Source organism: Lolium perenne, chromosome 2, assembly GCF_019359855.2.
Source record: "Lolium perenne isolate Kyuss_39 chromosome 2, Kyuss_2.0, whole genome shotgun sequence".
Taxonomy (NCBI): Eukaryota; Viridiplantae; Streptophyta; class Magnoliopsida; order Poales; family Poaceae; genus Lolium; species Lolium perenne.
Window position 1 is genome coordinate 84,687,598 of NC_067245.2, and position 72,089 is coordinate 84,759,686.

At 42.7% G+C, this 72,089-nt stretch overlaps 1 long non-coding RNA gene across 1 annotated transcript; it reads right to left on the bottom strand.

The window, feature by feature from the left end:
• Positions 1 to 23,326: 23,326 nt before the first annotated feature.
• Positions 23,327 to 27,164, bottom strand: LOC127333149 (uncharacterized). The gene is made up of 3 exons (XR_007870997.2): positions 26,841 to 27,164; positions 25,225 to 25,408; positions 23,327 to 25,135 (listed from the first exon to the last, which is right to left on the bottom strand). It is a non-coding gene; the product is annotated as an uncharacterized lncRNA (long non-coding RNA).
• Between the last annotated feature and the right edge of the window lie 44,925 nt (positions 27,165 to 72,089).

The following is a 72,089-nucleotide window of genomic DNA, read 5'->3' on the forward strand; positions in this document are numbered from 1 at the left end:
CAAGTCCTATGCATGGCACTATATGCAAATAAAAGTTTTTGTTGGTTCTGAATTTTAAATCTCTGGAAATCTTCTTCTTTCTTTTCTTGAAATTTGGGATGTTACACCTTCATACCTTGTTCTTATCTCGTTACCATTACGTACTCTTTTCTCGTCGTAATAGTGCACCCTCATGTGACCTAGTCGTGTGCTTGCAAGCAATTGTATGCGCAATTCCGAGAGGTCCCAGATAATATCTTTTCGCTACTTGGATGGACAAATCTCACTCTTTATAATATACAACACAACAAGTATCTTATAGAACACATGCGAGATAGCTTTATAATCACCCAATTACGAAGTGAGGTTTGCAACAAGCTATGCATTCTTCCAATGCCTGGGAGTTGTATAATCTCATGATCAAAGGAATAGTATAGATGACAACGGAAAAGCTTCGCAATTAGAACTATGTACCGCGATCAATTGCTATGCTTTGATTAGGTAAAGTCCATAATATGACCTCGCTAATAAGTGACACTATGTCCATGGCTATGGAAACCAATAACCAACACTTATTTCACAAAGTAGTATAGAGGCATAATAGGGACACATTGTATTCATATTCCACACATGTATTATGTTTTCGGATAATACAATAATCATGGTATATAAATATTATCATGAACATGGATTGGTGATAATAAATGTCCCCTTATTATTGCCTCTTGGACACTAAATCCTTTCAGCGGCCCAGACCAACTTTACTCGTCCACGTAGGAGAGACCGGTTCTACGCTTGACTTGCAACTTGTATTGCATAAGCATATGGCGTGTGTTTGTCTCTCCCACTATAGTTGAAAACGTCTTTGCAAAGGGGGATTGTAAAAGTTTATAAGCAACTTTCTATATCAACATTGTGGTTTTTATGCGTAGGTAAGAATGGTTCTTATGCAAACCGTAGAAGCCACGTAAAACTTCCAAACAATAAGGTAGGGGTGTCTAACTTGTTTTTGCAAGAGATGTAATGTGGTATGGCCATATGATGTGATATATTTGATGTATGAGATGATCATATTTTGCAATATTTGTCAATACTTGCATGTCGATGAGTATGCCAACCCGACAAGAGCCATATGGTTGTCTATAATATTTTGTACGGCATGTGTGCCAATATTTAACGCCATGTAAATGCATTACTTTACCTCTATGAGTTAGTTATAGTTTTAGTTTCAACAAGTGGTGGAGGCAATCATGGCGGCGCCAAAGGACCTAGGTGCCATGTGATGTAGATCACCTCGGTGCGTTGAAGGTGGATATCAAAGGCGCAATACAAAGCTATACTAAATCACATTATGAATTGCATGTGATGTTTATCCTTTTTATGTATATTATTTTGCATTATCACGACGGTAGCATTATAAGATGATCCCTCACAGTAATATCAAGATAATAATGTTTTCTCCCTTAGTATGCACCATTACGAAAGTTCGTCGGTCTGAAACATCTCGTGATGATCAGGTGTTATAAACATTACGTTCACATACAAGCGGATGGAAGCCAATTTTGCACATGCGTAAATACTAAGGTTTAACTTTTTGAGCTTAGCATGTACAGACATGACCTCAAAACACAAGAAATCGAAAGGTTGAACAAGAGTCATGTGGACGATATGATCAACAACATATTGATGTTCACCACTGAAACTACATCATCTCACGTGATACTCGGACTTTGTGTACTAAATTTGGATCGTGTATCACTAAACAACTATGAGGGATGTTGAATTTAGTGAGATTTTATTAGTAATTTGATTAACTTGAACCAATTGTCCCGAACATAGTCTAAACTATATTTTCATTGCATAAATCGATGTATAATTGGTATATGTTATCTACCTTGCGCTAGGATTGTAACTAAGATAGAAAACTGTTAAATCTAGCATTTACGTTACGGACTGATACTGTATTAGTAGAAAGTCAAAGGAAAGATTAGGTCCTATTGCAAACTTTCAATAGCCCTCAAGTTTCTTCACGCGATTTAAAATCTAAAGAGCAATGATTTCAATTAGTGTCTAAAATCATTCTTGTCTTCATGAAACATTTTTTCAAATTTATTTGAGATGTAAGGTAATCTAAGGAGCTGAAAAATTAAGTTTGTTTTCGAAAATGAGCAAGGTGCGAGATATATGTGATATCTAAGATCTTGTTTTTGTGTTACAAGATGATATAGTATAATTAAGTGAAACTACATAAACTCCTAATTGTATGGGAATGTACGAAGGTTGAAGACGCTAGGTGCCTCCATCCTCCAACTAGTTAGACACTAACGTTATTCTTGTATCTAATCCAATGAAACATAGTAGCTTCATCTTAAATTTTTCATGATGGGATGGATATTAGTGTGAGTGAGTTATTCATCACACACAAAAATAACTAATAGTGAAATCCGGAAGAACACTTGTCATGTGATGATTAATTTCAAAATGCAAGTTCAAGGGTGATAGTACTTAACTAAACACGCCTTGGACTGTGTGACAAGTAGAATTGGCACCACGTTCGAATTTGAGTGCTTCTTCTGCAAAGAGAGGAAAAACCAAAGAGGAAATTCAAAAATAATTGTTTGAAAGAAAATACTACAAAGTCTAGCTCAAGAGTATATATATATGATACACATGTTATGAATGTATTCTTTGTTGGTCACACAATGTAGTTCTTGGGGTATTTGTACTAGATTGGTTGATATGAAATGTCATATACTACAATGAATACAAAAATACAATGGCCTAAGTAACTAGAAAGCAATAGGGTAATAATGCATGTCGAGGAAAAAAGGTTTTATTGATCTCATTGATGGCATCCTACCTAGCCATTGAGATTTGTTCTAAGAAATAATAATTGCTATTTTGTTATGGTCTAATGAAATCAATGAGTTGTCCAAATTATGAATGTGCACCATAATGATGGATAGGTTATTATAAATATTAATGGTGAAACACACACCCATAACACTGATGCTAAAACGCCGCTAGGCAAATGATTTGAATTCCACTTATTTGTGGAACCGCCATTCATGTCATATTAGAAAGGAACACTTGAAGAAACTCTATAGATACAGACTTTTTGAGTCATTCATTTTTTAACTGTTTGACGCTTGCAAACCTCTTATAAAAAGGAAATTTGACTAGGCCAAAATTTTAATGGGCGACTAGCTTATTGGAAATCATACATATTGATGTATGTGATCCATTATGTATAATCGTGTGCGGTGGATTCTTCTACTTCATAAACTTTCGGTGATAAGTTAAGTAGATATATACATATATATTTAATTGATGAGAAAGAAGATTGGAACATATATTTGAATAGGTTCAAATAATTTCAGCACGAAGTGAAAATCATCATCACAAGAAAGTCAAATATATATGATTGGATCATAGGGTAAATATTTAAGTTATGAGTTTTAGCGGACATCTAAGAGTTGTGATTATTCCACAACTTACGCTTCCTAGAACACCATACATATTATGGAGTGTCCGAGACACATAATCCAAACCTTGTTGGGTCAATGGTGAAATTAAAGAAAATATTGCCATTATATTTTCTTGTATTATGCTTTAGATACTATCGCTTTTACACTAAGTAGAGAACCATCATGATACATTGAAACGATGTCCATATGAGTTATGTCATGGGATAAAACTTGAACCATATTTTCTTAAACTTTTGGTATGCCAAGCATGAGTAAAACAAGTTTACAACAAAAAAAACCAGATGAATGTCTTTGTTGGTTATCCTAGAGATTAAATTGGGTATTCCTTCCACTGTGAAGTCGAAGACAAAAGTGTATTTCAATATTTGAGATTGTTTCCCGGGAAGTTGTTTATCGCGAAAGCTTTGAGTGGGAGGACAATGTAATTCGATAAGATTACTGAACCTGAATAGGATGAGCAAAGTAGGGCAGCATCACAAATAGTTCTAGAGGCGGCCACAACTCTCACTGCTCTGAATTCTACAACATATTGTAGCTCTGGAAATCAAAGTGCCTATTGAACCTTGTAGGCTTGTTTGAATTCGTATTCAAATAAAATATTTAGTACAGAGAATTGTTGTTGAACATTAATGATCTGACTATATGCAAAGAAGCTATGATGGGCCCTGGATCCGTTAAATTGTTAAGTGTATGAAATCCAAGATATATCCATAATCAATCTTAGAGCTTGGTAGACCTTCTGAAGATGCATGAAGTTTTTCGAAAGTAAATGGATCTATAAATGAATAGACATGGATTTAATATCCTCTAAGAGGCTCGACTTGCCGAAAGATTGTTTACGACAAAGTTTAATGAGTTGACTATTGTAAGATAAGATCCTGCATACCTATGCTTGAAGTCTATGTGGATTATTCTAGCAATCATTGCATATTTGGGATATGGCAGTTGGATAGCAAAACTTCATTTCTAAATAGGAGTGTTAATGAAGATGTATGCAAGATACAACCGAGAGTTTTTTGATCCATAGAATGCTAGATAGGTGTGCAAACTTCAATGGATGAAGTAAACATCACGGAGTTGGAATCTTCAGTAGATGAAATAGACAAAAGGGTTTTGTTTTCACCGGGAATGGTGAAGATGCATGTATTTGCAAGAAATTAAGCAGGAGAGCTAAGAAACATTTCTAATAGTTTATGAGGACGACAAATAATTGATTAAGAATGATATATGTTTACTTGACACAATTAAAGTTTCGCTGAATATTAATTTTCAATGAAAGAATCTAGACTACAACCATATTGAGCATCAAGATCTATGAATATAGATTGAGGCTCCTAAAGGTTAAGTCAAATTACATAGAAGAAATATTGAAATATTTCAATATGGAAATGTCAAGAAAGTGTCGTATGGAGTTTTAGTAAGACTTAAGTGTGTTTGACACTCAAATGAGTAAAACACATGAGTGATTTTAAATCATAAATGCCGTCATATGTACACAAACAGGTGTCCTATGTCCTGAAGTGTTACAAGCATATACCAGAGTGATTCATATGATGATCATTCGACAATAATAAGAGTATTCCTATGCGCTTTAGAAGAACTAAGGACATGGTTTTTGTATGCGGTAGTGATAACAAATCATTGTAATGTGTTGCACCGATACTAGCTTACTCACATATACAAAATGAATCTGAATATCACTAAGTGTTTATTAAAAGGTAGCACATTGGGCTAGAAAAATTATATGCTAGATTTAGACGAGTTCTAAAATTTAAAATTGTGACGGATTCTGCAGATGAGTGTTGAGTATATCATTGCTTTGACAATGACTATGGAGGGTGTTTGAGTCAAGACACTACAAGAAAAGTTGCCATGGCCGACGAAGTTGAAGTCGCGCCGTGGTTGCTGGTGCATGATGGCCGACGATTTTGGGTCTCTCTGTGGTGCATGCCAAAACTTTTTTTTCTCATTTTTGAGGCCACCTAGCCCGACGAAAGCGGCCAAAACGTCTCCTATGGTGGCCCGGGACGTGGTGCATCGCGAATTCTCGGGTTCGCCGGCCGAGTCAACGCAAATCCGCACCGCCCAGGGATGTAGGACCCAGATGGCAGCCTCTCTAGAATTGTTTTTTTCTCGATCGCGCCATCTCGTTCGACGCTCTCCGATCGAGCCGTCTACGATGCAGGATCATGGGTCCCGCATGTCATCCCCTATGAACCAAAATTCTTTCTATTCTTGGATTTTTTTGACCCCCTGATTTCTAGCTACTTCCTTTTTCTTTTGATCCCATGCCGCCTTGGAAACGTTGAGACCGCTGCTGCTAAATGGGACCCGCATGTCATCCTCTAGGTGCAATCAACTTTCTTTTCTTGGAGTTCTTTTTTGGCACCTCATATCTGCTCACTTGCCTTTTTCTTTCGATCCCCTGCCGCCTCTCAAACGGTGAGACCGCTACTGCTAAATGGGACCCGCATGTCATCCTCTATGTACTATAAAACTTTCTTTTTTTGGATTTTTTGGCACCTCATATTTGGTCACTTGCCTTTTTCTTTCGATCTCATGCCGCCTCTCAAACGGTGAGACCGCTGCTGCAAAATGGGACCCGCATGTCATCCTCTATGTACTATAAAATTTTATTTTCTTGGATTTTTTTTGGCACCTCATAATTGGTCACTTGTCTTTTTCTTTCGATCTCGTGCCGCCTCTCAAACGGTGATACCGCTGCTGCTAAATGGGACCCGCATGTCATCCTCTATGTACTATAAAACTTTATTTTCTTGCATTCTTTTTGGCACGTGATAATTGGTCACTTGCCTTTTTATTTTTCGATCTCATGCTACGTTTGAAACGGTGATACCGCTGCTGCTAAATGGGACCCGCATGTCATCCTCTATGTACTATCAAGTTTCTTTTCTTGAATTATTTTTGGCTCCTGATATTTGGTCACTTGCCTTTTTCTTGCGATCTCATGCCACATTTGAAACGTTGATGAACCTGCTGGCTCATGGGACCCGCATGTCATCCTCTATGTACAATCAAGTTTCATTTCTTGAATTATTTTTGGCTCCTGATATTTGGTCACTTGCCTTTTTCTTTCGATCTCATGCCACGTTTGAAACGTTGAGGAACCTGCTGGCTCATGGGACCCGCATGTCATCCTCTATGTGCTATAAAAGTTTATTTTCTTGGATTTTTTTCACCCTCTTATTTTTGGCTATTTCCTTTTTCTTTTGATCCTCTGCCGCCTTGGAAACGTTGAGTAAGCTGCTGACTCATGGGACGCGCATGTCATCCTCTATGTACAATCAACTTTCCTTTTCTTTTGATCTCAAGCCGCATTTGAAACATTGAGACCGCTGCTGCTAAATGGGATCCGCATGTCATCCTCTATGTACAATAAAGTTTCTTTTCTTGGATTATCTTTGGCTCCTGATATTTTGTCACTTGCCTTTTTCTTTCGATCTCATGCCGCCTTTGAAACATTGAGTAAGCTGCTGGCTCATGGGTCCCGCATGTCATCCTCTACGAACAATAAAAGTTTCCTTTCTTGGAGTTTTTTTTACCCCTAATTTTTGGCTACTTCCTTTTTCTTTTGATCCCCCGTCGCCTTTGAAACGTTGAGGATTCTGCTGGCTCATGGGTCCCACATGTCAGCCTATATGAACAATAAACTTTTCCTTTCTTGGAGTTATTTTGACCTCTAATTTCTGGCTATTTTGCCTTTTTTAAAATCCTGTGTCGCCTTGGAAACGTTGAGGATGCTGCTACCTCATGGGTCCCGTATGTCATCCTCTACGAACAATAAAAGTTTCCTTTCTTGGAGTTATTCTTGACCCCTAATTTCTGGCTATTTGCCTTTTTCTTTTGATCTCCTTCCACCTTTGAAACGATGAGGACGCTGTTGGCAGGTCAGTCCCACATGTCATCCTCTATGAACAATAAAAGTTTCCTTTGATGGATTTATTTTGAATCGCTAATTAATTTCTGGATATTCCCTTTTTTCTTTTGATCCCCTACTGATACGCCTCCGACGTATCGATAATTTCTTATGTTCCATGCCACATTATTGATGTTATCTACATGTTTTATGCACACTTTATGTCATATTCGTGCATTTTCTGGAACTAACCTATTAACAAGATGCCGAAGTGCCAGTTGCTGTTTTCTGCTGTTTTTGGTTTCAGAAATCCTAGTAAGGAAATATTCTCGGAATTGGACGAAATCAACGCCCAGGGGCCTATTTTTCCATGAAGCTTCCAGAAGTCCGAAGACGAGACGAAGAGGGGCCACGAGGCAGCTAGAGCATAGGGCGGCGCGGCCCCTGCCCTGGCCGCGCGGCCCTATGGTCTGGGCCCCTCGCGCCGCCTCTTGACCTACCCTTCCGCCTACTTAAAGCCTCCGTGACGAAACCCCCCAGTACCGAGAGCCACGATACGGAAAACCTTCCAGAGACGCCGCCAACGCCGATCCCATCTCGGGGGATCCAGGAGATCGCCTCCGGCACCCTGCCGGAGAGGGGAATCATCTCCCGGAGGACTCTACGCCGCCATGGTCGCCTCCGGTGTGATGTGTGAGTAGTCTACCCCTGGACTATGGGTCCATAGCAGTAGCTAGATGGTTGTCTTCTCCCCATTGTGCTATCATTGTCGGATCTTGTGAGCTGCCTAACATGATCAAGATCATCTATCTGTAATTCTATATGTTGCGTTTGTTGGGATCCGATGAATAGAGAATACTTGTTATGTTGATTATCAAAGTTATATCTACGTGTTGTTTATGATCTTGCATGCTTTCCGTTACTAGTAGATGCTCTGGCCAAGTAGATGCTTGTAACTCCAAGAGGGAGTACTTATGCTCGATAGTGGGTTCATGCCTGCATTGACACAGGACGATGACAGAAAGTTCTAAGGTTGTGTTGTGCTGTTGCCACTAGGGATAAAACATTGATGCTATGTCTAAGGATGTAGTTGTTGATTACATTACGCACCATACTTAATGCAATTGTCTGTTGCTTTGCAACTTAATACTGGAGGGGGTTCGGATGATAACCTGAAGGTGGACTTTTTAGGCATAGATGCAGTTGGATGGCGGTCTATGTACTTTGTCGTAATGCCCAATTAAATCTCACTATACTCATCATGATATGTATGTGCATGGTCATGCCCTCTTTATTTGTCAATTGCCCAACTGTAATTTGTTCACCCAACATGCTGTTTGTCTTATGGGAGAGACACCTCTAGTGAACTGTGGACCCCGGTCCAATTCTCTTTACTGAAATACAATCTACTGCAATACTTGTTTTACTGTTTTCTGCAAACAATCATCTTCCACACAATACGGTTAATCCTTTGTTACAGCAAGCCGGTGAGATTGACAACCTCACTGTTTCGTTGGGGCAAAGTACTTTGGTTGTGTTGTGCAGGTTCCACGTTGGCGCCGGAATCCCTGGTGTTGCGCCGCACTACATCCCGCCGCCATCAACCTTCAACGTGCTTCTTGACTCCTACTGGTCCGATTAAACCTTGGTTTCTTACTGAGGGAAACTTGCCGCTGTGCGCATCACACCTTCCTCTTGGGGTTCCCAACGGACGTGCCAACCACACGCATCAAGCAAATTTCTGGCGCCGTTGCCGGGGAGATCAAGACACGCTGCAAGGGGAGTCTCCACTTCTCAATCTCTTTACTTTGTTTTTGTCTTGCTTAGTTTTATTTACTACTTTGTTTGCTGCACTAAATCAAAATACAAAAAAATTAGTTGCTAGTTTTACTTTATTTGCTATCTTGTTTGCTATATCGAAAACACAAAAAAATTAGTTTACTTGCATTTACTTTATCTAGTTTGCTTTATTTACTACTACTAAAATGAGTAATCCTGAAGTTGAAGTTCGTACGTTTAAGCAACGAGGGGGGGAATGTTTGAGAGATGCTTGGTATAGAATTAGCGATGCCCATAATAGATGCACTAAGAAGCACTCCACCATTATTTTACTCAGGAATTTTTATGTTGGTATCTCTAGCTGGAATAGATATGTTCTTGATAGTCTCGCAAAAGGTGACTTCCTAAGTACTCCTGCATTAGAAGCTAGTTGCATTATTGAGAGTTTATTTGGAATACCCCCTGTTGATAAAGTTAAAACTGAAATCTCTCTTGAAGATGTTATGAAAAAATTGGAAACCATAGAGAAAAATTCTCCAAGTATTGAAGCTAAATTGGAAATATTACTTGATAAAACTGATGAACTTGATAAATCCTTAGGAGGAATTGATGAAAGAATTAGTGTCCTAGGAACTAGTGCTGTCCATGATGATCAAATCAATAGGATTGACGAACTTGAAAAAGCTATGGGAACCTTGGGTTCAACATTTTCTTCTCTTAAATATAAGGAGAAAGCTTACGTGGGTAAGGAGCAAAAGTTTATATATGTCTCTAAAGTGCCTAGACCAAAGAAGTATTATTATAGGCCTAAAATTGACAAAGCCCTTAGTACCACTATGGATGGGGGAGCTCATGATAACGATGCACCACCCTTTGATAATACTTGATACACACTTTCTGCGCCTAGCTGAAAGGTGTTAAAGAAAAGCGCTTATGGGAGACAACCCATGTTTTTACCTACAGTACTTTGTTTTTATTTTGTGTCTTGGAAGTTGTTTACTACTGTAGCAACCTCTCCTTATCTTAGTTTTGTGTTTTGTTGTGCCAAGTTAAGCCGTTGATAGAAAAGTAAGTACTAGATTTGGATTACTGCGCAGTTCCAGATTTCTTTGCTGTCACGAATCTGGGTCCACCTCCCTGTAGGTAGCTCAGAAAGTTAAGCCAATTTACGTGCATGATCCTCAGATATGTACGCAACTTTCATTCAATTTGAGCATTTTCATCTGAGCAAGTCTGGTGCCATTTTAAAATTCGTCAATACGAACTGTTCTGTTTTGACAGATTCTGCCTTTTATTTCGTATTGCCTCTTTTGCTATGTTGGATGAATTTCTTTGATCCACTAATGTCCAGTAGCATTATGCAATGTCCAGAAGTGTTAAGAATGATTGTGTCACCTCTGAATATGTCAATTTATATTGTGCACTAACCCTCTAATGAGTTGTTTCGAGTTTGGTGTGGAGGAAGTTTTCAAGGATCAAGAGAGGAGTATGATGCAACATGATCAAGGAGAGTGAAAGCTCTAAGCTTGGGGATGCCCCGGTGGTTCACCCCTGCATATATTAAGAAGACTCAAGCGTCTAAGCTTGGGGATGCCCAAGGCATCCCCTTCTTCATCGACAACATTATCAGGTTCCTCCCCTGAAACTATATTTTTATTCCATCACATCTTATGTGCTTTTTCTTGGAGCGTCGGTTTGTTTTTGTTTTTTGTTTTGTTTGAATAAAATGGATCCTAGCATTCACTTTATGGGAGAGAGACACGCTCTGCTGTAGCATATGGACAAGTATGTCCTTGGTTTCTACTCATAGTATTCATGGCGAAGTTTCTCCTTCGTTAAATTGTTATATGGTTGGAATTGGAAAATGATACATGTAGTAATTGCTATTAATGTCTTGGATAATGTGATACTTGGCAATTGTTGTGCTCCTGATTAAGCTCTTGCATCATATGCTTTGCACCCATTAATGAAGAAATACATAGAGCATGCTAAAATTTGGTTTGCATATTTGGTTTCTCTAAGGTCTAGATAATTTCTAGTATTGAGTTTGAACAACAAGGAAGATGGTGTAGAGTCTTATAATATTTTCAATATGTCTTTTATGTGAGTTTTGCTGCACCGGTTCATCCTTGTGTTTGTTTCAAATAAACCTTGCTAGCCTAAACCTTGTATCGAGAGGGAATACTTCTCATGCATCCAAAATACTTGAGCCAACCACTATGCCATTTGTGTCCACCATACCTACCTACTACATGGTATTTTCCGCCATTCCAAAGTAAATTGCTTGAGTGCTACCTTTAAAATTCCATCATTCACCTTTGCAATATATAGCTCATGGGACAAATAGCTTAAAAACTATTGTGGTATTGAATATGTAATTATGCACTTTATCTCTTATTAAGTTGCTTGTTGTGCGATAACCATGTTCTACTGGGACGCCATCAACTTTTCATTGTTGAATTTCATGTGAGTTGCTATGCATGTTCGTCTTGTCTAAAGTAAGGGCGATCTACACTGAGTTGAATGGTTTGAGCATGCATATTGTTAGAGAAGAACATTGGGCCGCTAACTAAAGCCATGATCCATGGTGGAAGTTTCAGTTTTGGACAAACATCCTCAAATCTCTAATGAGAAAAGAATTAATTGTTGTTGAATGCTTAAAGCATTAAAAGAGGAGTCCATTATCTGTTGTCTATGTTGTCCCGGTATGGATGTCTAAGTTGAGAATAATCAAAAGCGAGAAATCCAAATGCGAGCTTTCTCCTTAGACCTTTGTACAGGCGGCATAGAGGTACCCCTTTGTGATACTTGGTTAAAGCATATGTATTGCGGTGATAATCCAGGTAGTCCAAGCTAATTAGGACAAGGTGCGGGCACTATTAGTACACTATGCATGAGGCTTGCAACTTATAAGATATAATTTACATGATGCATATGCTTTATTACTACCGTTGACAAAATTGTTTCATGTTTTCAAAATCAAAGCTCTAGCACAAATATAGCAATCGATGCTTTTCCTCTATGGAGGACCATTCTTTTACTTTCAATGTTGAGTCAGTTCACCTATTTCTCTCCACCTCAAGAAGCAAACACTTGTGTGAACTGTGCATTGATTCCTACATACTTGCTTATTGCACTTATTATATTACTCTATGTTGACAATATCCATGAGATATACATGTTACAAGTTGAAAGCAACCGCTGAAACTTAATCTTCTTTTGTGTTGCTTCAATACCTTTACTTTGAATTATTGCTTTATGAGTTAACTCTTATGCAAGACTTATTGATGCTTGTCTTGAAGTGCTATTCATGAAAAGTCTTTGCTTTATGATTCACTTGTTTACTCATGTCATATACATTGTTTTGATCGCTGCATTCACTACATATGCTTTACAAATAGTATGATCAAGATTATGATGGCATGTCACTCCGCAAATTATACGTGTTATCGTTTTACCTGCTCGGGACGAGCAGAACTAAGCTTGGGGATGCTGATACGCCTCCGACGTATCGATAATTTCTTATGTTCCATGCCACATTATTGATGTTATCTACATGTTTTATGCACACTTTATGTCATATTCGTGCATTTTCTGGAACTAACCTATTAACAAGATGCCGAAGTGCCAGTTGCTGTTTTCTGCTATTTTTGGTTTCAGAAATCCTAGTAAGGAAATATTCTCGGAATTGGACGAAATCAACGCCCAGGGGCCTATTTTTCCACGAAGCTTCCAGAAGTCCGAAGACGAGACGAAGAGGGGCCACGAGGCAGCCAGAGCATAGGGCGGCGCGGCCCCGCCCTGGCCGCGCGGCCCTATGGTCTGGGCCCTCGCGCCGCCTCTTGACCTACCCTTCCGCCTACTTAAAGCCTCCGTGGACGAAACCCCCGGTCACGAGAGCCACGATACGGAAAACCTTCCGAGACGCCGCCAACGCCGATCCCATCTCGGAGGATCCAGGAGATCGCCTCCGGCACCCTGCCGGAGAGGGGAATCATCTCCCGGAGGACTCTACGCCGCCATGGTCGCCTCCGGTGTGATGTGTGAGTAGTCTACCCCTGGACTATGGGTCCATAGCAGTAGCTAGATGGTTGTCTTCTCCCCATTGTGCTATCATTGTCGGATCTTGTGAGCTGCCTAACATGATCAAGATCATCTATCTGTAATTCTATATGTTGCGTTTGTTGGGATCCGATGAATAGAGAATACTTGTTATGTTGATTATCAAAGTTATATCTACGTGTTGTTTATGATCTTGCATGCTTTCCGTTACTAGTAGATGCTCTGGCCAAGTAGATGCTTGTAACTCCAAGAGGGAGTACTTATGCTCGATAGTGGGTTCATGCCTGCATTGACACCTGGGACAAAGGAGAAAGTTCTAAGGTTGTGTTGTGCTGTTGCCACTAGCGAAAAAACATAGATGCTATGTCTAACGATGTAGTTGTTGATAACATTACGCACCAGACTAAATGCAAATGTCAGTTGCTTTGCAACTTAATACTGGAGGGGGTTCGGATGATAACCTGAAGGTGGACTTTTTAGGCATAGATGCAGTTGGATGGCGGTCTATGTACTTTGTCGTAATGCCCAATTAAATCTCACTATACTCATCATGATATGTATGTGCATGGTCATGCCCTCTTTATTTGTCAATTGCCCAACTGTAATTTGTTCACCCAACATGCTGTTTGTCTTATGGGAGAGACACCTCTAGTGAACTGTGGGCCCCGGTCCAATTCTCTTTACTGAAATACAATCTACTGCAATACTTGTTTTACTGTTTTCTGCAAACAATCATCTTCCACACAATACGGTTAATCCTTTGTTACAGCAAGCCGGTGAGATTGACAACCTCACTGTTTCGTTGGGGCAAAGTACTTTGGTTGTGTTGTGCAGGTTCCACGTTGGCGCCGGAATCCCTGGTGTTGCGTCGCACTACATCCCGCCGCCATCAACCTTCAACGTGCTTCTTGACTCCTACTGGTCCGATTAAACCTTGGTTTTTACTGAGGGAAACTTGCCGCTGTGCGCATCACACCTTCCTCTTGGGGTTCCCAACGGACGTGCCAACCACACGCATCACCTACCGCCTTGGAATCGTTGAGGATGCTGCTGCCTCATGGGTCCCGCATGTCATCCTCTCAGAACGGTAAATGTTTCTTTTCTTGGATTTTGTTTACCAAATGATTTTTGGCTTATTTTTTCTTTCGATCTTCTGCCGCCTTTAAAACGTTGAGGACGCTGCTGGCTCACGGGTCCAACATGTCAACCTCTATGAACAATAAACGCTGAGGATGCTGCTGCCTTATGGGTCCCGCATGTTGATAACGCGTGAAGCACACGTCCGTTGGGAACCCCAAGAGGAAGGTGTGATGCGTACAGCAGCAAGTTTTCCCTCAGTAAGAAACCAAGGTTATCGAACCAGTAGGAGATGAAGGCCACGTGAAGGTTGTTGGTGAAGGAGTGTAGTGCGGCGCAACACCAGGGATTCCGGAGCCAACGTGGAACCTGCACAGCACAATCAAAATACTTTGCCCCAACTTAACAGTGAGGTTGTCAATCTCACCGGCTTGCTGTAAACAAAAGAATTAAACGTATGGTGTGGAAAATGATGTTTGTTTGCAAAGAACAGTAGAGAACAATGATTGCAGTAGATTGTATTCAGATGTAAAAGAATGGACCGGGATCCACAGTTCACTAGTGGTGTCTCTCCAATAAGAAATAGCATGTTGGGTGAACAAATTACAGTTGGGCAATTGACAAATAGAGAGGGCATAACAATGCACATACATGTCATGATGACTAATATGAGATTTACTTAGGGCATTACGACAAATAACATAGACCGCTATCCAGCATGCATCTATGCCTAAAAAGTCCACCTTCGGGTTAGCATCCGCACCCCTTCCAGTATTAAGTTGCAAACAACAGATAATTGCATTAAGTATGGTGCGTAATGTAATCAACACAAATATCCTTAGACAAAGCATTGATGTTTTATCCCTAGTGGCAACAGCACATCCACAACCTTAGAACTTTCTGTCACTGTCCCAGATTCAATGGAGGCATGAACCCACTATCGAGCATAAATACTCCCTCTTGGAGTCACAAGTATCAACTTGGCCAGAGCCTCTACTAGCAACGGAGAGCATGCAAGATCATAAACAACACATATATGATAGATTGATAATCAACTTGACATAGTATTCCATATTCATCGGATCCCAACAAACACAACATGTAGCATTACAAATAGATGATCTTGATCATGATAGGCAGCTCACAAGATCTAACATGATAGCTGTCAACACCCAGATTTTTAAGTCCAGATGCCTATTATGTCATTCATCGCAATCCAAGGAATATTGTTGTTGCGAGGCATAATAGTTAAGTATCGTAGTCATTATTCATGTGCTAACTAACTCAAGTGGGAACATTAGTGTCATTCCCACAACATTTGTTGTGATTCACCACAAGTCACAAATTCACCATTCATTTCATTAACATTTTCAAGAATTTGACACCGGAAACTGTATGGCCTTTCCAACCGTCTGTAACCGTGGACGCGGCTATTCGAATAGGTTTACACTCTGCAGAGTTGCACACTTGTGCCACAACATTTGATTTCATCCGTCGGGATTACCCCGAATCATCGTAACACAGTACGCGGATCATCAACCATAACCTTTCACTTACAAACCCTAGTATGAGCACCTCTCCCATGAGCTTGGCCCCCCAGTGAAGACCAACTGTCAACCTGGAAACTGCACAGGGCTTGGCCGTACAATTCACCTCAATTCACATCATTTCTCAACAACGGAGGCAGCCTCAAGCATAACCCCTATGATGTGTGTTCAGAGGGAACCCATACTAAGATGCATAAATTTCCAGTTAAGCCCTACCCATAATCAGGTATTGTGGGGGTACTCAATATTGGAAAGGTATCGCATTCAAACCAATATCAGTTGTATCAAAAATCACCATCTTCTCTTGGTCATATTCACCTTCAAAATTCATTCAATGGAATGATTCATCATTCCAAGGTTTCAAATTCATTTCGAGTCACATGTTCCCATCTAGAGTAGTCAAGTTTTAGTATTTAGCACTAGCACTAATCATGAGGGGTGCTAATCTTGCTTGGCTAGCTTGAGACTAACTTTGCTACTCTAGTAACCTTCTATTACTTTGACCAAAGTTAACTATAAAAGTAACTCTTTGAATAAACAAGTAAAAACTTGTAAGGTAGAAACTTGGGATAGGCTTATGGTAAGAAAGGTAAGACTATGGTGCCTTGCCCCAAAGGTCTTTGCACTTTGCAAGAATATTAGCTTGCCTTGGTAGTGGTCAAAGTTCTCCTCTTCCTCCTCTTGGTAGCAACCTTCTTCCTCCGGGTATTCTCCGGTGCTAGCGTCTAAATTTGAATACGAGGTATAATCACTCAACCAATTCATTGGCTATTCTACATATCACATATATTCACACAAACTGTTCTAAACACACAATTAATATAATTAGGGTGCATTGGTTGTGTTGTTTGAGGAAAACTAATTTCCTCTCATTATATATGTAAACGATAGTTTCCATATAGTTCTTGAGAAATAATCTCCTCTCATTGAATCTTCTTTAAGATTTAATTTCTCAAACAATCATACATGAATTCATGTTGACCCAAGTCAACCATTCATCATCATTATTTGAGAAAATGATTTAAATGAGGTAGACCACCTCATACTATTTAATAATGCCTATTATGATTTAAAATCTCCAAGCATTTCATGTGAGAGTATTTGACCAGGGGTCCAAACTTCATATGAATGCATTTGGGACAAGATTTAAATGAAGTAAAATACTTCATATGATTTGCATAATAGTTTTGGACAATATCACTTAAGTAAACTAGCCATATAGTTCATTAATTAAACTAGGGCATGATCATTCAAAGTGACCACACCATTTTATTTCAGAAACAATTAGTGTAAGTTAAATGTGAGCTATAGGAGTTGGAATTAACTAAATATCAATTTTTGTTGATTTTTAAGATTTATTTGAATGTGCAAAAGTCCCTGACTTAATCTTTTTATCACTTTATTTCTACAACAGATCTCAAGGTGAGACCAGTGGCAAGTTGTAGAACTTTTCAGTAGCTTTCCAACAACATAAAATTTGCTAAATTTGGCCAAGCCAAACAGATTCTATTTAATTTCAAAGTTAGAGCCAGTATTGAAATTTAAATTGATTTGGAAATTCATATTTGAATTAAAAGGCCGGCGGGAAACGAAGTGGGCCGAAACGGTTTGAAAATCAGCAACTCGGCCCTGCAACGAATCTCGTGCTAGTGGGCTTGCTGATAGTGTGGGGCCCGCATGTCAGCGGTTGTTTAAACCCGAAACGGTATGAACCATTGCGGTGCGTTGGATTAGATCCAGATCGGACGAACAAGGGTCGTCGTTTTCTCCGACGAGAGCCCGATGCTCTGGCGGCGAGCCTAGGGGGTCGGAGGGCTAACCAGTGCTCCGGCGAGCGGCGGCGGTGTTCAGGGCGAGGTTTTCGACGATGGTGAAGCAGCCTGTAGCAGTGGCGGAGCTCGAGGCGGCTCCAATCGACGGCGATTCCTCCAGGGCTTCCGCGGCTCCGATCGTCCAATTGGGGCGGCTCCGGTGTCAATCGAGTGGGTGGAGTGGTTGTGGAGAAGCATATATGGGAGGAGAGGATGGTGGTGTGCTTGGATTGCTCAGGGGAGCTCTCTATTTATAGAGGAGCAAGGGTGCTGCGGGGCAGGGTTAGGGTCGACCATGGTGCGGCAGTTCCGGCGAAGTAGAGGGCTAGGCGATGGCGCAGGGCTGTTCAACGTGTCCAGGCGAAGCTATTGGCGGCGACAGCGCGGTCGGGCGGCGTCTCGTTTGCTCGCATTGTTTCTGTGTCCGCCACGGCAATGGCGGGATCTTGTTCATCGTCTCCGGCGGCGGCGGTCCAGGGTTTGGTCTTGCGCGTGTCTGGCGGGGTCGTGGTGGCGCGGTGATGCTCAAGGCGTCGAGAGAGGGGCCAGGGCGAGCGTGTGCTGGTGGGGCGCCGCATGGCCAGAAGGTGTCCGCGGCGCGCACGTGCGACGCGAGCGGCATCCTGGCGATTTTGGGCACGCGATCTCCGGCGAGTGGCTGCGTTTTCCTCGACCATGGCCGTTGCTAGGCGGTGCAGTAGAGCAAGGTGGCGAGTTTGGGCACTAGGGCCAGTGGTGGAGAGGAAGGAGGGAAGAAGAAGAAGAAGAAGAAGAAGAACATGGCCGGCATGGGCCGGCATGGCCATGTCTTGGTCTCCCTAGGGTTCTTCCTAGGGTTCCTATGCTTGTGTTGGTGAGAGAGAGGGAGCCAGGGGACAGGTTAGAGTGAGAGGAGGCAGTAGGTTAGGGTAGATCACTATTTCAAATAGTGTTGCATTGATTCCATATTTGGAATTTGCAAAATTTGCCCAAATTTGGTTGAGTTCATATGATTGCAAAATTTGAAAATGGTGTATTTGGTTAAGTTGTAATTGACCAGAGACAAACATGTGTGGTGGTGGAATTTTAAAATTCAAAGAATTGCAAATTTGCAAAGTTGGAGATTGTTCCCCATATTAAAAAGTTCCAACTTTGTATGAGCATAACATTTGATCCAAAGTGATTTTGGCATGGTGGTCTTTACCAAAGTTTTTCACCTTGATGTGCTCTTCGATGAGGTGCAAAGAATTGGGAAAGTTTAGTTTGAAAATTTTGAATTGCAAGGGCTCAAAGTAGGGATCAGACTATAAATGGCAGATTTGACCATTATCATATGTGATCCCATTTTGAGTTTGAATTTCATTTGATTTGTGTTTCTTTGATTCCAAAAGTTGTAATAAGTGTTTAGTAACATTATTCAACTAATGGTGAAGACCAAAATGGTCCAGGGTAAAAATTTATAAAAATGGCATAAACCATATGTGAGGGTTTTAGGGTTTTCTTATTTGATTTCTTTCTCTTTTATTTTATTTGGTTTGTGATCTTCACTTGATCACATTAGGTTTTAGGGTTTCGCACAATAACACAATAACAATCATCATGGCATATCACTCAAATGCACAAGTCCTATGCATGGCACTATATGCAAATAAAAGTTTTTTTGTTGGCTCTGAATTTTGAATCTCTGGAATTCTTCTAACTTTCTTTTATTGAAATTTGGGGTGTTACAAACCCTTCCCCCTTACAAAAGATCTCGTCCCGAGATCTAAAAGAAAGTTAGGTACTAAAGAGATCTGGGTACTCCTTCTTCATGAAGTCTTCGCGTTCCCAAGTGGCTTCATCTTCAGTATGGTTGCTTTACTGTATCTTCGGAAACTTGATGCTTCGGGTGCGGGTGGTTCTGTAAGCTTCCTCCAAGATGCGAATCGGCACTTCGCGGTATGTAAGGTCCTTGTTGATATCCACCGATCGGTGATCGATGTTCTTGAACACTTCGGTCTTCTCGGGGACTTCAAGGCACTTTCGGAGGAGTGAGATGTGAAACACGTCGTGCACAGCCGACATTTCTTCTGGTAGCTCCAGTTGATACGATACTTGACACGCGTACAGCACGCGACCATTGGGAACCCCAAGTGGAAGGTGTGATGCGTACAGCAGTAAGTTTCCCTCAGTTAGAAACCAAGGTTTATCGAACCAGTAGGAGTCAAGAAGCACATTGAAGGTTGATGGCGGCGAGATGTAGTGCGGCGCAACACCAGGGATTCCGGCGCCAATGTGGAACCTGCACAGCACAACCAAAGTACTTTGCCCCAACGAAATAGTGAGGTTGTCAATCTCACCGGCTTGCTGTAACAAAGGATTAGATGTATAGTGTGGATGATGATTGTTTGCAGAAAACAGTAGAACAAGTATTGCAGTAGATTGTATCGATGTAAAAGAATAGGACTGGGGTCCACAGTTCACTAGAGGTGTCTCTCCCATAAGATAAATGGCATGTTGGGTGAACAAATTACAGTTGGGCAATTTACAAATAGAGAGGGCATGACAATGCACATACATGATATGATGAGTATTGTGAGATTTAATTGGGCATTACGACAAAGTACATAGACCGCTATCCAGCATGCATCTATGCCTAAAAAGTCCACCTTCAGGTTATCATCCGAACCCCTTCCAGTATTAAGTTGCAAACAACAGACAATTGCATTAAGTATGGTGCGTAATGTAATCAATAACTACATCCTCGGACATAGCATCAATGTTTTATCCCTAGTGGCAACAGCATATCCACAACCTTAGGGGTTTCTGTCACTCCCCCAGATTCAATAGAGGCATGAACCCACTATCGAGCATAAATACTCCCTCTTGGAGTTACAAGCATCAACTTGGCCAAAGCATCTACTAGTAACGGAGAGCATGCAAGATCATAAACAACACATAGATAGATTGATAATCAACATAACATAGTATTCTCTATCCATCGGATCCCAACAAACACAACATATAGCATTACAGATAGATGATCTTGATCATGTTAGGCAGCTCACAAGACCCGACAATGAAGCATAATGAGGAGAAGAAAACCATCTAGCTACTGCTATGGACCCATAGTCCAGGGGTGAACTACTCACTCATCACTCCGGAGGCGACCATGGTGGTGTAGAGTCCTCCGGGAGATGAATCCCCTCTCCGGCAGGGTGCCGGAGGCGATCTCCTGAATCCCCCGAGATGGGATTGGCGGCGGCGGCGTCTCTGGAAGGTTTTCCGTATCGTGGCTCTCGGTACTGGGGGTTTCGCGACGAAGACTATATGTAGGCGGAAGGGCAGGTCAGGGGGCCCCACACGCTAGGGCCGCGCGGGCCCCCCTTGGGCCGCGCCGCCCTAGTGTGGCGGCGCCCCGTGGCCCCACTTCGTCTTCCCTTCGGTCTTCTGGAAGCTTCGTGTGAAAATAGGCCCCTGGGCGTTGATTTCGTCCAATTCCGAGAATATTTCCTTACTAGGATTTCTGAAACCAAAAACAGCAGAAAACAGCAACTGGCTCTTCGGCATCTCGTTAGTAGGTTAGTGCCGGAAAATGCATAAATATGACATAAAGTACGCGTAAAACATGTAGATATCATCAATAATGTGGCATGGAACATAAGAAATTATCGATACGTCGGAGACGTATCAGCATCCCCAAGCTTAGTTTCTGCTCGTCCCGAGCAGGTAAACGTTAACAAAGATAATTTCTGGAGTGACATGCCATCATAACCTTGAACATACTATTGTAAGTATATGTAATGAATGCAGCGGTCAAAACAATGTAAATGACATGAGTAAACAAATGAATCATAAAGCAAAGACTTTTCATGAATAGTACTTCAAGACAAGCATCAATAAGTCTTGCATAAGAGTTAACTCATAAAGCAATAATTCAAAGTAAAGGTATTGAAGCAACATAAAGGAAGATTAAGTTTCAGCGGTTGCTTTCAACTTGTAACATGTATATCTCATGGATAATTGTCAACATAAAGTAATATAATAAGTGCAATATGCAAGTATGTAGGAATCAATGCATAGTTCACACAAGTGTTTGTTTCTTGAGGTGGAGAGAAATAGGTGAACTGACTCAACATAAAAGTAAAAGAAAGGTCCTTCAAAGAGGAAAGCATCGATTGCTATATTTGTGCTAGAGCTTTGGTTTTGAAAACAAGAAACAATTTTGTCAACGGTAGTAATAAAGCATATGTGTTATGTAAATTATATCTTACAAGTGACAAGCCTCATGCATAGTATACTAATAGTGCCTGCACCTTGTCCTAATTAGCTCGGATTACCTGGATTATCATCGCAATGCATATGTTTTAACCAAGTGTCACAAAGGGGTACCTCTATGCCGCCTGTACAAAGGTCTAAGGAGAAAGCTCGCATTGGATTTCTCGCTATTGATTATTCTCAACTTAGACATCCATACCGGGACAACATAGACAACAGATAATGGACTCCTATTTTATGCATAAGCATGTAGCAACAATTAATTTTCTCATATGAGATTGAGGATGTTTGTCCAAAACTGAAACTTCCACCATGGATCATGGCTTTAGTTAGCGGCCCAATGTTCTTCTCTAACATTATGCATGCTCTAACCATTTTAGTGGTAAATCTCCCTTACTTCAGACAAGACGAACATGCATAGCAACTCACATGATATTCAACAAAGAGTAGTTGATGGCGTCCCCAGGAACATGGTTATCGCACAACAAGCAACTTAATAAGAGATAAAGTGCATAAGTACATATTCAATACCACAATAGTTTTTAGGCTATTTGTCCCATGAGCTATATATTGCAAAGGTGAAGAATGGAAATTTTAAAGGTAGCACTCAAGCAATTTACTTTGGAATGGCGGAGAAATACCATGTAGTAGGTAGGTATGGTGGACACAAATGGCATAGTGGTTGGCTCAAGGATTTTGGATGCATGAGAAGTATTCCCTCTCGATACAAGGTTCAGGCTAGCAAGATTATTTGAAACAAACACAAGGATGAACCGGTGCAGCAAAACTCACATAAAAGACATATTGTAAACATCATAAGACTCTACACCGTCTTCCTTGTTGTTCAAACTCAATACTAGAAATTATCTAGACCTTAGAGAGACCAATTATGCAAACCAAATTTTAGCAAGCTCTATGTATTTCTTCATTAATAGGTGCAAAGTATATGATGCAAGAGCTTAAACATGAGCACAACAATTGCCAAGTATCACATTATCCAAGACATTTTAGCAATTACTACATGTATCATTTTCCGTTTCCAACCATATAACAATTTAACGAAGAAGATTCAACCTTCGCCATGAATATTATGAGTAAAGCCTAAGGACATATTTGTCCATATGCAACAGCGGAGCGTGTCTCTCTCCCACACAACGAATGCTAGGATCCATTTTATTCAAACAAAACAAAAACAAAAACAAACCGACGCTCCAAGCAAAGTGCATAAGATGTGATGGAATAAAAATATAGTTTCACTAGAGGAACCTGATAATGTTGTCGATGAAGAAGGGGATGCCTTGGGCATCCCCAAGCTTAGACGCTTGAGTCTTCTTGATATATGCAGGGGTGAACCACCGGGGCATCCCCAAGCTTAGAGCTTTCACTCTCCTTGATCATATTGTATCATCTCCCTCTCTTGATCCTTGAAAACTTCCTCCACACCAAACTCAAAACAACTCATTAGAGGGTTAGTGCACAATCAAAATTTACATGTTCAGAGGTGACATAATCATTCTTAACACTTCTGGACATTGCACAAAGCTACTGAAAGTCAATGGAATCGAAAAATCCATCAAGCATAGCAAAACAGGCAATGCAAAATAAAAGGCAGAATCTGTCAAAACAGAACAGTTCGTAAAGACGAATTTTATTGAGGCACCAGACTTGCTCAAATGAAAATGCTCAAATTTAATGAAAGTTGCGTACATATCTGAGGATCACTCACGTAAATTGGCATAATTTTCTGAGTTACCTACAGAGAATTAGTCCCAGATTCGTGACAGCAAAGAAATCTGTTTCTGCGCAGTAATCCAAATCTAGTATAAACCTTACTATCAACGACTTTACTTGGCACAACAATGCACAAAACTAAGATAAGGAGAGGTTGCTACAGTAGTAACAACTTCCAAGACTCAAATATAAAATAAAGGTACTGTAGTAAAAACATGGGTTGTCTCCCATAAGCGCTTTTCTTTAACGCCTTTCAGCTTGGCGCAGAAAGTGTATGTCAAGTATTATCAAGAGACGAAGTGTCAACATCATAATCTATTATATATTAAAAGTAGATTATGGGCTCACTAGAAATTAGAGAATTAGCTAGAAAATCCCACAATAATCAGACAAATCTGGCCATCTATTAAAATTAGCTAGGCAATTAGAACCAATGGATCTCTATAATAGTCAATTGACATTAGAATCCCAAAGAATTACCCACCTATGCCCCAGATTAATTTTTACGTACCCCTTTAGAATAGAAGTTATTAAACTCCACCGTGGAAACCTAAAAAAGAACAACTAATGCTAACTCCCCTCACATGCCCTCCTGCACGCCGCCGCCGCCTGTGTTGTTGGGTTCTCAGAAAAGAAACGCATGGATGTAGACTCCTTGCATGTCCTCACTCAGGCGATCATCACCGCCTTTGAGTTCTTCTCAATACCCGGCCGGCCGGCCAAGTGTGCTGACTCTACATCGTGCATCCATATCAATAGATTCATGCTTTAAACTTGTATGATGCATGCATCCCGGTACAAGGAGGTAAGAAGGCAGATATGAGATCGATTGAAGATTAAATCTACATACATACAGTACCTACAAGATTAGTGTCGGTGATTGGCTTCATGGTCACTTCTTCAGATTGCTCAGGCTGCCGCCGTCGATCCAGGGCAATGGCAACTCTTTTGGAACCTCACAAAGTTCAGCCGGGCACGGCCGGACGTACCTATGCTCCAACTTTAATTTTGACGAGGATCTGCAATCTTGCATGGAGGCGCACCACACTGCGTCACATCTTCCAGATTGATTGGGTATCTCTGTTTATTGGCCAATCATCTTATCCCAGCAATGGCAAAACCGCGCAACAATCACCAAAACTTCTGCTGGTCGCGGCCGGACGTAGTGTTATACTTTAGTTATGGCGATTTGGAGAGAAGCTTCAATCTTCCACCGGCCAGGACGTTGGCGTCTGGCAAGATAATGCAATGATGTGGAGAGGCATCCTGGCAAGAAAATTCGATGATGTGGAGAGGCACCTTGCCAATACCATATTATTTCTAGGACTATGCTCTCTAAAGTCTGAAAGAGTCCTCCAAGGCAATCATTCCATGCAAGTGTAATTGATTTGCCACAACCAGATTATATCTAGGTCTCTGCTCCCTGAAGTCTGAAAGAGTCAGATGAGGTGCTCGACTGCTCGCAAGTGAGTCAAGGAAGTACCATTGGAGGAGACATGTGTTGGTCATAATACCCATGCAAGCGCAAGGGTCCAAGCAGGTCTGATCCTACACATCGAGAAATTATAATTATTACTGCACAAAAAGAGTTAAGATTGACATTGGTCCTGTGATAACGAGATGATCATAATCCTCACCATTTGCCATGAGGAGTTATAAGCTCAGACTGCAATGATTCAGTTGGTTCCCAATGGGTATGTTGCGCATATGCATCTGATGACCTGCTATTTATCTCTCCCTTTCTGTCAAAAATCTTATTGGATATGACCAAGTTATTCTATGATATTTTTTGGGCATACTTTTACACTTCAATGCAACGACCTGCAAATATGGTCAATCACAATAAATATTTTGTCTAACGTCAGCTGGTACTATCATCATCAATGTTAATGGTTGGCCCTCTCTTGAAACTATGAACATATGCATTGCTTTTATTATAATGTTACATGAATTAAACCTTACTTCATGCTGGACTGCTTTTATTTCCTGTCAAAAGGTATGAATTTTGTTGGTCTGGGTTTGATTATCAGTTATCCTGAATGCATTCTCAGTCATATTGCAGCTCTGCAATATAGGTTATATCTAGCCATGGTAAAGTTAGTACTATCATCGATACATATGTCAATTATTTTTTACAAGGGTTGATCGTCTCTCCCTACTATGCCACACGTTGCCCCTCGCAACCTTTCTCCTCGCTGTGGCTATAACTCTTGAATAGCCAGTGTGCGTAGCAGTAAATAGATTTGGGTTCAGCTGTGCTGACATGTTTGTCTTGCAGTAGACCATTTTTTTTTCTCAATTTTCGATGTGCACATAAAAGATGGTTGCCGAATTTCCCATGCAGGCGTGGATGGTACTGCAAGGTATGTGTAGACCAAATTTTATCATGCCGTGTGATGGATATAATTTGCCACCTTTGCCACAACCCGGTGATTTATAGCCTTTTAAATCATATTGCACCAGTTTGCGAAGTAATCTGTGGCTGCAATAAGTTTGGTATAGTTTGTAAGACATTGTAAGGTTTTTTCTTACATGGCCTAATTGCGTAGATTTATCAGTATTTCTCACATCATTTTAGTAAAAAGTTTTTCGTGTGATGCCCTTCAGATTTAAATACTGCCATTTCAGGTTTGGATTGATCAAGTAGAGGACGGCTGTTAGGAGCTGGCAAACTAAGTTCTAATATTCTGGCTAATCTATAATACATATACAAGTGCTTTAAAACTAGATATTTAATTTGTAGGCTCACCACGTAGCAACCTCAAGAGACATCAATGGAGAGCACCACAATATCTGCTAGATCGACTAAGCTCTCAACCTCATGAGATATCTGATGGTCAGACACTTACGGAGTGAACGAACAACCCTATATCTTCACTAAGAGACCTATGGTGATCAACACTATCGGTTCCTCTAGCATCTGTTTCATAAGTAAAGGTAGTCAGTGGACCATCAATCTTTTCTGAATAATAATTCATCCACCTGACTACTTTCTACGCAGTTGGTATGCTGACATGGTAATGAAAACTACTTGCAAACTTGCTCCAACAAAAAACTAGATAGACATGCTAATGCTACGAATGTAGAAATCTAAATGTGGGAGCACCATATAAAGCTGAGACTGAGATTGAATAAAATAAAAATTAAAGGGACAAGAGAGAAAAGCACGATGTGTGACATCAGCAGAACATGTATTCGTACTTCAAAGGTAAAACTAGAATTTAGACAAAACTACAAATGGATAGGCTGATACCAATTCATGGCGGCGTCCTTGGCGATTCCAGAAGCAGCAAGCACCAGGCCTCTATTCTTCTTACAAGTAGACTGTCGGCAGACCGCCGACCATAAGCTCCAATCTGCGCTGCCAATCTCGCGCTGCTGATCTAAATGAAGGTGCCTGGCCCTCCTCATGTCTAATACTCTAATGTTTCATTAGTAGGTTCCAGCCGTAGGCGACAATAAACAGCGGGGATCTGATATTGGTTGATTCTTGGAGGCGGAGGAAACCTGATTTGGAGACCAGAGGTGGACGAAGAAGGGAAGTCAAACTGTGAGCAATTGGGAAAATCAGGACGTATGAGTGAAGAGGATGAAAAAAGAGATACTATTTTTTATTTTGCTAACAACACACTTAATCACAACGTAACATAATTCACGATAATGCATCGGCCGCATCTACTTCCTTCACAAATGCGAGTGAGCAAAATACAAACCTTCAATACCAAAAAATTCTCAACTTTGATAGATCCAAATACTAAATGGAGTACAAATAATGTAAATTTAGACAAGTTTGAAACATCTTTTTATGAATGGAGGGGTATATTAATTACCCAATAAATTTAAAACAACACACATACCATGTTGAAAACCGAACAATAAAATCAATTGAGTGGTATTTTGACGCATATCCACTGCGATAGATACTTCACTATATTACCATTAATCTAATATTATTAGGTTATTAATAATATTCGTACAAAAATATATTACTCCATCCCGTTTATAAATAGTTGATTCGGATTTATGTAGATTTGCATGTACCTACATATGTTTTCATGTGTAGGTACATACGAAAGTAGATAAATCCAAGTCACTTTTTTCATGACGGAGAAAGTAAAATAAAACATAAATATCTTATTTGAAAATGGCAGTCTAAAAAGTTTATACCTCAATTTTATTGTGTCCGTTAGGAATTAATTCCTTTTCATGGATTATATAATATTTTATTGTACAACATTAAGTGGTTGCCTGCGCATGTGCGCGGGCCACTATCCTAGTTTGTTCTAATAATAGAATCAAAAGGTAACTTCATTCTCTTTCTAGGGAAGTGTTCCATACCTTTCTTGAGAGGAAATTGATATTTAATATTACCTTCCTTCATATCAATGATAGCACCAACAGTTCGAAGAAAAGGTCTTCCCAATATAATGGGACAAGATGCATTGCATTCAATATCCAAGACAACAAAATCAACGGGGACAAGGTTATTGTTAACGGTAATGCGAACATTATCAACTCTCCCCAAAGGTTTCTTTGTAGAATTATCAGCAAGATTAACATCCAAATAACAATTTTTCAATGGTGGCAAGTCAAGCATATTATAGATTTCTTAGGCATAACGGAAATACTTGCACCAAGATCACATAAAGCATTACAATCAAAGTCATTGACCTTCATCTTAATGATGGGCTCCCAACCATCCTCTAGCTTTCTAGGAATAGAAGTTTCGCGTTCTAGTTTCTCTTCTCTAGCTTTTATGAGAGCATTTGTAATATGTTTTGTGAAAGTCAAATTTATAGCACTAGCATTAGGACTCTTAGCAAGTTTTCGTAAGAACTTTATAACTTCAGAGATATGGCAATCATCAAAATCCAAACCATTATAATCTAAAGCAATGGGATCATTATCCCCAATGTTGGAAAAAAATAGCAGTTTTATCACAAGCAGTTTCAGCAGTTTTAGCAGTTTCAGGCAGTTTTTCGCGCTTTGCATTAGAAGTGGAAACATTGCCAACACCAATTCTTTTACCATTATTAGTAGGAGGTGCAGCAACATGTGTAGCATTAGTATTGCTAGTGGTGGTAATAGTCCAAACTTTAGCTATATTATCTTCTTTTTCTTTTTCTTCTCTCTCCCACCTAGCACGCAATTCGGCCATCAATCTTATATTCTCATTAATTCTAACTTGGATGGAATTTTCTGTAGTAACAATTTTATTATTATGATTTTCATGAGGCATAACTTTTGATTTCAAAAGATCAACATCAGCAGCAAGACTATCGACTTTAGAAGCAAGTATATCAATTTTCCCAAGCTTTTCTTCAACAGATTTGTTAAAAATAGTTTGTGTACTAATAAATTCTTTAAGCATAGCTTCAAGTCCAGGGGGTGTGTTCCTATTATTGTTGTAAGAATTCCCATAAGAATTACCATAGCCGTTGTCATTATTATAAGGATATGGCCTATAGTTGTTACTAGAATTGTTCTGATAAGCATTGTTGTTGAAATTGTTATTTTTAATGTAGCTCACATCAACATGTTCTTCTTGAGCAACCAATGAAGCTAATGGGACATTATTAGGATCAATATTTGTCCTATCATTCACAAGCATAGACATAATAGCATCAATCTTATCACTCAAGGAAGAGGTTTCTTCGACAAAATTTACCTTCTTACCTTGTGGAGCTCTTTCCGTGTGCCATTCAGAGTAATTAATCATCATATTATCAAGAAGCTTTGTTGCTTCACCAAGAGTGATGGACATAAAGGTACCTCCAGCAGCTGAATCCAATAGGTTCCGCGAAGAAAAATTCAGTCCTTCATAAAAGGTTTGGATGATCATCCAAGTAGTCAGTCCATGAGTTGGGCAATTTTTAACCAAATATTTCATTCTTTCCCATGCTTGTGCAACATGCTCATTATCCAATTGTTTAAAATTCATTATGCTACTCCTCAAAGATATAATTTTAGCAGGGGGATAATATCTACCAATAAAAGCATCCTTGCATTTAGTCCATGAATCAATACAATTCTTAGGTAGAGATAGAAACCAATCTTTAGCTCTTCCTCTTAATGAGAAAGGAAACAATTTTAATTTTATAATGTCACCATCTACATCCTTATACTTTTGCATTTCACAAAGTTCAACAAAGTTATTGAGATGGGCAGCAGCATCATCAGAACTAACACCAGAAAATTGCTCTCGCATAACAAGATTTAGTAAAGCAGGTTTAATTTCAAAGAATTCTGCTGTAGTAGCAGGTGGAGCAATAGGTGTGCATAAGAAATCATTATTATTTGTGGTTGTGAAGTCACACAACTTAGTATTTTCAGGAGTACCCATTTTAGCAATAGTAAATAAAGCAAACTAGATAAAGTAAATGCAAGTAACTAATTTTTTGTGTTTTTAATATGGAGATTGCAAACAAGATAGCAAATAAAGTATAACTAGCAACTAATTTTTTTGTATTTTGATATAATGCAGCAAACAAAGTAGTAAATAAAAGTAAAGCAAGACAAAAACAAAGTAAAGAGATTGGGATGTGGAGACTCCCCTTGCAGCGTGTCTTGATCTCCCCGGCAACGGCGCCAGAAATTTACTTGCTGGCGTGTAGTTGACGTGGGAGTTAGAAATCTTTGTGGTGTATCTTTTCTTCAGGTCCCCGGCATCGGCGCCAGAAATTTAGCTTGACACGCGTACAGCACTCGACCGTTGGGAACCCCAAGTGGAAGGTGTGATGCGTACAGCAGTAAGTTTTCCTCAGTTAGAAACCAAGGTTTATCGAACCAGTAGGAGTCAAGAAGCACGTTGAAGGTTGATGGCGGCGAGATGTAGTGCGGCGTAATACCAGGGATTCCGGCGCCAACGTGGAACCTGCACAGCACAACCAAAGTACTTTGCCCCAACGAAACAGTGAGGTTGTCAATCTCACCGGCTTGCTGTAACAAAGGATTAGATGTATAGTGTGGATGATGATTGTTTGCAGAAAACAGTAGAACAAGTATTGCAGTAGATTGTATCGATGTAAAAGAATAGGACCGGGGTCCACAGTTCACTAGAGGTGTCTCTCCCATAAGATAGATAGCATGTTGGGTGAACAAATTACAGTTGGGCAATTGACAAATAGAGAGGGCATGACAATGCACATACATGATATGATGAGTATTGTGAGATTTAATTGGGCATTACGACAAAGTACATAGACCGCTATCCAGCATGCATCTATGCCTAAAAAGTCCACCTTCAGGTTAACATCCGAACCCCTTCCAGTATTAAGTTGCAAACAACAGACAATTGCATTAAGTATGGTGCGTAATGTAATCAATAACTACATCCTCGGACATAGCATCAATGTTTTATCCCTAGTGGCAACAGCACATCCACAACCTTAGGGGTTTCTGTCACTCCCCCAGATTCAATAGAGGCATGAACCCACTATCGAGCATAAATACTCCCTCTTGGAGTTACAAGCATCAACTTGGCCAAAGCATCTACTAGTAACGGAGAGCATGCAAGATCATAAACAACACATAGATAGATTGATAATCAACATAACATAGTATTCTCTATCCATCGGATCCCAACAAACACAACATATAGCATTACAGATAGATGATCTTGATCATGTTAGGCAGCTCACAAGACCCGACAATGAAGCATAATGAGGAGAAGACAACCATCTAGCTACTGCTATGGACCCATAGTCCAGGGGTGAACTACTCACTCATCACTCCGGAGGCGACCATGGCGGTGTAGAGTCCTCCGGGAGATGAATCCCCTCTCCGGCAGGGTGTCGGAGGCGATCTCCTGAATCCCCCGAGATGGGATTGGCAGCGGCGGCGTCTCTGGAAGGTTTTCCGTATCGTGGCTCTCGGTACTGGGGGTTTCGCGACGAAGACTATATGTAGGCGGAAGGGCAGGTTAGAGGGCCACACGGGGGCCCCACACGCTAGGGCCGCGCGGGCCCCCCTTGGGCCGCGCCGCCCTAGTGTGGCGGCGCCCAGTGGCCCCACTTCGTCTTCCCTTCGGTCTTCTGGAAGCTTCGTGTGAAAATAGGCCCCTGGGCGTTGATTTCGTCCAATTCCGAGAATATTTCCTTACTAGGATTTCTGAAACCAAAAATAGCAGAAAATAGCAACTGGCTCTTCGGCATCTCGTTAATAGGTTAGTGCCGGAAAATGCATAAATATGACATAAAGTATGCATAAAACATGTAGATATCATCAATAATGTGGCATGGAACATAAGAAATTATCGATACGTCGGAGACGTATCAATACTTCGCCTCAGCGACTCAGAACTTTGAAGGGTCCGAAATATCGGGGTGCGAGCTTTCCTTTCAGCTGAAACCTCTGCATTCCTTTCAAGGGGGATACCTTGAGATAGACGAAGTCTCCGATCTCGAAGGTCATCTCTCGGCGTCTCTTGTCGGCGTAGCTCTTCTGTCTTGATTGCGCCGTCTTGAGGTACTCGCGGATCTTGTGTACTTTCTCTTCAGCTTCACGAAGAACATCCGGTCCAAAAACTTGGCTTTCTCCAACTTCCGACCAATTCAGAGGGGTACGGCATTTCCTTCCGTACAAGGCTTCAAAGGGGGCCATCTGTAGGCTAGCTTGGTAGTTGTTGTTGTAAGAGAATTCTGCGTAAGGCAGCCAATCTTCCCACTTGGATCCATATTCCAGTACACATGCTCTCAGCATGTCCTCCAATATCTGGTTGACTCTCTCAGTCTGTCCGTCGGTCTGAGGGTGATAAGCGGTGCTGAAATTCAGACGGGTTCCTAGTCCTTCATGCACTTTCTGCCAGAATCTTGAGGTGAATTGTGAGCCTCTGTCTGACACTATCAACTTCGGGGTTCCGTGCAGTGCGACTATTCGGGAGATGTACAGTTCAGCTAACTTTGGGCCTTGGTACGTGGTCTTGACGGCGATGAAATGGGCTACCTTGGTCAGTCTATCGACAACTACCCATATTGAATCATTGCCTTTGCTGGATTTGGGAAAACCGGTGATAAAGTCCATTCCTACGGAGTCCCATTTCCATTCTGGAATCTGTAGGGGTTGCAACAGTCCTGCGGGTCGTTGATGTTCCGCCTTGACTCTCTGACAGATATCACACTTGGCGATGTAGCTTCCGATCTCTCTCTTCATTCCATGCCACCAGAATTGTTCCTTCAAGTCTTGATACATCTTGGTACCTCTGGGGTGGATTGAGTAAAGGGTGTCATGGGCTTCTTTCAGGATGACTCGCTTCAAGTCTGAGTACGATGGTACACAAAGGCGTACTTTGTACCAAAGAACTCCGGCTTCATCTACGGTGAATCCGGGGGCTTTTCCTGCGGCTATCTGTTTCTTGATTCCGTCGATGCTAGCTTTTTCCTTCTGGGCTTCCTTGATTTGGCTAACCAATGTGGGTTGAAGCTCTATGCTGGCTAGAAATCCTTCACTAACAAGTTCAAGTCTAAACTGTTCAAACTCTTGAAACAAGCTGGGCTGATCGCTTGCGATCATGGAGTTCAACTGACACGGCAGTCGACTCAAAGCATCCGCTACCACATTGGCCTTGCCGGGGTGGTAGTGAATCTCCATGTCGTAATCCTTGATCAATTCTATCCATCGGCGTTGTCTCATATTTAGCTCCTTCTGGGTGAACATATATTTCAGGCTCTTGTGGTCGGAGCAGATCTCGCATCGATTACCCATGAGGTAATGACGCCAAACTTTCAAGGCTAGGACGACGGCTGCAAGCTCTAGGTCGTGGGTTGGATAGTTCTGTTCATGTTGCTTCAGCTGTCTTGAAAGGTATGATATCACTTTGCCTTCTTGCATCAGAACACATCCAAGACCAATCTTGGAAGCGTCGCAATAGACGTCAAAGGGCTTGGTGATGTCCGGCATGATAAGGATTGGGGCTGAGGTGAGTCTACTCTTGAGTTGTTGGAAACTCTCTTCACATTTGTCAGTCCATTCGAACTTCTTGTCCTTCTTCAGCAGTTGGGTCATTGGTCGAGCGATGCCCGAAAAGCCTTCTACAAATCTGCGGTAATATCCGGATAATCCAAGAAAAGCGCGGACCTCGGTTTGGGTGGTTGGGGCTTGCCATTCCATAACAGTTTTGATCTTGGCGGGATCTACGACAATTCCTCCTCCGGACAAGATATGTCCCAGGAATCCTACTTCCTTCAGCCAAAACTCACATTTGCTGAACTTGGCATACAACTGGTGATGTCTAACGGTTTCTAGGACAATCTCCAAGTGTTGTTCATGTTCCTCCTCGGACTTGGAGTAGATAAGAATGTTGTCGATGAAGACAACGACAAACTTGTCCAAAAAGTTCATGAAGATCTTATTCATGAGATTCATGAAATAAGCAGGGGCATTGGTTAATCCAAACGACATGACGTTGTACTCATACAACCCATATCTGGTGGTAAAGGCAGTCTTTGGAATGTCGGTGGCTCGAATCTTCAGCTGATGATAACCAGTTCTAAGATCTATCTTGGAGAAAACTTTGGCTCCGGTCAACTGATCGAACAGGTCTTCTATCTTGGGCAGGGGGTATTTGTTTTTTACGGTAACATCATTAAGCTTACGGTAGTCCGTACATAAACGAGTGGCACCATCCTTCTTGTCCACAAACAAAACTGGTGATCTCCAGGGGGATGCACTAGGTCGAATCAAACCTTTGGCTAACATATCATCGATCTGCTTCTTCAGCTCCACAAGCTCTGTGGGGTTCATGCTATAGGCTCTCTGGGCTATAGGTCCAGTTCCGGGGATTAACTCGATGATGAACTTGATATCCCTATCCGGGGGCATACCGGGTAGATCATCCGGAAACACATCAGGGTATCGACAAACGACCCTGATTTGATCCAGAGTTGGCTTGGCTACACTTTGGTTGCAGGTAAATTTTCTGGGTAGTCTTTTAGAGACATGTTCTACTAGGATACCGGTGCTGCTAGTCATGGTGATAGCTTTCTTGGCACAGTCAATCAATCCATGGTGTTTTGACATCCAGTACATTCCTAGTACGACTTCCAAACTTTTGGTTCCCAGAATTATCAGATTGGCATAAAAATCTACTTCATGGATTCTGATGGGTACATTTTTGCAATTTTTTTTTGGCTTTGGTGGTTGATCCGGGAATTTGAACTATCATGACATGTTTCAAACTAATAGGTTGAATTTTACTTGTGGATGCAAAGTCTTCGGTGACAAAAGAATGAGATGCTCCGGAATCAAACAATACTCTGGCAGGGATGTGGTTGACAGAAAACATACCCAGTACAACATTTGGTGCTTCTTGGGCTTCTTCGGCGTTCATATGGAAGAGACGGACGTTGCGGTTGTTGGGGTTGTTGGGGACGAACTTCTTGCCGATGGAGACACGACGTTGTTGCTGAGCATGTGCAGCGGTGTTGCCTGCGAGCTTGGCGAGCCTCTTGGGGCACTCGTTGGAGTAGTGTCCCACTACACCATACTCATAACAAGTGATGGTGGCCTTGTCCTTGGTCGCAATGGGGATGGCGTTGCTTCCAGTTCTGGGGGCGGTGTTGGTGTTGGTGTTGTTGTTGTTGGGGGCTCTGGGCGGAGCGCGACTGAAGTTGTTGTTGTTGTTGTAGTTGCTGTTGTTGTGGCCTCCTGGCCTGGAGTTTCCTCCACTCCGGTTCTGATAACCGGGGCGCGAGTTCTGCATCTGGGACTTGTTGTTGTTTCTCGGAGTGAAACCTCCGCTTGAGCTGGGGCGATACTTCGGGGCGTTGCTAGGCCCACTCTGGTGCATCATGCGGCGCGTGGCCAGAAGGTGTCCGCGGCGCGCACGTGCGACGCGAGCGGCATCCTAGCGATTTTGGGCGCGCGATCTCCGGCGAGTGGCTGCGTTTTCCTCGACCATGGCCGTTGCTAGGCGGTGCAGTAGAGCAAGGTGGCGAGCTTGGACACTAGGGCCAGTGGTGGAGAGGAAGGAGGGAAGAAGAAGAAGAAGAACATGGCCGGCATGGGCCGGCATGGCCATGTCTTGGTCTCCCTAGGGTTCCTATGCTTTGGTGAGAGAGGGAGCCAGGGGACAGGTTAGAGTGAGAGGAGGCAGTAGGTTAGGGTAGATCACTATTTCAAATAGTGTTGCATTGATTCCATAGTTGGAATTTGCAAAATTTGCCCAAATTTGGTTGAGTTCATATGATTGCAAAATTTGAAAATGGTGTATTTGGTTAAGTTGTAATTGACCAGAGTTGAAAATTTGAAAATGGTGTATTTGGTTAAACATGTGTGGTGGTGCAATTTTAAAATTCAAAGAATTGCAAATTTGCAAAGTTGGAGATTGTTCCCCATATTAAAAAGTTCCAACTTTGTATGAGCATAACATTTGATCCAAAGTGATTTTGGCATGGTGGTCTTTACCAAAGTTGTTCACCTTGATGTGCTCTTGGATGAGGTGCAAAGAATTGGGAAAGTTTAGTTTGAAAATTTTGAATTGCAAGGGCTCAAAGTAGGGATCGGACTATAAATGGCAGATTTGACCATTATCATATGTGATCCCATTTTGAGTTTGAATTTCATTTGATTTGTGTTTCTTTTATTCCAAAAGTTGTAATAAGTGTTTAATAACATTATTCAACTAATGGTGAAGACCAAAATGGTCTAGGGTAAAAATTTATAAAAATGGCATAAACCATATGTGAGGGTTTTAGGGTTTTCTTATTTGATTTCTTTCTCTTTTATTTTATTTGGTTTGTGATCTTCACTTGATCACATTAGGGTTTTAGGCTTTTGCACAATAACACAATAACAATCATCATGGCATATCACTCAAATGCACAAGTCTTATGCATGGCACTATATGCAAATAAAAGTTTTTTTGTTAGCTCTGAATTTTGAATCTCTGGAATTCTTCTAACTTTCTTTTATTGAAATTTGAGGTGTTACAATAGCACATGAGGAGAAGACAACCATCTAGCTACTGCTATGGACCCATAGTCCAAGGATGAACTACTCACACATCAGTCCGGAGGCGATCATGGTGATGTAGAGTCCTCCGGGTGATGATTCCCCTCTCCGGCAGGGTGCCGGAGGCGATCTCCTGAATCCCCCGAGATGGGATTGGCGGCGGCGGCATCTCTGGAACTTTTCTCGTATCGTGGCTCTCGGTAATAGGGTTTTCGCGACGGAGAGTATAAGTAGGCGGAAGGGCAGAGTCGGGGGTGATGACCCACAAGTATAGGGGATCGCAACAGTCTTTGCGGGAAGTAAAACCCAATTTATTGATTCGACACAAGGGGAGACAAAGAATACTTGAAAGCCTTAACAGCGGAGTTGTCAATTCAGCTGCACCTGGAAACAGACTTGCTCGCAAGAGTTTATCAGTAGTAACAGTTTTATAGCAGTAGCAGTGGTGAAATAACAGCAGCAGTGAAATAAAGACAGCAATAGTGATTATAGTAAACAGCAGGATTAAAATACTGTAGGCACAGGGATGGATGACGGGCGTTGCATGGATGAGAGAAACTCATGTAACAATCAAAGCAGGGCATTTGCAGATAGTAATAAAACGGTGTCCAAGTACTAAACAATCCATAGGCATGTGTTCCGTATATAGTCGTACGTGCTCGAAATGAGAAACTTGCACAACATCTTTTGTCCTACCAGCCGGTGGCAGCCGGGCCTCTAGGTAATCTACTGGAAATTAAGGTACTCCTTTTAATAGAGCACTGGAGCAAAGCATTAACACTCTGTGAACACATATGATCCTCACATCACTGCCTTCCCCTCCGGTTGTCCCAATTTCTGTCACTTTGGGGCCTCGGGTTCCGGACAGCGACATGTGTATACAACTTGTAGGTAAGATCATAAAACAATGCATATCATCATGAAATAATAACATGTTCAGATCTGAGATCATGGCACTCGGGCCCTAGTGACAAGCATTAAGCATAACAAGTTGCAACAATATCATCAAAGTACCAATTACGGACACTAGGCACTATGCCCTAACAATCTTATGCTATTACATGACCAATCTCATCCAATCCCTACCATCCCCTTCAGCCTACAGCGGGGAAATTACTCACACATGGATTGGGGAAACATGGCTGGTCTATGGAGAGGCGTCGGTGGTGATGATGGCGATGATCTCCTCCAATTCCCCGTCCCGGCGGAGTGCCAGAACGGAGTTTCTGGTCCCGAGACAGAGTTTCACGATGGTGCCGGCGTTCTGGATGGTTTCTGGCAACTTCGACTTCCCGTCTCACGTTTTTAGATCAAAACACCTAAATAGTCCAGAGGGTGGCGTCAGAGGCTGGCCGAGGCGACCACATAGTAGGGCGGCGCGCCCCCCTCCTGGGCCGCGCCGGCCTAGTGTGTGGGGGCCCTGGGCCTCCCCCAGGCCTGCCCTTCTGGCTGTGTGAATCTTCTGGAAAAATAAGACCTTCGACATAAATTCCGGGGATTTTCCTGAAAGTTGAATTTCTGCACAAAAACAAGACACCAGAGCAATTCTGCTGAAAACAGCGTTAGTCCGTGTTAGTTGTATCCAAAATACACAAATTAGAGGCAAAACAATAGCAAAAGTGTTCGGGAAAGTAGATACGTTTTGGACGTATCAACTCCCCCCAAGCTTAGCTTATTGCTTGTCCTCAAGCAATTCAGTTAACAACTGAGTGCGATAAAAGAACTTTCACGAACACATTTGTTCATATGATGTAAATATTCTCATGATATGGACAAGTGCTTAGGCAATTCATAATAAGATACATGCAAATAAAATCATCTAATAGCTATGTCAATCATGGAAAAGGTACCAACAAATTAATAATAAGCATCATGAATCATGTCTATCAGCAGGATTGCAATGTTCATAAAAAGATATGATAAAGTGGTATCTCGCTTGCCCGTATTTGTACAGCAAAACATAAATGCTCGGGCACCTCTGAAGTTCATGGAAAGACTAGAAGTAGAGATTGTCAAAGATAAAAGCATCAAAGTTATACCACGGTTAATCACATTTTGGGACAAGCATATTATACTAAGAATGACAGTTGTGCTCTCAAGAAAGTGCTCAAAGAAAGGATGGTGACACAACATGAAAGTAAAAGATTGACCCTTCACAGAGGGAAGCAGGGATTAACATGCGCTAGAGCTTTTCTTTTTTAAAACAGGAGTAAAATTATTTTGAGAGGTGTTTGTTGTTGTCAATGAATGGTAATGGGTACTCCAACTACCTCGTCAACCAGACTTTCAAGAGCGGCTCCCATGAAGGACGTTATTTCTACCAGCAAGGTAGATCATCCCTCTTCTCTTTTGTTTACACATGTACTTTAGTTTTATTATGGGTGACACTCCCCCTAACCTTTGCTTACACAAGCCATGGCTAACGGAATCCTCGGGTGCCTTCCAATCAATCTCATACCATGGAGGAGTGTCTATTTGCAAAATTAAGTTGCTTACCTGATGAATTAGGGCAAAACATGTGAAGAGAATTAAGTTTGATTAATTGGGGCTGGGAACCCCGTTGCCAGCTCTTAGTATGAAAGTCTGTCAAAAGTAAATGACAAGGTTGAAACATAAACACCACATACTTCCTCATGAGCTATAAAACATTGACACAAATTGAGAAGCATTTTGAAGGTTTAAAGGTAGCGCATGAGAATTTACTTGGAATGGTTTGAAATGCCATGCATAGGTATTTATGGTGGACACTTTGGAATAACTTGGTTTTCAGGGGTTTGGAAGCACGAGCAGCGTTCCCGCTCAGTACAAGTGAAGGCTAGCAATAGACTGGGGAGCGACAATCAAGAGAGCAGTAACTGTCATAATCATGCTTGCGGCAAAATAAATTAACGGAGGCATAAAAGTGATACAAGAACTCTGAGGCAAAGTAAATCATCAAGGCTTAATTGACTTTGTTAAGTCATATGCATGCGTGAGCATGTGCCAAGTCGATTCGAATGAATTATTCAGAGGAGGATACCACAATGTCATACCTATTTATGAATAAAACAATGCAAGCAAATATCTATGACATGCTACTCATATTAATAAACTGGAGCTAAACATGAGAGATCATGAACTACTAGACTTTCTTAAATGACATATACCTCACATGAACCAACTAAGCATGCTCACATGGATGAGTATATGTACAAAAATGAAAAAAAATAGAGTTCATACCAGCCTCTCACCACAGTTGAATTGTCGTAGATCGTCATTATTGCCTTTCACTTGTGTAGCTTGAATAATATGGAATGAAAACCACGCTCCAGCCACCGAATACCATTGAACTCCATAATGAAATTTACAAAACCAAAGAAGAACGGCAAATATTTTTGGTGTTTTCGAATTAGAAACAAGAACAAAAGGAAACAAGCAAACAAAGCAAAATCTTTTTGGATTTTCTTATAGCAAACCAACGATAGCCAATAAAGCAAAATAAAAGCAAGAAACCAAAATAAGCAAATGGTGAAGAGAAACAACAGAAATATTTTTGGTCTTTTTGTGTTTTGGGAAAGAAACAAAGCAAAAACAAGAAAATGAAAACTAGAAGAGTCACATAAACACAAAGCAGCAGGAATTCGTCAAACTTGACAGCAGTACAGTAATCAATTTTTAAGAAATTCTTCCGCTGCCCAGCTCGAAAAGTGTTCAACTAATGAAAGTTAGATAACAATCTGGGGAACATGCACAAAAATTGGCTTCGCAAAATAACGTTCTGGATGTTTTTGAGAATTTTTTTGGTATCAGTCCAGAATCTGTTTTCAGGCAGCACTTCCCCAAATGTCATCTCCCTCTTATTAGAAAACCACTTAAAGAAACTAAACAAGTATATACAAGTATCCAGCAACTATAATATGCAAAGAATGAGTGATGCCGGTATACCTCCCCCCAAGCTTAGGCTTTTGGCCTAAGTGGAGTTCAACACCAACGAGGGTCAGGGTTCCCCGCCGGTGGATCATACATGGCGTAGTCATAATAAGGTCCCGGTGCAGAAGAAAAGGGTGAAGGCTCCTCATGCCCAAAATGTTGATGCGGAGAACTTGCTGCATCGGATGACGAGTCGAGGTGTTCCTCGGCCTCCTCCGTGCCGTCTCTTGCGTGATGGCCACCTCCCTCTATGTACGCATTCAGTTCACCTTCCGTGACTGACCAATCCTTCCTGGACTCAAGATTAAATAGAACAGGTGCAGGCAATCCTACTAGTTTTTCAGTTTTCTTAGTTGTTCTCCAAGTTTTCTTGTAAAATGTTATCTTGTAAGACAGGTTACTCAAATTAGACAAATCAGAAACAAATTCATGTTTAATCATGGAGACTATGTCAAGTTTCTCTATGGAGAGCTGAATATCAAGATGGTGAGGTTCTACACCATGCATAGCTAATAAACGAGAGGCGATGAGACCTCCACAAATTCTGCCCTTCTCACGGTTAGTAGCAAGTCTATAGGCTATCAAAGCACCCAAATTATAAGTCTTATCACCTTGCAATGCAGCAGCTAGAAAAGCTAAATCCTGGATAGATAACTTACTTGCATTCTTTCTAGCAAGAACGCACTTGGTGATGAAATAAGCAAAGTAGCGAATAGCTGGAAGTTGAATACTACTGATTTTACCACCATCCTCTGAGAAGCTTCTTCCATGACAAATCATCTTGTATAGGCTCAATAGCTCCTGCGGTAGTCCCCTTATCTTCTCGCATGATCCCCATTGTGGCACTCTAATTGCTGCACAAAAATCATCGAAAGGCAAGTTGACAGTTTTATTATAAATTTTGTACCGAACCATGGGGTTAGATTGAGACCAATTGAATTCAAAATCCTGCACTACAGACATAGTCAGTTTTGCATATTGGTATGGTTCACCAACAACAAAACCATCCAACCCTGCATTGGAAATCAGATTTTGAACATCTCGCAAGATTCCTACACTCCTCATAAAATCTGTGCACGGGTAGTAAGAGGGGTATACTCCCTCTTCGCGGTGAACTCTCATAACTTGTTGCACCTCCAATTCTTGTTGGTTTAGTTGATGCCTATTCCACTCCATTTTCTGAAATTTTTCAACAAACAATATAAAATTTGATGTGGTGACATATAATTGAGGGAAACTACTATAGGAACTTGCTAGAGTACTAGGCATGCATCAAAACTAATTTTTACAACTTAGAACAAGCATGCAAGCTCACTAAACATGTTACCTACAGCAGCAAAATATTCAAGATATACTCAACCAAAAAAAATTCTACTTCGATAATCGGAGGAGTCACATACCGGAGAGCAAATGTGCCAAATTTCAGACAGAAATCTGGGCTGAGCAAAGAGATCGAGAAATCTTGAGCTCTTGAGCAGAAACGCGAGCGAGAGAAAGCTGGTGCGAGTTTTTTCGGGAGAGAGAATGAGATGGGAGAAAGAGATGAAGTAGTGGGGCAAGGAGGGGCCCACACAATAGGGTGGCGCGCCCCCCTTGCTGGCCACGCCGGCTGGTAGGGTGCCACCCTGGGGTGCCCCACTGGTCATCCCCAGGTGCTCCCAGGTGCCTCTTTGAAAAATAAGACCAACGGTATAATTTTTGTAAATTTTTGAAAACTTTGAAAAATGCACATTTCTGGGTATTAAATTTATTATTGCTGGGCAGAAAGATTTTGAAATTTCTATACAACTAAAGAACTTTGCAAATCAAAAATGCTACAACAAGTAGAACAAGTGGAAGAAGAAAGAGATGTTGTTTAGTTCCTCTATGCATATAAAATGAATTTGTTAACAAGGTTGATCAAGTCTTGCCACCAAATAAATTTTACATAGCATAAGAAGAAATAAACCTCAAATCAATCATGTTACCTTGAATTGTATTGATATGGATCCAATCATAATATTTTGATATCCTTCTTTAGGCTCATATATAGGACAATCAATAACTCCCACTTGGATAGTTCTCACATTAGAAATTGTATTAACTCCACATACTTTATCAATCCTCTTGGGAAAATAAACGGTATGCTCCTTATCATCAATATTGAAAGTAACTTTTCCTTTATTGCAGTCAATAACAGCCCCTGCGGTGTTAAGAAAAGGTCTCCCAAGAATAATAGACATATTATTGTGGTGACCCTGCATACCACTGCATGTTGTAGTATGCCAGTCGTTGATATAACATTCGCGAAGTACCATTCCGCAAATATTACATCCCTCAGAGTAGTACAACAGAACATAGCAAGGTCCATAACTCATTCACATATTATTACAATCATCATACACAAGTCGTCTTGGAGTTCCTCTTGGGTCCTAAGAGGATAACTCCTGGGTTCGAGGCGAACCCAACTTATCTTGCAATACCATTGTCTCATTAAACTAAACATTTATTTAATCGAGCAGCTCTGTAGTAAGAGTTGGTGCTGCTCAGCTACTACTACTCCTCCTGATATCCTTAGGCTTGTTCTCCTCCGGAAGCCTCCCCGGATCCGTAGACTATGATGTAGTCTACGCCTTCAACACCTCCTGAGAGGTCTGGTTCCTCGTAGCCGATGATCTCGGCTCCATCATTGCTGTCGTAGTCCTCCTCCTCCAGACGGTTCAGACAATCTAAGCATGGGGTTTAAGAGTGGTATGAGTACGAGCGTACTCAACAAGTTCATTATAGATAAGAGGTGTTTAATGCACTAGCTACGATATTAGACCAGAAAGTCTAATACCAATGCAAGTTTTGATAAACATTTCTTCAAGAGATTGCTTTTATTTCAAAGAGCTATGTCCGTCAGCCTTCACCGGTTTACTAGAACTTCATGGAGCTCCTTTCCGGCCGCGTTCGCAGTTCCTCAATCCCGGAACAGGGAGTGACAGGTCACAGTTCTTTACACTCTGCAGAGGTGTGTTGCTTTACCCATAAGAGATCTTAACCTTGGTGCCAACCGGGCAGCTTTCCCGTCCACACTTCCTTTGGTGTGAGGCTCGGTATAAGGTCTAGCCAATCATGTTCCTCCGCTACCTCGAACACCCACCCATTGTTGCATGCCCCGACCCTGGGTCCTCGCCGGTCCCATTATTCCCACTCAGGGGTGGACCCCGACCACGATGACAGTTTGGGACTCGTTAACCAAACTCCTTCGCCGGTAGCTGCAACCCATCATAGACCACTTACCGTGGGGAATTAGAATGGGATCCCCACCCCACCGCTTGCCCAACCTGGGTCAAGTGTCTACGGTAAGCGCATCCGTTGATGTACGAGAGGTGGAAACACTTTTGACTACTCTATCCCACTCCAGATCTTATGGTTAACACGGGTATTACGGCACAAGAATCACTGGCGACATTTGTTGTTTAATCCTAGATGGATATAAACCCTTGCAATGGAACCTCCACCATATCAACACAATCCATGGTTCCATTGCCCACCACATAGTCATATTCATAGTTATGAAAATAGTGGTTTTGGTTTTTATGCAATAGTGATAACCATAATACTTTGCAAGTAATTTGATAGAAATACTCAAATGACATGAGCAAGTGATGAACTTGCCTGAACACTGCAAAGTTCTGCAGTTGGTAGGTATGGACTGACCCTTGTCCTCTTGTTCTGAAAAATAGCATCATTGTCCGATAAGGGCAATGGTTAAAGAAGCAATTTATGCATGATTCCATTTTTAGGGTTTGTTCCCCCCTTCCGATATCGTTATTATTTCATGTAAGAGGTTAATACTAAGAATAATTTGGGAATACTTGAGTTAGGGTAAAATACAACCTTGAAATGTTGTCAAGGTGTTTTTGGGGTCCAAATATATTAATGGACTTATTTTCATTCTTGAAAATAATAAGTGTGATTTAAATCATTATTTAAATCATCAAATTAAGGTTATTCTTAATTGTCTTCCAAAATTCTCTTTAATATTTTATTTAGTTAGAGAATTTTATGCTGATCTATTTTCATATTTTTAATTATTTTTTTAGAGCTTTTATCAATTTTCTATTATTATTCAAAGTTTCAGCATTTTTTTATTAGTTTGAGAAAAGACAAAAACACCCCTGGGCCCACCTGTCGGTGCAACCCAGTGGGTTAGGTCGAACCGACCGGCCCGGTCCGGTTCGACCAGCCCCACTCCTCTCTTCTCCTCACACGCGATCGAACCCTAACCCTAAGCTCTGGCGACGCATGTCGCCGCCGTCTTCTTCGATTTATTCCGGCCATCTCCAGCCGTTGCCGCCGGCGAGGTGTGGCGCATCTGAACCGCCATTCGACGGCGATTCAGATCCACCGTGGCGATTCGTGCTGCGCTGCTTGCTCGTTTCGCCCCCAACGCATCTGCGACACGGCCGTGGCGATTCCAGACGATTTATCGCCCGCCGATGATCCAGACGCCGCGCCGCGACGTGGCCGTGTGCCTCGCCGTGGTGGTGCTGGGGCGTTTGCGCCCGGCGACGCCCGGCCTGGCTGCGGCCTGGCGCTGCTGTGTTAGGCTCGTGCCACCGTGCCGCCATGGGCACGCTGCGGTGCTCTGCTCCAGGTGTGTGTGCCTCCTTCTCTCCTGTCTTCTCTACCTCCTCTTCTTCCTCTGGTTGCCTTGGCCTCTACCTTGTTGTGCTAGTTGCTACTGCCTACATGCGTATGCTGCTATGTGCTACTGCTATCTCTGTGTTCTAGCTTGTGCTGCTCTACTTGATTATCAGTGCATGCTTTTGTGCTTCCTAACTACTTCTGTTCATGCTGTGTCCCTGCTGTGGCCCTCCTGTAATTGCTCATGAGCATCCATTGATGTTCATGGCCTTCTGGCTTGCTCCAGATATGATTACGGCCACTAGGGTATTCTGTGTGCAAAAATCTTGGCCTTGACTTGATTATTATGCATGATCCTTGCATTATGCAAGTGCCGCACTCACCGTGTGATGCTCATTGAGTTGTGATTCATAGGAATGTTTTATTAAGCATGACTGTTGGCTAGACAGCTCCATTCCTTGTTGGTGTGCTTCTGCATACAATTTATATTTCATATATTTGATTATCTGTGATGCAATGGTTGGTTAATTTGTGGCTTTGGATGATCCTATGATCACCAGGACTTACTGTTGGCTTATCACTTTATATGAATTCATTTCCATTGCTGTTGTTACTTGAGGATCTAGCTCCACACCAAATACTGGTGGTTGCTGTTGCTTGTGAAAGCAATACTGATGCTTGCAGTGATCCTCTGGATCATATGCAAAGCTCTGGTGTGTTGATTACTTGTATATTCATTTATCTGTGTTATTTGGCTTGGCTTAAATGAATAATTGTGGTGAACTCAACGAGCAAGAATGATCATATAGATTTAATTTGTTTGGGCTAGAGGGATGCCAACCTTTGTTGGGAACCCTAGTCCATTCTGAACCCTTCTGGGTGATGATGTGTTGGCTGGAAGTGTTGGCTGTGGTTGAGGTGGCCTTGACAGCCACTTGGTCTTTAATCGGGGTAGCTCCCACTATCTCTCGTGGCTAATCGTGGTGTATTATGGCTTACTGGCCTGACCATCGTTGGTTGCCAGCTGCTCTTGGTGTTGACAATTCTAGATAGACACATGATAGTCTATCATGTCTGATGGCTTAGCTAGCTATGGGTTGTCAAGTGAGCTTGGTAGCTAGCCAGGCTTTGAATCCATGTTGGATTTCTCTGGTCATGTCCCAGTGTGGACATAACCAGTGTTCCCTGGATGATTTCTACTGGCTAATTTTCTCTGTTTGCTTCAACCAAATGACTGGATAGCCAAATGATGATACAATCTGGGTTTCCTACCCTTCTGTGCTCCTGTGATGCATAGCATGCTTATATATGAGCAAAACTTGGTTTTGCTCAGATTGATTTGGTTTATACCTCTCTCCAGCTCCTAGAATGAGTTGTTGGTGTAGAGGATTGCTTCTGGTGGTTTTGATTTGCCTGCCCTTCTCCTCCTTGCAAGCTTGTGAATCTTGGTTTGGTTCAGTGGTGATCTGAGGCAGGTTGAACAGCTCTGGCTGTTCTTCCCTGTTCTTGGTGTTCTTACTCTTTGGAGATGCTGCCGATGGAATGGCTAGGGTTCACCGTTGAAGAGGTTTATATTTGGCTGGCCTCTTCTCCCCCTGGTCGACAGCTTGGTCTGGTTCAGCTTGTGACTCCACCGGTGTGTGTCTTGTGAGGCATGCAAAGCTATCCCCTGTGAGCTGCCTGTGTGCTTCATAGGTTGGGACTTGGTCCTTTGGCTTGACACCCCGGCAGTGTTTGAGTTATCCTCTCAATTTGATCATATTTGCTAACCTGCCAAGTGGTTTTACCACTTGGCATAATCCCTATTTTCTTGTCTTTGTTGTCTTCCTATGCAGGTTTAAGGAGATGATCAAGAAGTTCAATCAAGTGATGTCCAAGAAAATCATGAAGATTTTCTTATCTAGCTTAGCCATTTACAATATCTTTGAAATTTTCATTTTCTATTTTCTATTTATTCAATTCTTGTAATGTGTTGTATTATTCTTTTATTTCACTTATGAATATTGTAATGACATTGTAATGTGTGTGATGATCAATAAAGCTCAAAGTTTCCTTAATGAGCTTTACTAAATAAATGTAATGTTTATATTCTTGATTATTAATATTTGTTTAATGAATTTCCTCAATTTTGAATTATGAGATATTCATATGATGTTTAAATTTGAAATTCAAATTCAACCTTGGTTTGAATTCAACCATATCATATCATTTGGAATTCAATCAAGTAACCCTCCTCTCTCATCTCAAAACCCTAAACTAGTGAAGTAAGAAACAAGTTTGTCGCACTCTCGAAACCCTAACCCTGTAAGGTGTCGAGAGAGAAACTTGTCCCCCTTCGATGCAGTTTTTGTTGAAAAGCGCAAAATTTCCCCAGAATTTACTATGCAATGCACATCCCTTTCTAAAATCTACCCCTCGATCGTCTCTAAGCCTGGGACATTACAGCCTTTCCCCCTTAAAGAAAACTTCGTCCCGAAGTTGTGGTTGGAATACCTGAACAGCTCGGGGTATGTTTTCCGCAGGTCTTCCTCTTTTTCCCAGGTGGCTTCCCTCTCAGGGTGGTGCTTCCATTGTATCTTGCAATACTTGATCGCCTTATTTCTGAGTTGTTTCCAGCTTTCCTCAAGAATCTTGGCTGGCTTCTCGATGTATGTCAAGTCTGGTTGTAACTCTAGCTCCTCATGTGATATTGGTTCATCTGGGGTCTTCAAACATTTCCGAAGTTGTGACACATGGAATACATTGTGAACTTGATCTAGCCTTCCGGGTAAATCCAATTCAAAAGCTAATCCTCGATTCTGACTCAGTATCTTGAAAGGTCCTATATATCTAGGACTGAGTTTTCCTTTAACTCGAAATCTCTGGAGTCCTTTCATCGGGCTTACCTTAAGATAAACCATGTCTCCAACTTGTGGCTCCCATGTCCTTCTCTTCTGATCGGCATAACTCTTTTGCCGACTCTGGGCTATCTTGAGCCTGTCTCTGATAATGTCAATGATTTGTTGTTTTTCCTTGACATAATCAGGGTTGAACTCTTTGCTTGCTCCGGCTTCATACCAACATATTGGTGATCTACACTTCCTCCCATACAGAGCTTCAAATGGTGCCATCTTGATACTGCTTTGGTAACTATTGTTGTATGAAAACTCTGCTAAAGGTAGATGCTCCTCCCATGATCCTCCGAAGTCTAGGGCACAAGCCCTAAGCATATCTTCTAAGATCTGATTGGTTCTCTCAGTTTGTCCGCCTGTTTGTGGGTGATACGCGGTACTATAATCCAACTTGGATCCTAAAGCTTCGTGAAGTTGCTTCCAGAATGCTGATGTGAACACGGATCCGCGATCCGATACGATCTTCTTTGGCACTCCATGCTTACTTACGATCTCTTTGATGTAAAGATCGATAAGTTTCTCTCCTTTATCCTGCTGGTTTACCGCTAAGAAATGTGCACTTTTCGTCAACCGGTCCACGATTACCCATATCATGTCCTTCTTTTTATTAGTCATGGGTAGTCCGGTGATGAAATCCATCCCTATCTCTTCCCATTTCCACTCTGGAATAGGTAAAGGTTGTAACTTCCCTGCGGGACTCTGATGTTCAGCCTTCACTCGCTGGCAGGTATGGCATTCTGCCACATATTGTGCTATCTCCCTCTTCATGTTATTCCACCAGAATAGTTCCTTTAGATCCATGTACATCTTTGTACTTCCCGGATGTATTGAATATGGTGTCTGATGAGCTTCCCGGAGTATTACTTCCTTAATTTCAGCAATATCCGGAACGCAAATCCTCTTCTGGAACCACAAAGATCCAGATTCTCCCCGGTGAAATTCTGATGGTCTTCCCTCATCTATTCTCCTCATCTCTTCTACAATGAATGGATCGTCCAACTGACCCATCATTATCTCATTCTTCAGATTGACATTCAACTCATCGGCTACTTGCAACGCCGATAATCCTTCATGGGCTTCCTTCTCCCAAAGTTGTATTTGGGCTTGACTTATTTCCTTCCTCAATTCCGGTGATATTTCTTGTTCCACTCCTCCGGTACTCTTCCTACTCAGGGCATCTGCTACAACATTAGCCTTCCCTGGTGTATAGTTGATCGTCAGATCATAATCCTTGATCAATTCTAGCCATCTTTTCTGCCTCATATTGAGTTCCTTCTGAGTGAAGAAATATTTGAGGATTTTATGGTCTGTATAGAGCTCACACTTAGCTCCATAGAGAAAATGTCTCCATGTTTTAAGTGCAAATACGACCGCTGCTAATTCCAAGTCATGCGTTGGATAGTTCACTTCATGAGGTCTGAGTTGCCTCGATCCATAGGATATCACTTTCCGATCTTGCATGAGTACGCAACCCAATCCATGTTTGGATGCGTCACAGTACACGGTGTAATCCTTGCCAACTTCCGGAACTGCTAACACCGGTGCTGTGGTGAGTTTCTCTTTCAGAGTTTGAAAACTCTTCTCACACTCCTCTGACCACACGAATGGTGTATTCTTCCTTAGCAACTTTGTCATAGGTCCTGCTATCTTAGAGAATCCTTCAATGAATCTCCGATAGTATCCTGCCATTCCAAGGAATCCTCGGATCTCCTTGATAGTCTTGGGTGCTTCCCATTCTAGAACTGCTGCTACCTTACTCGGGTTGACAGCGATTCCATCCTTGCTAATGACATGACCAAGAAATTCCACTTGATCTAGCCAAAATTCACACTTACTGAATTTGGCATAAAGTTGGTGTTCCCTTAGTGTTTGCAACACTAACCTCAAATGTTCGGCATGTTCCGCCTTGTTCTTGGAATATATCAAGATATCATCGATGAATACGATGACAAACTTGTCAAGATATGGCATGAAGATCTTATTCATGAGATTCATGAATATTGCTGGGGCATTGGTTAATCCAAAAGGTACTACAAGGTATTCATGGTGTCCATACCTTGAGACAAAGGCAGTTTTCGGAACGTCCTCCTTCTTGATCTTTATCTGGTGATAACCCGATCTTAGATCAATCTTGGAAAAGACTCCCGCTCCTCTAACCTGATCAAATAGATCGTGTATCCTTGGAAGTGGATACTTGTTCTTGATTGTGACGTTGTTTAGATTCCTGTAGTCTCCGCACATCCTTCTTCCTCCATCCCTTTTATCTACGAAGATCACAGGTGATCCCCATGGTGAAACACTCTCCTGAATGAATCCCTTTTGTTCCAAGTCATCCAATTGCTCCTTAAGTTCCTTCAGTTCCTTAGGCCCCATTTTATATGGTGCTTTAGCAATCGGAGCTGTTCCTGGGATTAGGTCGATAGTGAATTCTATCTCCCTATCTGGTGGCATACCAGGTAATTCCGCAGGAAACACATCTTGGAATTCATTTACTACAGGTATATCTTCTAACTTCACCTCCTTCATGCTATTCAGCTGTAGCTCCACTTCAATCTGAGTATGTTTGTCGCCTTGGTAGATCATTCTACTTCCATCGGGACTTTTTAATGACACCGTCTTGCTTACACAGTCGATCAATGCTCCATTAGCTTCTAACCAGTTCATACCAAGAATGACATCAATGTCCTTCATCGGTAAAATGAACAGGTCCGCGTCAAACGCTCACTTATTGATCATAATGACTTGTTTTTGTTTGGCATGGGTTACTAATATCGTTCCCCCCGCAGAAAGTATGGTTATGGGTGTATCTAACTTAGTGCAACTAATCCCATGTTTGATGATGAATTGTTGAGAAATGAATGATGTAGTTGCACCAGTATCAAAAAGTACTTTGCCAGGATGAGTGAGTATCTGGAGCGTACCTATCACCGCCTGGTCAGAGTTGACCACCTCCTCCAGGACCAGTACGATTCAGCTTGCCGAAGGGCTTCTTATTCTTCCAATTCCCTCCGGTGTTTCCTCGATTTCCTCCTCCTCCACTATTCTTCTTGGGGCAGTCCTTCAGCATGTGCCCCTCCTGACGACACCCAAAGCATATGATCTTGGGTTTCTTACAATCCTTCGCGACATGTCCTTTGAATCCACAGGAATGGCATGTGATCTGATTTGCAGACTGATATCCTTGGTTCCTCCTCTGATTGCTGTTGTTGTTGTTGTTGTTGTTATACCGTGGCTTGAAACTCAAGCTGGTATTGGGCTTGTTACTAACAAACCTCTTAGGCTCATACTTGGCCTTCTTCCTCTTTTCTTCTTGCAGTTGTTTAAAGTCGTCTTCAAGAGTGATGGCTGCATCCACCAACTCTTGGAATTCTGTTGCTCTCATCATCCGTAGCTGTACCTTAAACTGGGGACTTAACCCCCTCAGAAATCTCTTCTTCTTCTTGTCCTCGGTATTGACTTCCTCAACCGCATACCGGGACAGCTTTGAAAACTCCCTGACATAAGTCAGGATTGCCTTATCCTTCTGCTCGAGACTCTCAAACTCTCGACGCTTCAGTTCCACGATACTTTCAGGGACATTGGATTCCCTGAACTTCCTTGCGAACTCCTCCCAGGTAAATACCTTTCCTGCCGGATACACGGCTACAATGTTGTCCCACCATGATGCGGCAGGTCCACATAGCAGATGGGTAGCATATCGGACCTTCTCTTGATCATTGCATCCAACAGTGTTGAGCTTGCGCTCAGTATCCATCAGCCAATCTTCCGCGTCCATCGGCTCTGGCGCGTATGCGAAAGATATCGGCTTGGTGTTCTGGAAGTCTGCTAATGTGACTCCCTGGTTCTCAGGTCTCTCCACCCTATTCTGCTGCATCAGGTCCTGAAGGAATTTGTTCTGCAGCTCCAGTGTTACACGCTGCCTCTCTTCCGCCAGTTGCATATACTGGATAAAGTTCTGCTGAGTCATGGGTGGTGGTGGTGGTGGTGGAAACTGATCTCTGGCTGCACCCTCAGCCTCTTCCTTTTCCTTTGCTTCGCGCTCCATGCGCTGCGCTTCCGTCTCGTTTCCTAACGTTCCCGACATATCCCCCTAGTCCTGCAACACAAGGTGATACTCATAATTACTCCATGCGCAAGTTTTCTGAGCTCAACTTTGTGCACAGAACTAGTCACGCAATGGAAATCAAGAAGCAAATCCAAATCATACAAAACATATACCCTGTATATACATACATAAGTGGTCTTATTACAATACTCAAGTCGATGTGAGTATGCAAACTCACTTATTAAAGTATATGTACAAATTTATACAAATATTACAAACTATAATACACGTGGTACTTGTGTATTATAGCCACGCCTCCCTTGGTGGACTTCTAATCGGTCTTCACTCCCGATACATTCCAGGCTTCCATCCGGTCGAACGTGTCGTCCTCCTGATAGACCCTGGAACATAAGGTCTCCCCGTTGGCTTGTAGTCCGAATCCGATGATGACCCTAAGGAGAAATCAGTATTCACAAACTGATCGTTGAGTGCATCATAGTCCACCCATCGGGTGTACTCTCCTGTAGCCCCACCATAAGGGTTACCAAAACCCATACCCGACTCAACCTGTGTCGGATATCCTCCAACCACTCCTTCATTACTAGGATAGCTCTGGTTCTGGGTTGTTGCATCATCGTTCATCTCTCCATCATAATACTCAGTAGTACTATGGGTTCCAGTATCACTACCCCAACGCCAACCCCTAGAATTCTCGATCGGAGTCTCGGAACGCTGGTTGTTTCCGGATTCCGCTCCGCCTTCGTATCCCCCATAGGAACTATTCAGATAGTTTCCAGGTGTAGCAGGTGTAGGTTCACGTGCAAGTGGATCAAAGCTGATGTAGTCACCAGCTGAATAAACTGGTGTGTGCACTACATTCTCCATAGGTTCTTTCCCCCTACTCTCCTCCTTGGGTGCGGTAAATTCCTCTAGCATCGTATCAATAGCTCCTATCAGATGATGGTTCAGCTGAAAGAGTAGTGATATGAAGTTACGGCTATTATCCATATATTTTGCCGCTGCTATGGGTTTGCGTTTGGCGTATTTGTAGTGGTTGAGCATGGGATCTTCTTCCTCCTGATTATGAGGGATATGGGAGAACTCGGAATCCATAAGCTCTTTTGTCTTATGTTCCCGTATGTCGGTTATGGCTCTCATAACAGCTATATGATAGGCTGTGTTGGTTGTCCTAGCTTCTCCAGCTGGCATGACTACGCTCATTCCCAAAGATTCGGGAAGTCGCAGTCCTACTCTGCACTTGGCTAACACCGGTCCATCATAGAACATGTACTTCTTTACTGGAATCTGGGGATCACACCCAAATTCCAGCAACATGGATCGTAGGATATCAGCAAGTCCTCCTTGGTACTCGTTCAGTGTGGAATCCATAACTTTCACGTTTCTTCCCGGTCGTGCACTTGCCATGTTGGCTGTAGAAATAGAAAGATTATAAGATTAGTAATAATGCATCATAATAGAGATAATAAAGAATTATCGCACTAAAAGATATGATTGTAGTATTCTCAATTGAATATACCCCATATTTTTAGAGAATTCTTTACTAATCCTATTTGACTCCTAACGTTTAGTCCCATTTACTAGGTTCCAACCTAAGGTCAAAGCTTTTGCTCTGATACCAACTGTGGTGACCCTGCATACCACTGCATGTTGTAGTATGCCAGTCGTTGATATAACATTCGCGAAGTACCATTCCGCAAATATTACATCCCTCAGAGTAGTACAACAGAACATAGCAAGGTCCATAACTCATTCACATATTATTACAATCATCATACACAAGTCGTCTTGGAGTTCCTCTTGGGTCCTAAGAGGATAACTCCTGGGTTCGAGGCGAACCCAACTTATCTTGCAATACCATTGTCTCATTAAACTAAACATTTATTTAATCGAACAGCTCTGTAGTAAGAGTTGGTGCTGCTCAGCTACTACTACTCCTCCTGATATCCTTAGGCTTGTTCTCCTCCGGAAGCCTCCCCGGATCCGTAGACTATGATGTAGTCTACGCCTTCAACACCTCCTGAGAGGTCTGGTTCCTCGTAGCCGATGATCTCGGCTCCATCATTGCTGTCGTAGTCCTCCTCCTCCAGACGGTTCAGACAATCTAAGCATGGGGTTTAAGAGTGGTATGAGTACGAGCGTACTCAACAAGTTCATTATAGATAAGAGGTGTTTAATGCACTAGCTACGATATTAGACCAGAAAGTCTAATACCAATGCAAGTTTTGATAAACATTTCTTCAAGAGATTGCTTTTATTTCAAAGAGCTATGTCCGTCAGCCTTCACCGGTTTACTAGAACTTCATGGAGCTCCTTTCCGGCCGCGTTCGCAGTTCCTCAATCCCGGAACAGGGAGTGACAGGTCACAGTTCTTTACACTCTGCAGAGGTGTGTTGCTTTACCCATAAGAGATCTTAACCTTGGTGCCAACCGGGCAGCTTTCCCGTCCACACTTCCATTGGTGTGAGGCCCGGTATAAGGTCTAGCCAATCATGTTCCTCCGCTACCTCGAACACCCACCCATTGTTGCATGCCCCGACCCTGGGTCCTCGCCGGTCCCATTATTCCCACTCAGGGGTGGACCCCGACCACGACGACAGTTTGGGACTCGTTAACCAAACTCCTTCGCCGGTAGCTGCAACCCATCATAGACCACTTACCGTGGGGAATTAGAATGGGATCCCCACCCCACCGCTTGCCCAACCTGGGTCAAGTGTCTACGGTAAGCGCATCCGTTGATGTACGAGAGGTGGAAACACTTTTGACTACTCTGTCCCACTCCAGATCTTATGGTTAACACGGGTATTACGGCACAAGAATCACTGGCGACATTTGTTGTTTAATCCTAGATGGATATAAACCCTTGCAATGGAACCTCCACCATATCAACACAATCCATGGTTCCATTGCCCACCACATAGTCATATTCATAGTTATGAAAATAGTGGTTTTGGTTTTTATGCAATAGTGATAACCATAATACTTTGCAAGTAATTTGATAGAAATACTCAAATGACATGAGCAAGTGATGAACTTGCCTGAACACTGCAAAGTTCTGCAGTTGGTAGGTATGGACTGACCCTTGTCCTCTTGTTCTGAAAAATAGCATCATTGTCCGATAAGGGCAATGGTTAAAGAAGCAATTTATGCATGATTCCATTTTTAGGGTTTGTTCCCCCCTTCCGATATCGTTATTATTTCATGTAAGAGGTTAATACTAAGAATAATTTGGGAATACTTGAGTTAGGGTAAAATACAACCTTGAAATGTTGTCAAGGTGTTTTTGGGGTCCAAATATATTAATGGACTTATTTTCATTCTTGAAAATAATAAGTGTGATTTAAATCATTATTTAAATCATCAAATTAAGGTTATTCTTAATTGTCTTCCAAAATTCTCTTTAATATTTTATTTAGTTAGAGAATTTTATGCTGATCTATTTTCATATTTTTAATTATTTTTTTAGAGCTTTTATCAATTTTCTATTATTATTCAAAGTTTCAGCATTTTTTATTAGTTTGAGAAAAGACAAAAACACCCCTGGGCCCACCTGTCGGTGCAACCCAGTGGGTTAGGTCGAACCGACCGGCCCGGTCCGGTTCGACCAGCCCCACTCCTCTCTTCTCCTCACACGCGATCGAACCCTAACCCTAAGCTCTGGCGACGCATGTCGCCGCCGTCTTCTTCGATTTATTCCGGCCATCTCCGGCCGTTGCCGCCGGCGAGGTGTGGCGTATCTGAACCGCTATTCGACGGCGATTCAGATCCACCGCGGCGATTCGTGCTGCGCTGCTTGCTCGTTTCGCCCCCAACGCATCTGCGACACGGCCGTGGCGATTCCAGACGATTTATCGCCCGCCGATGATCCAGACGCCGCGCCGCGACGTGGCCGTGTGCCTCGCCGTGGTGGTGCTGGGGCGTTTGCGCCCGGCGACGCCCGGCCTGGCTGCGGCCTGGCGCTGCCGTGTTAGGCTCGTGCCGCCGTGCCGCCATGGGCACGCTGCGGTGCTCTGCTCCAGGTGTGTGTGCCTCCTTCTCTCCTGTCTTCTCTACCTCCTCTTCTTCCTCTGGTTGCCTTGGCCTCTACCTTGTTGTGCTAGTTGCTACTGCCTACATGCGTATGCTGCTATGTGCTACTGCTATCTCTGTGTTCTAGCTTGTGCTGCTCTACTTGATTATCAGTGCATGCTTTTGTGCTTCCTAACTACTTCTGTTCATGCTGTGTCCCTGCTGTGGCCCTCCTGTAATTGCTCATGAGCATCCATTGATGTTCATGGCCTTCTGGCTTGCTCCAGATATGATTACGGCCACTAGGGTATTCTGTGTGTGCAAAAATCTTGGCCTTGACTTGATTATTATGCATGATCCTTGCATTATGCAAGTGCCAGTACCACTGTGTGATGCTCATTGAGTTGTGATTCATAGGAATGTTTTATTAAGCATGACTGTTGGCTAGACAGCTCCATTCCTTGTTGGTGTGCTTCTGCATACAATTTATATTTCATATATTTGATTATCTGTGATGCAATGGTTGGTTAATTTGTGGCTTTGGATGATCCTATGATCACCAGGACTTACTGTTGGCTTATCACTTTATATGAATTCATTTCCATTGCTGTTGTTACTTGAGGATCTAGCTCCACACCAAATACTGGTGGTTGCTGTTGCTTGTGAAAGCAATACTGATGCTTGCAGTGATCCTCTGGATCATATGCAAAGCTCTGGTGTGTTGATTACTTGTATATTCATTTATCTGTGTTATTTGGCTTGGCTTAAATGAATAATTGTGGTGAACTGCTGAGCAGTAATGATCATATAGATTTAATTTGTTTGGGCTAGAGGGATGCCAACCTTTGTTGGGAACCCTAGTCCATTCTGAACCCTTCTGGGTGATGATGTGTTGGCTGGAAGTGTTGGCTGTGGTTGAGGTGGCCTTGACAGCCACTTGGTGCTGTCAGGGTAGCTCCCACTATCTCTGTGGCTAACTGTGGTGTATTATGGCTTACTGGCCTGACCATCGTTGGTTGCCAGCTGCTCTTGGTGTTGACAATTCTAGATAGACACATGATAGTCTATCATGTCTGATGGCTTAGCTAGCTATGGGTTGTCAAGTGAGCTTGGTAGCTAGCCAGGCTTTGAATCCATGTTGGATTTCTCTGGTCATGTCCCAGTGTGGACATAACCAGTGTTCCCTGGATGATTTCTACTGGCTAATTTTCTCTGTTTGCTTCAACCAAATGACTGGATAGCCAAATGATGATACAATCTGGGTTTCCTACCCTTCTGTGCTCCTGTGATGCATAGCATGCTTATATATGAGCAAAACTTGGTTTTGCTCAGATTGATTTGGTTTATACCTCTCTCCAGCTCCTAGAATGAGTTGTTGGTGTAGAGGATTGCTTCTGGTGGTTTTGATTTGCCTGCCCTTCTCCTCCTTGCAAGCTTGTGAATCTTGGTTTGGTTCAGTGGTGATCTGAGGCAGGTTGAACAGCTCTGGCTGTTCTTCCTGTTCTTGGTGTTCTTACTCTTTGGAGATGCTGCCGATGGAATGGCTAGGGTTCACTGTTGAAGAGGTTTATATTTGGCTGGCCTCTTCTCCCCCTGGTCGACAGCTTGGTCTGGTTCAGCTTGTGACTCACTGCTGGTGTGTGTGCTGTGAGGCATGCAGCTATCCCTGTGAGCTGCCTGTGTGCTTCACAGGTTGGGACTTGGTCCTTTGGCTTGACACCCCGGCAGTGTTTGAGTTATCCTCTCAATTTGATCATATTTGCTAACCTGCCAAGTGGTTTTACCACTTGGCATAATCCCTATTTTCTTGTCTTTGTTGTCTTCCTATGCAGGTTTAAGGAGATGATCAAGAAGTTCAATCAAGTGATGTCCAAGAAAATCATGAAGATTTTCTTATCTAGCTTAGCCATTTACAATATCTTTGAAATTTTCATTTTCTATTTTCTATTTATTCAATTCTTGTAATGTGTTGTATTATTCTTTTATTTCACTTATGAATATTGTAATGACATTGTAATGTGTGTGATGATCAATAAAGCTCAAAGTTTCCTTAATGAGCTTTACTAAATAAATGTAATGTTTATATTCTTGATTATTAATATTTGTTTAATGAATTTCCTCAATTTTGAATTATGAGATATTCATATGATGTTTAAATTTGAAATTCAAATTCAACCTTGGTTTGAATTCAACCATGTCATATCATTTGGAATTCAATCAAGTAACCCTCCTCTCTCATCTCAAAACCCTAAACTAGTGAAGTAAGAAACAAGTTTGTCGCACTCTCGAAACCCTAACCCTGTAAGGTGTCGAGAGAGAAACTTGTCCCCCTTCGATGCAGTTTTTGTTGAAAAGCGTGAAATTTCCCCAGAATTTACTATGCAATGCACATCCCTTTCTAAAATCTACCCCTCGATCGTCTCTAAGCCTGGGACATTACAATTATCATCTTCAGGCATTTTCAACACAACAAAATCAGTTAATATCAAGCAGTTATTAGTAACTTGAACAGGAACATCCTCACATATTGACAAGGTATCAACTTGTCAATGCCTATGGATTGTAGGCTAGGGTTTAGTTGGAAGTAGAGGGCAAGTAGATCTCGAAGGTTTCAGCCGAAAAGTACTCGACGATTATGAGAACTAGGGTTTGTAATAATGATTCGATGATCTCTTCGTCCCTCGACTCCCCCTTTATATAGGAGGTGGAGCCGAGGGCTTCGTTTTGTACAAGTTACAGAGTCCGGGACGGTTTCTAACTCATCCCGCCAGATTACAAATAACACTTCCTATTACAACTCTAACTTTCCTTAATATATCTTGGGCTCCCGAATCTTCTTATTCTTCGGGTATTGGGCCTTCAGTAAACCCCGGGTACTATCTTTGGCAGGCCCATTTGGGATGCCTATGTCAGTAGCCCCCGAGATTTTGCTTGAATCGTAGAGTCAGGGAAAATCTCCACTGTTTATTTTTATTCGAGAGCTTTTAACTTTTTTATATTTCTTCACATAAAATTCTATATTGTACAGGGATAATGGTAGTTGGGGCTAGTTCATCTGACGGATCAGGTACTAGTTAACTGCTCTAGTGGCAATCCGCAAAAACCTACTTCAAGATCACGTCCCTGGACATGATCTCGGGATACTGGTGTAAACTTCGACAGGTGCCGCTTAAGGTCTTACCATTCTGTCGAGTCCCAGTCAAATTTATCGAGTACCTAACGCGTCCGTTAGGATTTTTCTTCGTATCTGTTGATACAGATAAAAGTAGCGACGCAGTCTTCGGCGATGCCACGCCCAGCAGAACGGATCTGGGGTCTTACCTTCGCAAATTTGCGGCATTCAGAAATTGATCGCAACTTTGGCGTTCTGAGAATATATTGTCGAGTGCTTTTCCGGCTGTTGGAATGGCACATTTTATCGAGTCAAATATGACTTATATTGCTCTCCCGATGGGAGTATATGTAGAGTTAATTATAACTCGAAATATACTCTCTTGCTTTTCTATATTTTCTTTTTTAATTTCATCGGGCACGCGAACAGCGTTCCCGATGGGAGTAGCCCCCGAGGCTACAACCAAGAACTTGTGCTTGGTTGTAGGCTCAACATTTTAATCCACCTTGTCGCTATATTGTCATTATTTCCCAATATGATCTTCTTTTCATCTCTCGGGTGCGTGAACAGCGCTCCCGATGGGAGTAGCCCCCGAGGCTACAGCCAAGAACTTGTGCTTGGTTGTAGGCTCCCGCAATTTCTATACTGCCATACTCGAAATTTTACTTTTGTCGAAGTAGCCCCCGAGCATTTGGGCAAAAACTTGTATTTGATCAAAGGCTCCCGAAGTATTCAACAACTTCTCCTGTCGCCAATCTTCTTTTATTTTTCTTGTCGGCATGCTTCCCTTAATCAAATTTACTTCATCTCTGTTAATAGTCGTGATTTTTCTGCCTTGTGGGTCCATTGTTTCCACCACGTTGACACGTCGTGCAAGTGGGGGACACACGTCCTCCGCTTTTCCTGGCGCACGTACGGTAACGCCTATTCTATTCCATCTCAGTAAAAATACCTTTTTACCCTTTTATCTACAAGATCTTTTTTCACCACACGATTTCTTCATCCAACGGTGCATTGCTTCGCCCGATTCTTATATAAACCTTTCTTCAACCTCCGTTCACTCCTTCGCTTGCGCCGCACATCTGTTCCTCTTTGCAAAAACTTCCCCTGCGCCCAACTCTCTTTGATCTTCCGCACTCACGAACGTTGCTTTTCCAGTGCCGTTGATGCCACCGCGCACGCGACTCACTCGCCACAGCACTCCAGAGTCCAAGATGGCCGCTGAAGATCTTGAGTGGGAGAGATCTAAAATCTCCAACCAAGACGTCAACACGCTGAAGAGGCTTGGCCTGATGAAGAAAGAGGACGCCATCCGCTTTCCCAGCGAAGAAAGCTACCCAAACCCTCCAATGGAGTACCGGGTTAGTTTCGTTGATCACCTCATCCGCGGCCTTTCTGCCCCAATTCACGATTTCCTCCGCGGCCTTCTTTTTGTTTACGGGATTCAACTGCACCAGTTGACCCCCAATTCCATCCTCCACATTTCCATTTTTATCACGCTGTGCGAATGCTTCCTTGGAATCCCTCCTAACTGGGCTCTGTGGAAACGCATTTTCTGCCTCCGCCGCAATGGCTCCCACAACGCCACCTATAACATAGGCGGCGTTGTTATCTGTGTCCGAACTGACGTTGATTACTTCGACGTCAAATTTCCTGATTCTGTCCAAGGATGGCGCAAAAGGTGGCTCTACATTCACGAAGAAAGTGCCAATTCTGTGGAACACAACATAGTCCCTTTCGATGGAAGTGCCAAAATTCAGCGCCGCCGCTCCTGGGATGCTGAGGCTTCCGAAGAAGAGAAAAAGGCGACAGAAGCACTTATGTCTCGTATTCATCAGCTTCAAAATACTCGAGGCAAAGAACTGTCTGGTGTTCAAATCACTGCCTACTTCCTTAGGATTAGAGTGCAGCCTCTTCAGGCTCGCAAAAATCCCCTTTGGACGTATTCTGGTGAAAACGACGCCAATAGACTCTCCAGTGATCTTTTTGCAAAGGACTTGGAGAAGCTGATTCGAAGAATTTCCCGTTTGAACAAGAAGGATCCTATTCCCTCCTCTTGTCGCGTGGAACCATACAGCTCCGCCAATCCTCTCCCCGAGGTATTTTGTCTTCTCGAGTTTCTGTCTTGTTCCGAACTTTCCCTGCATCTCATTGTATTGATATCTCTCTAATTTTTCTTTTGTCGCTATTTTCTTGCAGAACCATCCTACTATGGCTTCCCTTCCTCCTCTTCCTGAGGATGGAGAAGTCGAAGAACAGGCTATCGTTGCCGAAGACAACCAAGGTTCTTCTATTCCTGAAAGTGAAGTCGCAGGTTCTCACAAATCTGCGGCTTCCCATGAAAAAGAAGTTGAATCTGAAGCCAGTGAGTCGACACAATCCCTTCCTCCTGCTGTTTCCCCAAGGAACAAAAGGAAAAGGAATGATGCCGAGGATTCTGGCACTTCTAAGGCTGAAAAAGTTGTTCCTTCTCATCCGAAGGCAGCTTATGATCCTTATATTGAATCCCTCGTCAGCTCGTAAGTCATCTTTATTTCTCCCTATTTCTGTACTCGAAATGTTTATCTTGTCTTGCTTTTTATGCTGCCGATTTTTGATCAACAGTGATGACGAGGAAGAAGTACCAACTGTTGACGTGGCTCCTCGGACAAGCACGTCACATACTGTACTTGCCTCAGACACGCTAGTTGAAGGAGAAGAATCCTCGCCTCCTCAATGAAACATCGTCACCACAACTCCGCCAGCAAGCCCCCTTGCTCCTTCACCAAAAAGGACAAGGATTGAAACAATTCTTGAACCTGCCCCTCAATTGGGCAGCTCTTCGACCCTGCTCTTGGATGATGTAAGTTTGTCGATATCTATATTTCCTCTATTTTGCTTTTTCACGCCTTCATTCTTTTTTCATGCCGATGTTTCTCTGGCTGTGTTCTTCTTTGACAGCCCATGATCAAAGATCTTATCCGCATCGGATCTCAATTCATTGGGTACCGTGAGTATGCTAGCAGAACTGAAGGTAACAACTTTTATACTTGCCGTTTTTTCTGACTTTTTGCTCCTGTTGTTTGTCGCGATTTTTGATCTTTCTTCCCCCCTTTTTTTATATATCTCGACAGAGAAACTTGCAGAGGCCAACAAACGTGCCGACGCACTTGCTCAAAAACTGGAGCAAAGTGAGGCGGCTCGCAAGAAAGCCGAACTTGTTGCTAGCGAAGCTAAAGCCGAGGCTGATGAAGCCAAAGCAAAAGCTGCTAGTGTCGAGGAACTGCAGAAAAAACTTGAGGATGCTGAATCTGCTTTAACCGAGCATATAGCTGCACAAGCTGCTCATGAACAAGGGATCCTCAAGCGCCTGAAATCACAAAGTCGACGCACTCACAGTAATACCATTGATCCCTTCTATTTTTATGAGAACCGCTGTTTCTTGTTGTTGACCAATGTTTTATTTCCTGTGGCAGACCAAACAAACCAAGATTTTGATCTGGAGAATCCCGTCAATGACCCTCTCCTTGATGCACTTTCTTATCTGGAGCTTCATGGGTCCGAAATTCGTGAAGGCGTGGCAAATGCTAATGCAGGATTGTCGGCGCTGTTCCCCTACTTCTTCCCGAAGAAAGAGGAGCCCCGACTTTCCATACCCTTGCCAAGATTTTCAATTCACCAGAAGACCTTGGACTGAAGATGCGTCAGGAAAACATGAAGATTCTTTGTCGAAAGCAACATGTTGCTCGGTTTTACGACAGCCAATTTGTTGATTGGACGAAAGTTGGCGACACCGATCAGATAGAGCAATCAAGATGGAGGTCGCTGATTAAGGCAGCCAAGCCCAACACGAAGAAAATCTTGGCTTATCTCGGGATCAAACCAGCTTCGACTCCTAGCTCATCAAGGCCGGAGGTCTAGTTGCATGCCTCTTTGTTTTTCTTTCTCTGTTTCTTTTGCTCTTGTCGCCAAAGTAGTTATCTGGTGACACGTACTTCATTAGCTCCACTGTAAGGCCTTTGTAATTATTCCGAAAGATTAATGAAAACTCTATCTTTGCTTGTTGTTTGATGTTGTCTTGTTTTGTTAAATTTCAGTTGGTATTTGATAACTATACTCCATCTTCCGCTCCTTCCAATGTTTCGCCTTCTTCTTCTCACTCAAGGAGACCTCTTGCTGATGCTGCACCTGTCGAAGATTCCTTGCCGCGAGAATTGGATGAACTTCGGCAGCAACTTCAGTATGCGAAGAAACAAACACTTGTGATGATGGAAAAATCTCGTAAGTCGTCTGAAGCCGAAAAAATTGCACTTCAGCAAGCTCGCGAGGCCGTGGCTGCTAAGGAAATCGCTGCTTCCGAGGCTGAAAAGGCGACTACTCGAGAAAATTTCATGCTCGAGTTAATGAATGAAGCCAGTGCGGATATGTCGGGTATGCTTGTTTCATCCTCCGATATCTTTCGTCTTCATGCTACGTCTCTTAAAGTTTTCTGCTCCGTTGTTTTAATAGGTTCCTTTACTGATGCTGCTGCCGAAGAAGAGAGGGTAAATACTAGGACGAACCTCCTTGTTAACCTTTCCCTTGACCATGGTTCTCTATTTTGGGCTACCCCAGAGAGTACCCGCCAGATTGTCAGATTTCAGGATCGCGCCTCTCAAACTCGCGACTTCCTTGACTTCTGTACCAAGACCCTGTCTATGGTTTATAACTCCATGTTTCCTCGGAACGTTCAACCAAAAACTCTTCCCGAGTTAATGGAGAAATTCAAGGATGCCCACAGGATCCATGATTTTGTCAGAGCTCAACTGGTAGCTGGCGCCAGATTTGCTCTTATCATGCTTCAGATCTGCCACTCAAATCTTGACCTGACCCAAGTTGTTGCGAAAGTTCATGAGAAGGTAAAGCGCCGAAGAGTTGGTGTCGACCGAATTAACACGAAGGTTTCGCCTATAGCCGAAGAAATGATTGAAGACCTTCTTCGGATGGATGCCGACTTTTTTGCAGATGGTCATTATGCTGATTTTCTTGGCGCTGCTCCTGAAGAAAACAGAATTACCCTTGATGACATATTAAATCATGACTAATTTTTTTCCTTTCGTAGATAACTCTTCTTTGTAATCCATGATTTATATTGTGAAACAATCATCATATTTCTATATTTGTCTAGCCCCCGAGTGTTTCGGTGGCTATTTACTGTATTTGTATATTGCGAGGTTTTGAACCAAGGCATTTATTTAATATATATTTATGGCAAATATCAGCCCCCGAGCTTCTTTATTGAGTACTATTTTGTATTTTTATTGACTCACGAGGTATTTTAATACCAAGGCAAGGCTTTTCTTTTTCGAGGAGCTATATTGAAATTCGTCGGGTCAGAGACTTTGAGCATGTCGATAAAGAAAAGTTATATTGGTACTATCTTTATTATATTGCAGCACCGCGAGCCCGCCTCATTAAAAACCTTTCCCGGCCCCACTCGGTGCCCCGAAAAAGGAAAAGAGTGCGTCTGAAAACTCGCGGGCATTTCAGTACATTGAAGTTTTACAAGGACTATATTTCAAATCTAGGCATAGAACCGCCTGAGTTGCGCCACATTCCAGGGGTTTTGCTCCTCCACCCCTGTCTTCTTGTCCTTTATCCTGTATGCTCCTCCTCCGATTACTTCCGTGACAATGTAGGGGCGTAGCCATGGTGACTCGAGTTTTTCATGACTTTTTTGCGTGAGCCGAAGAACTAGGTCTCCCACCTGAAAGGATCTTAGCCGCAATCGTCGACTGTGGTAATTCTTCAAGTCCTGTTGGTATTTGGTTACCCGAGACAGTACTTCATCTCTAGCTTCATCAAGTGCATCGACGTCATCTTCTAGCGCTTTTCTCGACACCTCTTCATCATATTCTACGACTCGTGGAGAGTCATGCTCTATCTCGATTGGTAATACTGCTTCTGCTCCATGAACCAAGAAGAACGGAGTTTCCTGTGTTGCTTTGTTTGGTGTTGTTCGTATGCTCCATAATACACTGGGCAGCTCCTCTGGCCAGGTGTGTCGAGCTTTCTCCAGTGGCGCTAATAAGCGTTTTTTAATGCCGTTGCAGATGATTCCATTAGCTTTCTCGACTTGGCCGTTGGTCTGCGGGTGCGCAACTGACGCAAAGTGTAACTTGATACCCACTTCTTCGCAATAATCTTTAAACTCGTGGGATGTGAAGTTACTGCCATTGTCTGTGATGATGCTGTGGGGCACTCCAAATCTGAAGACGAGGCCTTTTATGAATTTTACTGCAGATGCTCCGTCTGGTTAATTTATCGGCTTCGTTTCTATCCACTTTGTAAATTTGTCGACAGCTACTAGCATGTACTCCTTTCCTCCTGGCCAGGATTTGTGTAACTTGCCCACCATATCAAGTCCCCATTGGGCGAAGGGCCACGACAATGGTATTGGTGTTAATTCTGCTACTGGAGAGTGAGGTTTTGCGGCAAACCTTTGACACGCGTCACAAGTTCTTACTATTTCCTTGGCTTCCTCGATTGCTGTCAACCAGTAGAATCCTGCCCGAAAAACCTTGGCTGCAATAGCTTGACTACTTGCGTGGTGGCCACAAATTCCTTCGTGTACATCCTTCAGAATTATTCTTCCTTCTTCGGGTGTGACACACCTTTGCAGGACGCCTGAAATACTTCGCTTGTACAATTCTCCTTTGATCACCGTGAAAGCTTTGGAGCGTCGAATTACTCGCCTTGCCTCAACTGGATCATCGGGTATTTCTTTCCTGAGGATGTACGATATGTACGTCTGCATCCATGGTATCTGTATCACCATGACCAGGTCCTGATCTTCTTCTTCCTCTTGCTCTTCCTTGGTAGCCCCCGAGGGTTTCTTCTCCTTCTTTTTTGATTTTGTCGATTTTGTAGATCTCTCTGTTATCTCTTCCCAAAATACACCTGGCGGGACTGCAAGGCATTGCGACCCGATGTTTGCAAGAACGTCGGCTTCGTCGTTGCTCAATCTGCTAATATGATTTACTTCGCATCCGTCAAACAACTTTTCGAGCTCGTTGTACACTTCCTTGTATGCCATCATGCTATCATTGACTGCGTCACATTGGTTCATGACTTGCTGAGCCACCAATTGTGAGTCGCCAAAGATTTTTAATCGAGTTGCACCGCAAGCTTTCGCCATCTTCATCCCGTGTATGAGAGCTTCATATTCTGCTTCATTGTTAGATGCGTTAGGGAACGTCATCCGAAGGATGTACCTCAACTTGTCGCCTTCAGGTGATATGAGTACTACTCCTGCGCCAGCTCCTTCTAGTCTTTTGGACCCATCAAAGTTCATGGTCCAGGTTCTCGACAAGTCTGGAGGTCCTGTGTTTTGCAACTCCATCCACTCTGCGATGAAATCCGGCAGAACTTGCGACTTGATTCCTTTTCTTTTTTCATACGTGATGTCCCGAGGGGAAAGTTCTATTCCCCAAAGGGAGACACGACCCGTAGCTTCTGGATTGTTTAGTATATTTGACAAGGGAGCTTCATTGACCACTATGATCGGATGTGCCGAAAAATAGTGGCGCAATTTTCGTGCTGTTGTGAACACTCCATATGCTAGCTTTTGGTACTGAGGGTACCTTTGTTTTGAGGGCGATAAAACTTCGCTGACGAAGTATACTGGCCTCTGCACGCCGTGGAGTTTTCCTTCTTCCTCCCTTTCGACAACTAGCACCGTGCTCACCACTTGGGGCGTGGCTGCGATATACAGCAGGAGAGGTTCCTTTTCCTTCGGCGCCACCAAAATTGGTGGTGTCGAGATTGTGCGCTTCAAATCCTCGAAAGCTCTGTCGGCCTCTTTGTTCCACTGGAATTTATCTCCTTGCTTTATCAGAGCGTAGAATGGTAACGCCTTTTCTCCCAGCCTGGCGACGAATCTGCTCAAAGCTGCGACTCGCCCAGTTAACTGTTGTATTTCTTTCAACTTTGTTGGCTTTCTCATTGTTACGATAGCTTGTATTTTATCGGGATTTGCTTCAATCCCTCTTGCTGAGACTAGAAAACCCAGAAGTTCTCCTGCTGGGACGCCAAAAGAACACTTCGTCGGGTTCAACTTCAGGCAGAATTTGTCGAGGTTGTCAAAAGTTTCCTTGAGATCCTCGATCAGTGTTGTCCCCTTTTTTGACGTTATGACGACATCGTCGATGTATACTTGTACGTTTTTCCCAATCTGTGTCGCCAAACACTTCTGCATCATCCTCTGATATGTTGCTCCCGCATTTTTTAGACCAAAGGGCATTGTTCTGTAGCAAAACACGCCGTAAGGTGTAATAAACGCGGTCTTTACTTCATCTTCTTCTTTCAGTCTGATCTGGTTATAACCAGAATATGCGTCCAGGAAGGAAAGACGTTCACATCCAGCCGTGGAATCGATAATTTGATCGATCCTCGGAAGGGGAAAGTGATCCTTTGGACAATGTTTATTGAGACACGTAAAGTCGACGCACATGCGAAGGACCTTAGTGTTTTTCTTCGGCACCAACACAGGATTTGCTACCCATGTGGCTTCTGTGAATATCTCTTTGATAAAACCAGCTTCTCGTAGTCGATTGATTTCTGACAGCATAGCTTTGCGGTTTGGTTCCGAAAAACGCCACAAAGGTTGTTTGATTGGTCTCGCTATTGGATCCAAGTTTAGGTGGTGCTCGGCAAGTTCCCTGGGTACTCCTGGCATGTCAGCTGGACACCATGCGAAGATTTTCCAGTTCTCACGGAGGAACTCGACGAGCGCGCTTTCCTATGCGATATCCATGTCGTTTGCGATAGATGTCGTCTTTTTCGGGTCTGTCGGGTGAATCTGCACCTCCTTAGAATTTTTCTCGGTATTGAAAGTTGATTCTTTATTTGGCCTTCCAACGTCTGGCAGCACGTCGTAGTCAGTCATACTTTTTGACGCAAAATATTCAGCTTGCATCCCGAAAGTTTCTGATAGCCGGTGAAAATCCTTATCACACTTATCGGCTAAGGCAAAGCTTCCTTTGACTGTGATTGGTCCCTTTGGTCCAGGCAACCTCCACAACAGGTATGTATAGTGTGGCACCGCCATAAATCTAGCATATGCTGGTCGTCCCAACAGAGCGTGGTATTGCGACGGAAAATCCACGACTTCAAATTCCAGCCTCTCGATTCTATAATTTTCTTGGGTCCCAAACTGAACGTCGAGATTGATCTTCCCCAATGGATAACTTGGTTTCTCCGGTGTGATGCCGTGGAACCTTGTGTCTGTTGGTTTCAAGTTTGCTAAGGATATGTTCATCTTCCTCAATGTATCTGCATACATAAGGTTTAGGCTGCTGCCGCCGTCTATGAACACTCGAGAGACATCAAATCCCGCGATAATCGCCGCAGAATAAGTGCTGACTGCCCTGGTCGAGGAACTTGCTGCGGATGATCTGCTATGGTGAAGCCAATATCTTGTCCTGACCAATTAAGATACTCAACTGTTGGTGGAGGCATTTTTTCTGCCATAAACACCTGTCGTGAGATTACTTTCTGAGCTCTATTGGACGGCCTTCCCTTCTGAATCATCGACACCGCTCCGTTGGAGTTAGGATCAACATAAGGTGGTGGTGGAGGTGCTGCCGCTATTCTGAGCTGATGCCGATTGTCGTCTGTAATCGCGGGAGGAGGCGGCAAGTGAATCTCGCTCCTGGGTTCCCGAGGATTTCGCTGTGTTGCCTGCGCGTTAGCGTGCTCTGCATACCTTAGCATTGCTTGAAAATTTCGACAGTCTTTCTGCAGGTGCCCTGACTGTCTTTTACCATTGCTGTCGAGGAAAAAGTGCATTTGACACGGCCCATTCATCATCTCTTCAGGGGACACGAAAGGCCTTGGGAACCTAGGCCCGCTATTTTGCCTGTTGTTGCGGGAATCATCCCTGTTATCACCTCGCTGTTCACTGCTTCTCTGATAATCATCTCTGTTGTTTCCTCCTGTGTTTGTCCGAAAACCTGCCGAAATTTGCCCTGGAGCGTCATAGTTCGTGAACTGCCGAGGAAATCGTCGCCTCGGTTGATAGTTTCGACCACGGTCCTCCTCTGGCGACCTGTGCTGTTTGTTGTGGACAGCGTCTTCTCCATCTGCCCATCTGTTTGCTATCTCCATTAACGCGGATACTGTCTTTGGATTGGTCCTTCCCAAGTCCTCAACAAAATCTCCACGCCTGATTCCTGCGACAAACGCATCTATTGCTCTCTCGTCAGATATATTTTCTGCCAAGTTTTTGATGATATTCCACCTTTGGATGTACTTTCTCATTGGCTCATCTGACTTTTGTCGACATGCCCTCAACTCCTCTAGCGACGCAGGTTTTTTGCACGTGGTTCTGAAGTTCTTGACGAACACGTCCTCGAAACTTTCCCAGCTGTCGATAGATCCTGGAGTGAGTTTCTTTATCCAAGATCGTGCGGCTCCACTCAAATGCACCTGGATGCTTTGCATAGCTGTTGCCCTGGTTCCTCCTGTGAGCTTCACTGTCTCTAGATAATCAACTAGCCAATCCTCTGGATCTTGAAGGCCGTCGAACTTCTTGAAGTTGTCGGGTAACTTGAATCCTGAGGGGACTCGAGTTTTTCGGACTCTCCTCGTGAAGCATGGTAAGCCGCACATATCTTCGTCGTTAAGCTCCGGAGATTGCCGATGATCCCTTCTACTTTGCCGTGCTCTGTCGACCCTTGCTTGTGCTGCTGTGTCTCTTGCTCCACTTGGTCCTTCAGGTGCTGCCGCTGTTGCTGCTGCAGGTCGTGGACTATTTTGCCTTGCTGCTCCTTCGGGAGGCGTTGATACAAACACTGTCCCCATAGCTCCAACTCCTGCTACCGCCATATTGTATAGTGTTTCCCTTGGATCACCTGGAGGTGGTTTAGATGCGAGGATAAAAGCATGTGTCGCCATATACCCAGCCTCTGGTGTCTTAGGGATGATGTTTCCTCTTGTATCTATCGACATGAAGGACATGTCGAGGTTTTGGACCAGGTGCTCTCTTTCTGCTTCGGGTATATGTTGCAACCTTGATCTTGCTCTGTTCCGCGCCTCTCTGTGGCTATCACCCGAAGTTCTGGATTGTCGACTTAGATCTGCCCTCCTCCTGCTAGATGCAGAAGCTGCCTCCTTTCTTCTTTTTAACTCAGCTGTCTGTTTTTCCAATTCTCTTGCAGCCCGTGCGAGCCTATATTGATATGCTTGCAATTCCTCTGGTGTGGCTGTGGTGGCCATTGGTTCTGAACCGTTCATAGCTCTCGCGGCTCTGTCCCACGCTGCTTGCGAAAGCTGAACTCTGTCTCGCGGCTGCGGCCCGACGTATTTATTGCCCAGGCCTTGTCGCAGATTGGAGGGATCGACGTATGGATTTCCCAGATCGTCGAAAGCCTCAGATGTTTCCTCTTGATCTTCAATGGCATAAATCTGATGATACTTTGTACTCAGATCTATGTTGGGTTTGGTGACATCATCATTGAGATTGATGAAGACCTTGCCTTGTGATAGATTTGTCGATGAAGTCGTAATCGTCGACATCGCTTGAGCCATCGCTTATATATGAGTCCGCGAGATGACTCAAACGACATGTCGCTGAAGATCTTGGCGAAGTTTCTCTCTTGCTGCGGTGTCGACGTAGCGTGTCGCCGAAGTTTCTTCTTCTCCTGACTCGGTTGACGATGTATAGCTTGAAAAATCGGAATCGACCGCCGACGATCCCGACGAAATCGGAATTTCGACACGATACGATCCTTCCTTCTCGACGCGAAAGTGAAACCTTCCGAACGTCATCTCCATGGGCTCCGCCAGATACGCATATGCAACCAAACGGGAGGGTGGGTGAGGAACAAAATCGACAGGACCAGCAGCGATCTGTTTACCTCGATCCATTGCGTTGCTTGCGGTTGACGATGTCGAAGATCTTGAACGTGCCATCGAGATCAGATCCTTACGCCTCTAGTTCCCACAGACGGCGCCAATTGACAAGGTATCAACTTGTCAATGCCTATGGATTGTAGGCTAGGGTTTAGTTGGAAGTAGAGGGCAAGTAGATCTCGAAGGTTTCAGCCGAAAAGTACTCGACGATTATGAGAACTAGGGTTTGTAATAATGATTCGATGATCTCTTCGTCCCTCGACTCCCCCTTTATATAGGAGGCAGAGCCGAGGGCTTCGTTTTGTACAAGTTACAGAGTCCGGGACGGTTTCTAACTCATCCCGCCAGATTACAAATAACACTTCCTATTACAACTCTAACTTTCCTTAATATATCTTGGGCTCCCGAATCTTCTTATTCTTCGGGTATTGGGCCTTCAGTAAACCCCGGGTACTATCTTTGGCAGGCCCATTTGGGATGCCTATGTCACATATACCAACAGGAATAGCAGTAGATTTATCAGCCATTTGCAAAGATATATCGGTCGGTATCAACTTATCTAAATAAAGTCTCTTATAAAGAGAAAAAGGCATAACACTAACACCCGCTCCCAAATCACATAGAGCAGTTCTAACATAATTATTCTTAATAGAACAAGGAATAGTCGGTATACCTGGGTCGCCCAACTTCTTTGGAACTTTGCCATTGAAAGAGTAATTAGCAAGCATAGTGGAAATCTCCTCATTAGGAATTTTCCTTTTGTTAGAGACAATATCTTTCATATACTTTGAATAAGGAGGCAATTTAATAGCATCATTCAAAGGGATTTGCAAGAATAAAGGTTTCATCCAATCACAAAATTTATTATAGTGTTCTTCTTCCTTTGATTTTAGTTTCTTAGCAGGAAAAGGCATTTGTTTTTGAACCCATGGTTCCCTTTCATTACCATGTTTCTTAGCAATAAAATCTTCTCTAGTATACTTTCTATTTTTAGCATGCTTTTTAGGTTCATCTTCAACCTCTTCTTTATCAGAAGCATCTTCCTTATCATTATCATTATCATGTTCATTACCACTTTCAGTTTCA